This window comes from Hyaena hyaena, unplaced genomic scaffold (assembly GCF_003009895.1).
Source record: "Hyaena hyaena isolate Hyena2069 unplaced genomic scaffold, ASM300989v1 scaffold_280, whole genome shotgun sequence".
Lineage (NCBI taxonomy): Eukaryota > Metazoa > Chordata > Mammalia > Carnivora > Hyaenidae > Hyaena > Hyaena hyaena.
In genome coordinates, this window is record NW_024080912.1 from 45258 (window position 1) to 114722 (window position 69465).

The 69465-nt window shown below is 54.2% G+C and overlaps 3 protein-coding genes across 3 annotated transcripts in view; all 3 read left to right on the forward strand.

Annotated features, from left to right (window-relative positions):
• Positions 1-3508: 3508 nt before the first annotated feature.
• On the forward strand, positions 3509-14283 carry CBX6 (chromobox 6). Its single transcript, XM_039246090.1, has 5 exons — positions 3509-3651; positions 3832-3875; positions 4033-4098; positions 4249-4315; positions 8554-14283. Exons 1-5 carry the CDS (start codon positions 3583-3585, stop codon positions 9562-9564), a joined length of 1257 nt encoding a protein of 418 aa, XP_039102021.1. The 5' UTR covers positions 3509-3582; the 3' UTR covers positions 9565-14283.
• A 10305-nt stretch (positions 14284-24588) lies between these two features.
• Positions 24589-53663, forward strand: NPTXR (neuronal pentraxin receptor). The gene is made up of 7 exons (XM_039246091.1): positions 24589-24640; positions 30014-30256; positions 30370-31130; positions 43654-43879; positions 46163-46410; positions 48923-49102; positions 49442-53663. Exons 1-7 carry the CDS (start codon positions 24589-24591, stop codon positions 49664-49666), a joined length of 1935 nt encoding a protein of 644 aa, XP_039102022.1. The 3' UTR covers positions 49667-53663.
• A 12922-nt stretch (positions 53664-66585) lies between these two features.
• DNAL4 (dynein axonemal light chain 4) overlaps positions 66586-69465 on the forward strand; it is an 11909-nt gene continuing 9029 nt past the window's right edge. Inside the window, exon 1 of the mRNA XM_039246069.1 lies at positions 66586-66679. The gene's annotated coding sequence lies outside the window, so the exon portion shown is untranslated. The remainder of the gene's footprint in view (positions 66680-69465) is intronic.

Below are 69465 nucleotides of genomic sequence, written 5' to 3' on the forward strand. Positions count from 1 at the left end.
TAAGTCAGGGGAAGGCAAAAGTAAAGATTGGAGGGATGCAGCCATGAGCCGAGGACTACCAGCAGCTTCTAAAGGGAATGGATTCTTTCCTAGAGCTTCCAGAAGGAACCAGCCCTGGATATCTTGACTTCAACTCAGTGACACCGATTTGGGACTTCTGACCTCCAGGACTGTAAGATAAGAAATCTGTGCTGTTTTAAGCTATTCAGTTTAAGGTGATTTGTTAACAGCAGCCTTAGAAGCATTAGGAAATTCCATGTTTATCCTGGCCCTAGCCACACTGGATGGCGGGTGCCTCTCTGTCCTGGGTGAGACTTCCTCAAGCCTGGGGCATCTTTGTTTAGCTGCTTTAACACCAAACCTTAGAAAGGGTCACAAAAGCTGCTGAATGAATTAACAAGTGGATTTCATGTTTAGCCACTTTATCTGGCTGCCCATCTCTCTCAGCCTGAACACATACACACATGCGTATCCTCACAACTCGCCTGCCCATTCACCCCAATCACCCCCCGGGAAGGCAGCTCTGTTCATATACCAAAGCTTACTTGGAGCTGGTCAGAAAATAGCTCTTTTTCCAAAAATAAACGACTGGGACCTCATCAAGATTAAAAGCTTCTGCACGGCAAAGGAAACAACCTACAAAACGAATAGGCAACCAATGGAATGGGAAAAGATAGTTGCAAATGACATATCAGATAAAGGGTTAATATCCAGAATCTATAAGGAACTCACCAAACTCCACACCCGAAAAACAAACAACCCAGTGAAGAAATGGGCAGAAGATATGAACAGACACTTCTCCAAAGAGGACATCCAGATGGCCAACAAACACATGAAATGATGCTCAGCATCCCTACTCATCAGGGAAATACAAATCAAAATGACACTGAGATACCACCTCACACCAGTCAGAATGGCTAAAATGAGCAAATCAGAGAACACAAGATGCTGGAGAGTATGTGGAGAAACGGGCACCCTCCTACACTGTTGGTGGGAATGTAAACTGGTGCAGCCCCTCTGGAAAACAGTGTGGAGGTTCCTCAGGAAACTAACAATAGAACTCCCCTATGACCCAGCAATAGCACTGCTAGGAATTTACCCAAGGGATACAGAAATGCTGATGCATAGGGGCACATGTACCCCAATGTTCATAGCAGCACTCTCAACAATAGCTAAAACATGGAAAGAGCCTAAGTGTCCATCAACGGACGAATGGATCAAGAAGATGTGGTTTATCTATACCATGGAATACTACACGGCAATGAGAAAGAATGAAATCTGGCCATGTGTAGCAACATGGATGGACTTTGCGGGTGTTATGCTGAGAGAAATAAGTCAGGCAGAGAAGGACAAATATCATATGTTTGCACGTATAGGAGGATTAGGAGGAACTTAATGGAGGACCATGGGGGAGAAGAAGGGGGGAAATAGTGGGGGAGAGGGAGAGAGGCAAACCATGAGAGACTCTTGAATGCTGAGAACAAACTGGGGACTGATGGATGTGGGGGCAGGGAAGGGGGGATGGGCATGGAGGAGGGCACTTGTGGGGATGAGCACTGGGTGTTATATGGAAACCCACTTGACAATAAACTATTTGTAAAAAAGAAAAAAGAAAATAGCTCTTTTTCAAGAGCACATTGATTTTAAGGAAGGGGGTGTCTCCCAAGATAATAATTAGACAAATCTAATTTGTCTATTTAGATGCAGCGATGAGAAGCAGAAATTTTGACATGCTCAATGTGAAACTGCAAGATTGGTCTTGCAGGACAGAAATGTAAAAATGCTCTTTTCTAATAAGCAAGTAATGAAAGCAAGAGACATCCCGATCCTCACCACACCTCCATTTCTCTCCACCTCCACCTCAGCCCCACCACAGCCACGAAGATGGTGGCAAATTTTCCATTTAATGACACCAAAAGAGGTCCACCTTATGGGAGAAAAGCCGATTCCAGGCAGTGTGAATCACATGATCCCATTTTGTTAAAAAGAAATAAGTTAGGGGTACCTGGGTGGCTCAGTGAGTTAAGCCTCCAACTCTTGGTTTCCTCTTAAGTCATGATCTCACTGTGAGATGGAGCCTACCTTGGGCTCTGCGCTGACAGTGCAGAACCTGATTGAGATTCTCTCTTTCTCTCTCTCTCTCTGCCCCTCCCCTACTCTCAGATGCACTCTGTCTCTCTCAAAATAAATAAACATTGTTAAAAAGAAGTCACTTAAATATAGGTACTATGTATATACAATGTATCCACATGCATATTTACACGTGTTTATGTAAGTGTAGTGCAGAGGATGATTAGTGAAGATATTAATGGTTTGATGGAGATTATAGAAGTCGGGTTTTTTCTTTTTTCTTTGTTTAATTTACAAAGAACAAGACTGTTGGTGTAATAAAAAAAATAATAAAAGAAATGAAGCGTTTTATGTGGCAGGGCTGCTTTGTGTCCATTTCGGGCCAGCCAGGTCTCCTGGTCCCTCCTCGAATAGGAAGCTGGGGTCTGGTCTCCCTGTGAGCAATGGCGGAGCCATTGAAGGAACTGCAGGCAGCCGAACAGTGCAAGGCCAGGGGGCCTGGGAATCAGAAAACATAGAGCCACGGCCGTGTGTGTGGTTTCTGCCAAATGACCCAAGGATGACCCACTTCAGGCCTATTCTGGGGCGCTAGGAACCCATTCTTCCCCCCTCCCCCCCCCCCCCCCCCCCCCCCCCCCCCCCCCCCCCCCCCCCCCCCCCCCCCCCCCCCCCCCCGCAGCCTCTCTCTCCCTCCCCTCCCTGCCACGCAGCCCTCGCTGCGATCTTCAACCCGCCTCCCCTGGGTGAAGGCAGGTGCCGCCCAAGACCCGAGCGGGGCCAAAGAACAGATGCACAGGACCATCCCGGCCTTCCTCCACCCCATTCACTGCCCCCACCCCTCTTCCTGCGGTGGAGTTTTTGTTTTAATTCATCTGAACTGGTTACAAAACCACACTCCCACGAATACATAAATAATGGATTGGGGAGGAGGAGGGCAATGTTTTAAAGAAATTCCCGCAGGGCCTGGCAAGGCAACAGCAAATGCATTTCTGCTGTATCATATTTAACTGTTTGCAAACTTCTGCTGGGAAGATGCGCAGCAGCTGCAGAGACCCCATGGTCCTTCCCCTGCAGGGGCCTAGCGAGCCTTTCATGGGGGAGGTGTTAAAAGGAGGGAGACGTTGTCAGCTACCCGGGGCCGGGAAGATGGAGAGGGCAGTGAGAAGGTGTTGGTTCGACTGCGCTGCGCCTGACCAGGCTTCGCACAAGCCGAGCATCCACCGGGTTCCGGGCCCGGACTCCCGCCGCTAGGCGAGGCCCCTTTAAGAGCCAGCGCGCGCCCCCGCCCCGCGAGCGCACACTTTCCCTAGCAACCGCCCCGGGGGAGGGGGAGGTCCTGGCAACGGCGCGCCGGCCCCGAGGGGTCACGTGACGGCCCGCAGCTGGAACACAAGCGCGCGCCCCGCCGCGCGCCCGCCCGCCGGGGCCTGTGCGCTGCGGCGCGTGCGCGAGCGGTGCAGCACCGGCCGCGGGAGCAGGGAGTATTATGGGCTGTGGGTGCCGCTGAGCAAGATGGAGCTGTCTGCAGTGGGCGAGCGGGTCTTCGCGGCCGAATCCATCATCAAACGGCGGATCCGAAAGGTGAGCCGCCTCCCGAGGTGGGACGCCTTGCCCCGCAGCCGGTGTCCGGGTCCGCGGCCCATCAGGGCGAAGCGGTCCCGCTAACCCGGGCCCACTCCCCCACCCCCGCGCCGCCGCCTCCTCGCGTCCCCGCATCCTCCCCACCCCCACTCCCCCGTTTTTTTCTTCTCTGTTTTTCAGGGACGCATCGAGTACCTGGTGAAATGGAAGGGGTGGGCCATCAAGTAAGTGCCAGCGGGGTACAGGGGCGAGGGGGGAAGGGAGGCAGCAGGGCCTTTTTTTTCCCTGGTGGTGGGGGGGGGGGTGCGCACGTTTGCTGCCTCGCATGTGCCTCTGCCTGTTCGGTTTTCATTTTTATTTTGTGCATGGGTGACTCGGCAGGTACAGCACTTGGGAACCCGAGGAGAACATCCTGGACTCGCGGCTCATTGCAGCCTTCGAGCAGAAGTGAGTTTGGGGAGCTGGCAGGGGCGGCGGGGCCAGCGCTCGGCTGGGGCGCCGCGCGGGGAAGCGGGCGAAGCGGGCGAGCGGGGCGGGCAGCGCGGGGTGGGCCCCGGGAGGGGGCTCTTTTTAACCTTTGGCGTTTCTTGGCCGCAGGGAGAGGGAGCGTGAGCTGTATGGGCCCAAGAAGAGGGGACCCAAACCCAAAACTTTCCTCCTGAAGGTAACCTGGCCCAGCCCCAGCAGCCCCCTCTCGGGCCCCTAGCCCTGGCGCAGCACGAGGCCTGCGAGGGAGGGACAGATCGCGGCTGCCCAGGCAGGCGGACCTTTCCAGAGGGGCCCCTGCTGGGCAGGGGGTGGTTGTGAGCCCCCCGACAAGCCCCTGGCAGCCGGCCCTGGCCGGCTCCCGCTTCAGCAAGAGGGGCCTGCGAGTGGGAAGTGAGGGGAGAGGATAATTCTCGCTGACAAAACAGGGTCCAGGCCGGCCAGCAGGACTCCGGCATGGGGGGGGGGGGTGAGGCAGGTGGGGGCCGTGCACCTGAGGGGGCAGCAGGGAGGTTACTTCTGCCCATTCGAGGAAGGGGAACCTTCATCCACCCCGGACCTGGTACGGCGCTGCCTGGAATTAGAAGCCAAGAGGAGAGTAAATGTGGCTTCCTTCAGGGCTGGGAACAGATGAGGCACTTGGGGGCCACCTGCCTCCCTGCCCCCAGCTCCTTTCTCTCCCAGGATTTGTTCTTCGTGCCTCCCTTCCCCACTGGGGACTGCAGCTTGAATTTGACCTTAGATCACTTCACTTTGAGTTTATCACCGGCTGGGCCACTGCCCCCCCCCCCTCACCCCCCCAGGCTGGCTGTATCTGGAGATTGTAAGGAGATGGAGTGGAGGGAGTAAGCACAGCGGCAAGGGAGGGATACCTAGCTCCAAGGGAAGCCATCTTAGAGTTTCGTTTGGGGGGAGAGGGTATTTTATTTTTCCTAGTGGGAAAGAACAGAGTTGGAAAGGGAAGGTGAGATGACCCTAGAATGTAGGAGAGACGGCAGGCAGGCCTCCTCGGGAAACCACAGTCCACCCAGCAGTGCTAAAGTTGCCTTGGGGCTCCATCCCACCCTGACAGCCTGTGACTTTGTGGCGACTGGCTGAGGAGGGGCATGGAGCACTCTGCAGAGTGCAGAACCTCAGAATCTCCTATTCGCCCAACAGGCCCAAAGCCCAGTGAGGGTGCGGTGGGGCGGGGCTGACGAAGCCCAGACCCAAAGGTCTGTGCATATGTAAGACTTTGGACTTAAAGCAGACATGAAAGAATCCTCAGTTTCCACATATTTCCGTGACTCCTGTTCCCAACCTACGCTCAGGGATCCTTGGAGGAGCACACTTAACCCTTGATGCTTCTTAAGGAGGAGGGATGGGGCGGAGCAGCTGGAGGGCGGGTGGGCTGTGTGACAGCCTGTCGGCGCAGCGGGAGCGCCCTCTAGCGGTGAAGTGAGCAATGACCACAAGCTTCGATTCACAAAATACTTTTCCACCCCCCACCCCCCCCTTTGGGAGCCCTAGCTCCTGAGCTGGCTCTGGGCCTAACACAGTGCTGAGGCCCCACATGGATTATCTCCTTTAATCCTCTCAACCACCCTGTGAAGGAGCACTGTTCCCATTACGCAGATGAACAAAGCCAAGGCCCAGAGAGGGGAGGGGACTTACGGGAGGTCTTCTGGCTTCATTCCTGCTTCTTTTCTTTACCCTGTCCCTCAGAGAGCACGCAGCAGGTTAAGGGGACACGGTGGACGCACACAGGAAACCGTGACAGTTGCCGAGTTGGTGGCGCAGGGGGTGGAGAGGCAGATGACGATGACGAGACCTTGACCTGGACCTTTCGACAGTGATAATAGATATTTGCAGGGGCTGGCAGAGATCAGCTTGATCTGAGCCCATGGCTCTGAGAGTCACTGACAGCAGTGTGTATAGGAAACAAAGTATTCTCAGCACTTACTTTCTGTGTTCTGAAGGGGACGGGAGCCCATGAGGTAGGTTATAATTTTACACAGAGAAAAACTGAGGCCAGGGAGGTTGTGTAATTTGCCCAGGGTCACAAAGAGCCAGCGGTGGAGTCCTGCTCTTTAACCTTCTGTCCTGTTTGTAGAACCCAACCCCTCAGAGCCGTGCCTGTTGCCCACCAGAGTGCCGTAAACACGTTGTCTGTGGCTACCATTTTTAATTCACGGCCAGACCCCGGTCCCACTTTTAAGAGAGTTCTCAGCCTGGGGGAGGGGAAAAAAAACACCCCAGTCTCTTTTCAAAGAAATAATATGGAGAAATTCTAAAGTAAGAAACGTTTCTCATAAAAAGCTTGGAAACCGTACGTTAGTGAAAGATTATTGCTTATAAGCTCCGCCCCCCCCTCCACGGATAGATAAGTCTGATATTGCTCAGGTAGCTGCTACACGCCAGACACTGTGCTAAGCAGGTAGCATATATGACCTGACGGTACATGATGGCCCGCGGAACCAGTTTCAGCATTGGCCAGAGGTTTACCCACACTCTCTGCCGCTCTGCAGGGACCCTCACCACTGGATTTGGGCAGAACTGTGATTACAGAGGTCTGGGAGCTCAGGCAGCGTGCGAATGGCATGAATGCCCGCCCCCCCGAGGGAGAACAGAAAGAAGGGAGATTCCCTCCCCAGCTCCCTTGGGGATGAACTTGCAAAACACCCTGCTTGCCGGACCGAGGAAGAAGGCTAATTTTCTCCTTCCTTGGTCTGAGGAGTGGTTTGTGGAAACCTATCCCTGGTTGCACGGGCTGGTGCACGGAGCTGGCCCGGGGCAGGCGGGGCCCATGTGTGCTGCCACCTAGTGCCCATGGGGACTGTTAGCCAAGCAGCCCCCAGGAGAACCCCCGGTGTGGCCAGGAGGGCCATGTGGCGTTAAAGCGAGTTTCCACTACATTCTAGACATTCTTGCTAAGTCAGCAAATAAGTCAGCAAACCCCACCCCTGGGGGGTTGTGGTCAAATACAATCTAGTTTGGTCTGAGGGGCGCACAGGCGACCTCCCAGGGACGGGCTAAGTGTCTAGTGCTGTGGGGTGGGATGTGAAGAGACCCCAAAGCACGGATCTCACTCTCCGGGAGCTCACAGGCTGCCCGTGGGAATGTGTCCCCCCTCTCGGCCACCACTGTCTCCCACCTGGACTGAAGTAGACACAGCCTCGCGAGTCTCCCCCACCAGGAGCCAGGGTATCTGTAGATGACAGATCTGTCATTGCCTCCACTCTCTCCAGCCATTGCTTTCAGTCCCTCTCACTGACTGGGCTCTTGGCTTCCACTGTTTTCTTAGTGGCATCCCTCCAGCAGGCCACGGAGCCTCTGCAGGCTCAGAAAGGACCACGGCTCCCTCCTCCTTAGGCTTCATCCTCCAAGATGGGCCCTTGCCCCTGACCTCTGCTCCTCTAGGCCCCGTACATCCTTTCTTATATTGAGTCACCCAGCGTCCTAATGGCCTGTGACCTGTCTTCTTGGAGCGCAGCCCCTGGGGGAGAGGCTGTGTGTGGGTATAGTTCCAACTCCCAGCAGCTGGCTTGTGACTAGTGTTCTGTTAGGGAAGGAAGGATTGGCCACGGAGGATGGTTTTTATGGCTTCATGAGTCGCTAACCCTGAACTTGAAGTCTCCGAGGGCCCTGCCACATCCCACCTCTTCAGTAAGATGAACTCCTGCAGAGCTCTGGGGTTTTACCCACCTCAGCTGAGCCCAGGAGCCCAGGACAGTTTCCCCTGGCTTCCCACAGACTTCACTCCGCCGTCCTGCCCTCAGGCCTCACGTTGGCACAAATCCGAAGCTGGTCCCACCTCCTGGTTCATCTCCCCCAAACCCGTGTCTCACCAGGGTGGGTTCCAGCAGAGGCTTTAGGAATCTGTTGGCACAGATTTGCTCAGGCCCAGGCCCTGAGCCAGATCCTGGGCAGACATGAGTCAGACCCAGGAGGGGAAGTGCAGGGGTCTGCGAGCAAACAAGGAGGGGCTGAGAGAGCCAAGGGTCTGTCCCAGGGGTGATGGTCAGCTGGGGAGGCAAGTCCAAACTGGAGGTGCAGACAGTTCAGCAACAGAGGACACAGAGCATTTGGGGCCCTGTGAGTAGGTCAGTAGCGCTGGGTTGCGGGGTGAAGCAGGGAGGGGCCTCCCCCTTCTTCCTGTCCCCAAGAACCAGTCTGCAGAGGAGTGCCAGGCTAGGCCAGGGTCTTTCACCGAGCAGACTTGGTCTGGGGCTTCTGAGCAAAGAGCTGTTCTTGCCACGTCGTGTCCTGATTGCGGACACTCCTCTGTGGGAGCACGGCTGATTCTCTGAAGGGCTTTCAGGACGGTGTAACAGGACGGGACTTGTGGGTGGCTGGCGCAGGAGTCCCCGGGGGGGGGGGTCAGTGGGAAGCCGAGCCTCCCCCCCGCCCCGCTCAGCCCTCCCCTCTGCCCCACAGGCACGGGCCCAGGCTGAGGCCCTCCGCATCAGTGACGTGCATTTCTCTGTCAAGCCAAGTGCCAGCGCCTCCTCGCCCAAGCTGCACTCCAGCGCAGCCGTGCACCGACTCAAGAAGGACATCCGCCGCTGCCACCGCATGTCCCGTCGCCCCCTGCCCCGCCCGGACCCCCAAGGTGGCAGCCCTGGCCTGCGCCCGCCCATCTCGCCTTTCTCCGAGACGGTGCGCATCATCAATCGCAAGGTAAAGCCTCGGGAGCCCAAGCGAAACCGCATCATCCTGAACCTGAAGGTGATCGACAAGGGCACGGGCGGAGCGGGCACCGGGCAGGGGGCAGGAGCCCTCGCTCGGCCCAAAGTCCCCTCCAGGAACCGCGTCATTGGCAAGAGCAAGAAGTTCAGCGAGAGCATCCTGCGTACCCAGATCCGCCACATGAAGTTGGGCACCTTCGCGCTGTACAATAAGCCCCCGCCCGGCCCTCCGCCTCCCCCTCCAGCGGGCAAGGCCGACGCTGCCGCCTCCCCGGGCCCAGGGCTGCTGCTGGAGGCCCCCGCCGCCCCCTACGACGCTCGCAGCTCCAGCTCCTCTGGCTGCCCCTCGCCTGCACCGCAGTCCTCCTCTGACCCTGATGACGCACCCCCCAAGCTGCTCCCGGAGACCATGAGCCCGTCTGGTCCCGACTGGCGTGAGCCCGAGGTGCTCGACCTGTCCATCCCTCCTGAGGTGGTGGCCACCAGCAAGCGGGTGCCTCCCGACGCCACGGCTGCGGCTGCCACGGGCCAGGCACTTCCCGTGGCCCCTGAGCCTGCCGGCGCCTCCTCCAAGGCCGAAGCCGGGGACTGGCGCCCCGAGATGTCACCCTGCTCCAAAGTGGTTGTCACTGATGTCACCAGCAACCTTCTGACAGTCACCATCAAGGAATTCTGCAACCCTGAGGATTTCGAGAAGGTGGCTGCTGGGGTAGCAGGTGCCACTGGGGGTAGTGGTGGCAGCAGCGGGGTGAGCAAGTGAAGGGGCTCCACTGAGGAGGGGGGGCTGGGGGGGCCCTCCTGCCCAGAGCCCTGCTCTCGCCCCCGCCCCTGCCCTCAGACACCTCTGCCCGTGCTTTGCTTGTTTCAGATGGCTCAGCGTTGACCCCCAGAGGGGGCTGGGCGGTTGGAGCCCCCTGAAGCCCAGGGGAGACAGTCCCGGGACAGATGTGGGTCGAGATGGGGCCAGGGCACCCGGAAGTCCTCCTCCTTGTCTCTTGGCACCCTCCAAGCCCATGCATGGTGGGGGCCCGCCGGGGGGCTCCTGGGGAGCCCCAGAACCCGGAGCTCCGCGCCTCCTCCACATCCCGCTCTGTCTCTCCCCGGCTTGCTTCCAGCTCACACGCACAGCATCTGATTCCTCGGTGCTACCCCGGCAGCTGCGGGGCCCCTTAGGAGCCCCCTTCCCCGTATGGGTTCTGCCCTTCCTTCCCCCAGGTGCCTGGGCAGGAGGGGCAGGGGTGGCAAAGCCCAGACAGAGGTTGGGGCGGGGCCAGAGGCCTGGGTCTTCCTGCCCACTTTTGGACACGACACAAGCAGGTCCCCTTAGGCCCCGCCCCACCCTGTCTCTGCCCCTCCCCTCTGGGAGGTGGGAGGGACTGGCAGGGACCTCCCCCTGCCGCAGCCTCCTAGCATCTAAAGGCCCCGTTCAGTTCTCGACCAAAGGTGCTACCAGAACCTGCTGTAGAAACTTCCGGCTGGCGCACGTATCTGCCGCCCCTGGGCGTGCCTGTGCGCCCACCCATGGGTGCGCTGGGCCCGGCCTTTCAGGCGGCCCCCTTGAGGGTTCCGTGGAATAGGGTCGTCAAAGGCCTGGACCTTTCCTTGCCCAGATCTGGCGCCGGCCCGAGGTGTTTGCTGTGGGGCCACAGGCCCATTCCCCACCCCCACCCCAGCCCTGCACCCTCCTCCGATTGGTCGGCGCCACCAGCTGGGCCTCTGGCGCAGACTAGGCACGGCGGGGACTGAGGTGGAAGGGGGAGTACCCCCCCAAGCCTTCCCCTCCCCCGCACCCCCTCCCACTCCGTGCCTGGGGGAAGGAGGAGGCTGGAAACCATTCCCTTGGGGTCTCCAGCTTCCCCTGCCCCCTCCTCTCTTGCTTCAGCCCCTGGGGCTTTCTCACTGCACAGCCTGCTCGGAGCAGGGGACAGCTTTGGCCCCCCGCAGCTTTTCTTCTCTCTGCTGCCAGGGAGCTGAGGTGTCCGTGCCAATGGCAGAGACCCCCCCCCCCCCCGTTTTAGGCCGGGCCGTGGGAGGGCAGGCAGGCCAAAGGGGGCGACCAAAGAGGGGGCCTGTGGTCTTCTGGAGGGGGAGGGCGTGCGGGGCCAGGGCTTCGGTGCGCTGTGGGAGGCGGCCCCGCTGGCCACTCGGCTCTCAAGCTGGCGTGGGCGGCGTGTCCCTGCCTGTGGCTCAAGGGAGCTTCCTGGTGTGTGGCCAGAGGTGTGTCAGCTCAGAAGCGTGATGGCAAAAGGTAGGAGGACGCAGAAAGGGAATCCTGTTGGGTAGCAAATGCCTTTGTCCGAAGTATGGGAGCACTCTGGGAGGACTCGCTCTTCCCAATCTCCCTGCCAGGGGCTATGGGTGGCCCCTGACCCTCCCCACCCCAGGATGTAGAACAAGGGCCCTCACAGGGTTTGGGGGGCTGGCACTCCTAGACCCCTCCCCACCCTGCCCTTTGTGTCGGCTCCGTGGCCGTCCAAGTGCCAATTGGCTTTCCCCCCCTCCCCCCAAATAAGGGCTGGTATTTCTCCTCTGTGCTTAGAGGGGATTTCCCCCCCGACCCCTCACCCCAGGTGAACGACCACCTGGGTGCCAGTTACAGGTGTTTCCAGAGACCATAGAAATGTGTTTTCCTGAGAGTCCGTGTCATTCGTGACTTTTTTTTGTAAAGAAGTTGTGTTTTCAGAGGTGATTTTATGACAGGAAAGTGAAAGAATTAGTTTTGCAAAAAAACAAAAAACAAAAAAAGAGGAAAAAAAGAAATAGAAAAAAATATCATGGGATTCCTATGGGGCTGGGGCGGGAGTGGGGGGGAGAGAAAGATATTTAAAGAAAAACTAGTAAAGCAATGATTGCACAGGCGAGGTGGCAATGTTGGGAACGGGGACGGAGGCCGAGGGCCGGCTGCGGGTCCCTGGGGTCCCTGCTCTGTCTCCCTGGCCCGAGGCAGGGAGGCCTCCCTCCTGTCCTGGGGGCACACACCACACCTCCCCTCCTTCAAAGGGAAGGAAGACAGCTGACCCCAAGGGAACTAGCCAGAATGGCAAGGGCCCCGCAAATGGAGCCGAGATTGGGGAGGGGGAGGTCCTGCGGGGGCCCCACTGTTGCATCATCGGTGACTTGGTCCAGGAAGGCTGGTGAGTAGATACAGTTGGGTTCCTTGCTCTCTTCCAAATTCATTTGCCGGCGTGTCGGGTCATCTGGTCCCTCCCTCCCCATCACTCCCAAGACCAAGACCCTGACACCCCTGGGCTTTCCTGGCCGGGTGGGGGAGGCGGGCTTCAGGAAGACAGGAGCTGTGGACTCTGGGAAAACCTTAGGCGGTGACCCAGAGGGACCGGGGCGGCGGGGGGGGGGGGGGGGGAGGCGGTAACCAGCGGGGGAAGGGAATGCCTGCTCAGGCCCTCAGCCGTGGGGCCCCCGCCCACCTCGGCACATGCAGAGGCACGCAAGCGCGCTGCTTCGAGCTGGGCACCTCCCCTGGGGGGTCCAGGTGGGCACAGGGTCAAGAGCAAGCAGAGCCCTCCTACTTCTCTGAGGGTGGCTCTGAGCGGGAAACCCATACCCTACCCACCCACCCCCACCCCCACACACACACTTGCACGATTCAGCCTTCTCCGGGCCCTCCCTCTCGCTGCTTTTCCGTTTGCCTAATTACCAAGCAGAAGTTGCATTCTGGTTTGCTTTATTTTTATATGTGAAATATCCCCCAAAGCCAGATCTCTTCCCATGTTCAGTATCGGTTGGGGCATCGGTCCTTTTCCCCTTAATGCCACCTCCTCCCTGCCCACGTGTCACAGGAAACAGGTGAGGTCTGGTGTCTCTGGTTTGAGATGGGAAGTTGGGACAGACACATCCCTGTCTTCATTTCTCTCTCCGACCCTCGGTGTGCCCTGCTGTGAAATGGGTGTATTGGGTGGCAAGGCCTCTTTGTAAAGCACTGCAGGTGTCCAGGCAGCCACTGAGGATGGGGTGCCGATCGAGGCTGCTGGCACTGGGGTCTCTAGCCTCCCACGGCCCCATTTCATCTCTGCCCTGCACAGGGGTCCAGGGCAAAATGAGCTGTATCCTTCCACTGCTCTGGAAAGAAGTGATGATCAAGGCCCCATCTCAGTGTGAGGTGGGCAGAGAGCACCCCATTTAAAAGACCAGGAAACGGGGGCCCCAAGAGGCAAAGCCGCTGCACTGGGGTGAAGAGCCCAGCTGCCCTGGCATTTTGCAGAAAGCCCCTTCCAAAGGTAGGGGCTGGCGGTCCTGGGTCAGATGCCCGCCCTGAGCAGGAAGCAGGTGGGGGGGCTGGGCCACTGCCAGCCTCTTTAGCCTCCGTGGGAACCTGAGTGGACACACCACCTTTCTCACCTTTCTGGGTTTTGTTGTTTTTTGGGGGTTGGGGTGGGTTTTTGGGTTTTGTTTTGTTTTGTTTTGTTTTGCACTTGGCCCATGCCAGACAGTGGAGCCCCACAAGGTCAGTTCCACTTTCCGGCTCCCATGCACTAGCCCAAGGCAGCCTCTTGGGGGCTTGTATGGTTTAAGGAATCACTTTTAAAAAGAAAAGGAAAGTGTTGAAAGGTTTTTGTTTTTTTCTGTCTGCATCTCCTCTCAGACTCAGAAAGGAGTTTGGGGCTAAAACCAGGAGACGGTCCCCCTAACCTGCCTCCATCTTGCTGACAGTCACCAAGATGCCGAAATAGAGAGACAGGCCAAGGGGGGACAGAGGACCCCAGCTCCCAGCCCTGCGGGGTCTCCCCGCCCCACCTCGAAGGAGTCGGTACCCCACTCCCAACGGCGAGAGAGTGCCAACTGTATGCAGAGCTTCAGTTAGGTAAAGGGAGGCTGATGGTGTCACAGGGGACCCCTTGGGAGAGGTCAAGGTAGAAAGAACGAGGAGTTCTGGGGCCTGCCCCTGGCTGTTGGGTGGAGTGCAGATGGACACTTTTTGTTTATTTTAATTTAAAAACACAAAGGCCTAAAGAAATGTATCTTATAATTTTAATTTTTGAAAAGCTCATTTAATGAATTGTGCACGAATGAATTCTATATATATAAAATATACATATATAGCTCTATATTTGGGGAGGGGCGCGGTCTCTTTTCTCTCTTTCTCATTTTAAAAATGAAGTGTTGTTGCCTTTGTCTGTGGTTCAACCATCCAGCTCCCAGCTGGCTAAACTTTGCCTCCAGTGGTTAAAGAGAGGGAACCTGGAAATGGAGTGTCCCCCCCCAGCGTGGGGTGGGGCCCCCAGTCCACCTGCCCCCTCCCAGAGGTTGCTGGTGGAGAAGACGGCTCGTTTTGGGTGTGGGCTTTGGTTCTGTTCTGGATTCGGTTGTTTCTGGGCCGGGGGAGGGGGTTTGTGCCGATTACTCTATTACTCTCGTCTTGTACGTTTAGTTCTGCTGCTCTTCAATGTTGTATCAATGCCAGGAAGGGGGAGTGAAAAGCCTCTTTTGCCCCCCCAAATAAATTGTCACATTCCGAAGCTAAGGTCTAGCCCCTAGGGAGGGCCTGTGTTTGTCTCATTTCTTCCAGGCTGTGACTCTGGTCTTTACAAACATCAGGCCTGGGGCTCCTGGGGGGCTCCTGGGGGCCTCAGTCGGTTGAGCGTGGGACTTCAGCTCAGGTCATGATCTCGCGGTTTGGGAGTTCGAGCCCCGTGTCGGGCTCTGTGGTGACAGCTTGCGCTCTCTCTCTCTCTCTCTCTCTCTCGCTCTCTCTGAAATAATAAATGAATAAATTTTAAAAAAACAAATAAAAGCAACAGGCCAGGGACACTTGGGTCACTAGGTCAGTTAAACGTCTGACTCTTTTTTTTTCAATGCTTTATTTATTTCCGAGAGGGAGCGAGAGAGACAGCGTGAGCAGGGGCGGTTCAGAGAGAGAGGGAGATACAGAATCTGAAACAAGCTCCAGGCTCTGAGCTAGCTGTCAGCACAGAGCCTGACGCGGGGCTCGAACCCATGAACCGTGAGATCATGACCTGAACTAAAGTTGGATGCTTAACCAGCTGAGCCACCCAGGCGCCCCAAACGTCTGACTCTTGATCTTAGCTCAGGTCTTGATCTCAGTGTCATGAGTTGAAGCCCCGTATTGGGCTCTGTGCTAGGCATGAAGCCTACCTTAAAAAAAAAAAACTGAAAAAAACCCCACCAAAACATCAGGCCTGGCCTCTCCTGCTGCAGGGGAGGGGCAGGGCTGCTGGCCCTCCAGCTGTGGCCCATTTCCTAGCTCGCCACCTCCTACCCTCCTTCTACCTCAAGACCTGTAAGTGAACTGAGCTGGAGGGGAGGACCCTACGCAGGTAAGGCCAAGGTGCTGCCACTTGCCAAGGGCCGGGGATGAGGGAGGGGGAGGGGCCCCTGCCCGCGCCCCACTTGGAGTCACAGCGGCTTCAGCGGAGGGGGCCCGTGGGGCTGGGTCCCTACCAAGGTTCTTGCCACAGAGCTTGGGAGAGAGCAGGCGGGTTCCGAGAAACGTTTTGTCTTCGGGATGCTCGGGTGCCCTTTCTTGATTAGAGGAGCCCTGTCCCCACATTGGGCCACTTCATGGGCTCAAAAGCAGCAGTGCCAGGCAAGCCCGTACCTTCCTCAAGGCCTGTTGCTCTGCTCTTGAACCACACCTTTGTCCACCCGTAGCCCCCCGTTGGCCAGGCCTTGAGCAGGTGGCACCCCAAATCCTCCCCTCCTACGGCACCCCCACCCCCTGTGAAGCCCCCACCGGCGTTTCGCTTCTCAGGTGTTTCCCCACCAGCCCGCCGGGGCTTTGGCAAGGCCTCTCTGGTCTGCCAGTCTTCGTTCTTGCCTGCATGACCCCTAATTCTTCCACACCCGTGCCGCTGGGGGCTGGCGGCTCCTGCCGCAGGCCTCTTGGGAGCCCGCTGCCCTCAGGATCAGGTCCTAGGACCTCCACCTGGCAGCCCACCAGGGTGCTCTTCCCTCCCACCCTCACCTTCTCTCCAGGTGCCTCCTGGGCCTCCACCTGTGGGCTTGGCCCCCCAGGTCCGTAAGGGCCCGGCCGCATCTACCCACAGCTCACAGCCTAGCGTCTGAGACACGCCAGGCCCTCCGTGGGTACCACCTCCCTCGCTGATGGGGTCGCTGGGGCTGGGGAGCGGCGGGGCAGCAGACCCGGGGCCCCAGCGTGACTTGTCCAACTGGCCCTGGGCTGGCAGGACTGCTGGGAGCGTGTCCCTGCCCGCCACTGGTCCCGGGATGGGTGGGAAGGGGAGTGAGGGACGTGGAGTCAGGGCTGGCCCTCCTCCGTGGCATCTCCTACCTCCTCCACGCCACCCCTACCCTTCCTCCACCTCCTCTCACCAGTGCACCTACTACCCGCAGAGCACCAGTGAGTGCCTTACTGGCTCCCTTCACCCCTTCCCCTCCCCTCTCCCCTATTCCCCTTCCCCTTCCCCCCTCCCCTCAAATGAAGAGCAATGTCACTTGGCCTGAAGTGGTACCGCCCTAAGTAGTAGAGGGGTCTTTGCTCCCGACTCCGCTCTTGCCTTCAAGCCCCAAGCTCTCTGGGACTGGTCACAGGAGGGCTGCCTTCATGAGGAGCGTGTGTTCAGAGATTTAGAGTCACTGCTGTCCCTTGTCACAGCCATGCCATTACTAAGCAGCGACTTCTGTGCCTTAGTTGCTGGTGAATGAGTGTGGCCACAACAGCTTCTCAAGGAGGACACGGGTGGGACCACGCATCTCCTCTCAGAGGACAGGCTGCCCTGTTGGAAGTGTGTCAGGGTCACTGCTGGAGCCACAAGGTTCATCTGCCCCATGGTACCTGGCCTAGCCCCCCCCATACTATTGGTGGGGCTCCCCAGGGGCTCCCCAGGGGGTACGGGTCAGCCACGTGATGCTCAGGACTGGGATGAGGGAAGGATGGGGGGTCGGGATGGGGCGAGAACAGGTTTGCAAAATCACTGCCGTTTTCCCAAAGCTGTACGTACAGTGGGTCTTCTGTCCTGTGTGAAGTGAAGTGGGGGGGTCAGCGTAGCATTCCAGCAGCAAGCCCCCCTCAAGCCGGATCGCAGGCGTCCTCTTTGTTCAGGCTTTGGGCTTCTGAGAGTTCACACTTCAAAGAGGGTTCTGGCTCTGATGGCTCAAGGCCGCCCGATCCACGCAGGGGGTCTGCAGAGGAAGCGGCAGGTGAGAGGCCCTGCCCTGCAGACACCGCGGGCTCTGAGCCTCTCCAGTCACAGAAGGGATGAGGGAGGAAATAACCCTGGTGAGCGATAATGAGGCCTGGACACAGCTGAGGCTGTGGGGACGGTAGGAAGCAGCCCGAGCTGAGAGATAGTTGGAATATTGGGTGTGTTGTGATGGCTCCCATGGCTTACAAGAGGGATCCTCTGAAAACCTCCTGGTATCTGGTGGGCAAAGGAGCGGGTGTTGATGCCACTCACTGGTGGGCTGGGGAGCCTGGTGGAGGAGTGGACTTGGGAGGAGGGTGAGTGGACTTGGGAGGAGGGTGAGTGTCGTTTGGGACAGTTGGGGTGTGAATCGGGAGGGATTCTGACCCATAGATTTGAGGCTCGGAGCAGCAAGTTCCTGCTCACCCAGGCACTGCTGGAAACATCTTCCCTCCGCTAAAGAGCCTTCGGCCCCAGGTGCACCTCAGCTCTGAGATGTCTGCTCTCTAGGAACTTCAGGGCTTAGCTCCAGAGGCCACTGGGATGCCCGGCCCCTGCCCAGCACTCACCCGGCAATCTCATGCCTTTCATCCAGGTGAGATTGTGAGGATGATAAACCCCATCAGACAGGCGGGGCCAGGGGGCTTCCCAGGGTCGCTCAGAGGCTGGAGGAGCGGAACCAAGGTCTTGGGCATGGTGAATGGAACTTTCTGAGGAGCCTACTGCTACTTGGAGGTACTCGCTAAGCCATAACAAATATTCTTTTAAATGCCCAGCCAGATTTCATTCTTTCTCGTTGCCATGTAGTATTCCATTGTATAGATATACTGCATCTTCTTGATCCGTTCATCGCAACATGGATGGACCTTGAGGGTGTTGTGCTGAGCGAAATAAGTCAGGCAGAGAAGTACAAATACCATATGTTTGCACATATAGGTGGATTAGGAGGAAGTTAATGGAGGACGAAGCGGGAGAAGAAGGAGAAAAATAGTTGGGGAGAGGGAGGGAGGGAGGCAAACCATGAAAGATTCTTGAATGCTGAGAACAAACTGAGGGCTGGGGGGGGTGGGCATTAAAGAGGGCACTTGTTGGGATGAGCACGGGGTGTTATATGTAAACTAATTTGACAATAAACTATTTAAGGAAAAAAAAATCGAAAGAAAGAAAGAAAAATAAACAACAACAAAAAAATTGCCCAGCCGGGCTTCCAAGCCAGTGAAGACATCCCCAGGGACCATAAACAAAGAAGAAGCCAAACTCAGAGTGATAAGCAGACACCAGTCCTTAGCCCTGCAGGGCGGGGTCTGCGGATGACCCGGGGTCAGGTGTGGGGAGGTGGCGGCCTTCGATGACCTTGGTAACCAAGGAGCTTGTTTTCCATCTATCTATACGGGGATGGGAGACAAGGCCTTGTGAGCCCTTGCCAAAAGAGATTCGACACCAAGACACCTGAATAAAGCATATCCTCACTGACAAGGCAAATGGAGTAGAAAAAAATTGCCCTTTTGCAAAACAAAACCAAAACCAAACACACTTGTCAGAGAAGTTGTCTCATTTCTGCTGGAAAAATAAAAATGAAGTCTCTCCTGAGAAATTTTAACTCTAGTATTTCCCTAACACACATTTGAGATTGGAAGTTGCATTCTCCCTATGCTCCCAGGACTCCTAAGTCTGGTGATTAACACACAAAGCAAATGTGGCGTGGGTTATATCTGCAATAACAAATGCAAGGCTCCCTGGAGGGACATTCCCACAATAAAGGCCACATGGGAGGTTCACAGATAAAACCCTTGTTAACATGAGCTTGTCATCCAAAATTACAAGACATACGAAGAAGCAAGACCCACAGCAGAATGACAGACTCCTGCAAATGCCACGTCATTTTCAAGCACGCACTGAAGATATCCAGACATTACCGTGTACATCACGTGATATGATTGAAAGCAAATCCCAATAAATTTCAAGAAATTGTCATCACGGCTCATGTGATCATTAAGTTAAAGATCAACAGCCAAAAGAGAGCTGAAAGATCAAGGCCCGCCTACTTGGATAGTAACCCGGGTCTCTTGTTCCCCTTCCCTGCATCTCGCTCCCTCCCCAAACTTCTGAAATCTCTAGAAAAAGGAGAAAAAGGATGAACGTGAAACTGAATAGAAGGCAGCCACACAGGAGGCGCGCAGCCAATCTGAGTCAGAGCTGGATGGGAACAGGTCTCCCCTGGTCCCTCTAGACGGAATGTGACCTTCATTAGAGCGGAAGACCAAAGTGTTCTCTGTCTCTTCCAGAGGGTGAGCTCAGAGTGTGACAAAGATGTGAGTCTCTGTTTAAGCGACAGCTGCTAGCAGGCAGCCTTTAGGAGCCAGAGGGACCCGTCTATGCAGAGCAGGGATGGGCTGGTGGAAATGGGACAAAGCAGGTGGCGGGGGTTCTTGGTGCCTTGATAGAAAGACAGGCCCCCCACCCCGCCAACCTTCTGCCCACCTTACCTCCTGGTGTGAAATCTCTGCATGAGCAGCACAGTCTTTTGGGGTGGATTTGGAGGTCCCTAGGGGTTCTCTGTTAAGGCTCCTATAGTCTGTGAGCAAGGCAACAAGACACGCTTTGGAAAAGGCAAAAATATAGACTCTGTCCCCCACAGGGACTCATTAAAGTGACCATCATCTCACCGGCTCCCTTGACAATCCCCACAGGGACACCGGGCCCAGTGTCTGCCGTGGTGTGCCCGGCAGAGGCTTTCTGTTCTCATCAGCCCTGACCTGCACCCCCACGCTCATCCCTCCTCCACCTGCCTGCCTTTCATACCTCAGTCACCATCAAGAGACCCTCATTCAGGTTCAGGTGGTCGGGTCACTTCCCCTCTCCAGCCCCCAGTGCTCCTCAACAGCATCAGAAACCAGAAGCTCCCCCTCCTTCAAAGGGCTCCTGGCCGGGACGGGGGGTGGGGTGGGGGTGGGGAGGGGGGGCGGGGGTTTGGGGGAAGGAACTGAGTCAAAGCGTGTGAAAGCTTTCTGTTCCAGCTCGGGTGAGAGGAGGCATCTTTCAGACAGACGAATCCAGACTTGACCATTCCTCCGACTTCCGGTCTGGGTGGACCAGCTGTCTGCTCACCAATCTCGATGCCTCATCCCATATAACAGGCCCAGGATAGTTGAGAAACAGCAGATGAGTCCCAGCTTCACCGCTTGTGTGATCTCAAGCCGGCCAGTCGCTCTCCGGACCCCCATCCTCTTCTGTAAGGCGGGAGAGTGGCTCCCTCTAATTCTCCTTCCAACTCAGAATTGCTCTACGCAGGACAACTAACATATACAGAGCAGACTTTACAAAGCTTAACTCATCAACTCTCACAACCCGGAGGGCGCGGTAACCACGATATATAAATGGAGGAAGTGTGGTCCAGAAAGGCGAAATAACTCATGGATTCCTATACGGTAGAGGTGGGATTTGAACCCACGCAGCCACACTCCCCACCGTACCAGCATCCTCCCGCACAGCGTGGTGGCTGAGGAGGGCACGGTCACTAGAGCTGGGCTGCCTGACTGGGTGTGCCTGCCTCGGCTGGGTGTGCCTGCCTCGGCGTGTTGCTCAGCTCCACTGTGCCTCAGTGTCCCCATCTGTAAAACAGGAGATGAAAGTAATACTCCCTTCCTCATGGGATTGCAGGGACCCTGCTGAGGCCCCAGGAGCCAGGCTCTGGGCTGGACACCCTCCCGTGGTGCAGCCAAGGAAGCCAGAGAGAGGGGCTGAGTCACCTGCCCAGGTGGCACTGTTAGCGGAGCTGGGATTGAACCCCAAACGCCCTCACTTCAGAGCCCGTTCTTTCAACCCCTCTGCTCCACCCTCATGTGACACCCTCAGACTCCATTCAAAATGAGCCTCCAGACTGCAGATTGGCCCCCAGGGGCTGCCTGACTCACTGTCTTCCACTGAGGGGGCCTGAACCGTGCGCCTTGTCTCTGACTCATCCCTGTTACCCAGTGTCTATGCCTGAGAGACCCCTGAGTGGAAATACCAATCCTTTCTCTTCCTCTTCCTGCTGCCTGCTCCAGTCCAGACCCCTAGATCTGAGGACGATGGGGACCAGGGACCCCCATCCAAAGTGTAGACTTGCCAAGGGGCTGGACCCAAAGAGCTCCTCAACCCTCACCCCTCCAAGGCCATGTGGCTAAGAAGCTGGAGGGAGGGATGTGGGTGGAAAGGGGGCTGCTCTTTTTAGAGCCAGTTGACAGTGCTCCCCCACCTCACCAAGTGAGGGGGCTTCAGAAAACCCCAGGGCAGGGCATGTGTCCCCTGGATCTCTGAGGGTGAGGCGACAAAGGGGAGAGGCTGCCTAGACTTCCTTGTTTCTTTTTTTTAATTTTTTTTTGATGTTTTTATTTATTTTTGAGAGAGAGAGAGAGAGAGAGACAGTGTGAGCAGGGGAGGGTCAGAGAGAGAGGGAGACACAGAATCCGAAGCAGGCTCCAGGCTCTGAGCTAGCTGTTAGCACAGAGCCCGATGCGGGGCTCAAACCCATGAACCATGAGATCATGACGGGAGCTGAAGCCGGACACTCAACCGACAGCCACCCAGGTGCCCCTGAGATCGTTTGGAATTAGGATCCTGTCCCAGGAGGATTGGTTGGGGAGGAAGCAGGGAAGCGGCCTGAGATCCTAACAGACAGACTCGTGTTGGGTTGGGCACGAAGCACGGAAGACAGGTACCGACGGGGACTGTGAGCCCAGCCAGCCCGGGACACTTTGCCCAGGTGGAAACTGCAGGTGGCAGTTCTCTGAAGAACCCTCCTAATGAGGAGTGCCTCCTTCCTTCTTATACGGGTCTTTGAGTTTAAGACAGATTTGAGGGAAAAGAGAAGCTTTGAACAGAGCCTAAAGCTTTGCTACTAGACTAGACTATTTTACTATCTAAAACATAAGGTAAAACCTAAAAGCGACTGAAAAGTCATGAGCTATGCCTGAGGTTTCATCCAAGAGCGGGAAAGGTTGGGTCAACAGAGCAGGTTGAGAAGGCGCCCACGGGGACAGAGGACAGTGATTTCTCCCTGCAGCCTGCCAAGCACAGCTCCTCTCTGTCTGTTCCCCGCTTCAGCCTCCAAATCCCTCTTTCCTCCCCCCTGCCGCCCTACGCTTGAGCGCTGTCCCAGCCCATCGGGCTGGGGTCTGCCACCAGAACAGCTTTCCCTGCACTGTGCTTCCTCCCAGAAAGTCGGTATATCCTAGTGGCCATGAGCTTGAATGTCTGGGTTTGAATCCCAGCAACCTGCCTTGGCAGCTGGGGGACCTGGCACAAGTTGCTTGGCCTCTCTGTGCGTCGTCATCGCTATCTGTATTCCACTGGGTTTCTGTGAGGCTTTAGTGATTCTATACAGTGCACTTGAGAACATAGCAAGAACCCGCTCAGGGTGAGGGTTCATCATTATTGTCAAAGGCTTCCTCCTTGCTGTGAAATCCTGGGCAAGTCCCTCTCCCTCCCCGGATCTCAGGTTCTGTATCTGAAAAAATAAATTGGGTGTGGGTACAATTTGCTAGTGGCTGCAGCTGATGCTGGTGGTGGGCAAACTTCAGAGGAGAGAGACCCAAGCCCAAACCCGTCCCAAGGTGGGGCAAGAAGGGGGCTGCCGGTCAGCGGGCGGGATCAGGGGTCCAGCCAGCAGGATGGCCCACCCTACCCTGTTCTCCAGCATTGTCCCTCTGCCAGCCTCGGGGAGAGTCTCCCCCGACCTGCCCCCCACTTCCCCTAGGGATCGCCTTTGGTGCCCTGAACTAGATTAGGAAACAGATGGTATTTGAGACATAGCTGCTGGCCACCCTTGGTTCCTCACTGGATACGCATGAACGGTCGTCTAGGTGGGGTCCCTGGCACCCGCCCCCCTTGCCTGTAGCCCCATTACAAGCATCTGTTCTGACTCTTCAGGGTCCTCCTGGCCCTGATCCTCCTTCACAGGGAGACCTTTTCTCTTTCTCAGGCCTTCTGTCATATACACAGGCAGCGGGGTCGGCCCATACCCAGATTAAGAAAAAAAGGCTCCTGGAGCCCTAAACTCAGCTGCCCTGCCCTTCAGGCGCTGTGTCTGCAGAATCCTGGGCACCATCAGAAAACTGCCTTTCTTAGGGGAGCTGGAGAAATGGCCACTGTGCGTGATGTAAATAACACCCTGAGCCCACGTTAGATGCCAGTGACCCAGATTCGAAACAGACGCGGTGCCACACCTCAAGAAGTTCTCAGGCTTGTGGGGGAAACACAAGTCACAGATCAGTCCAACAGACACTGGTGCAGGGACGACCGGGGGTGGGCAGGGGCGGGGCACACTGCCTAACGGGGTCAGGGAAGGGCCTGGAGAAGGGGGTGGACCGAGCCCAGGGTGGAGTGAGGCTCCCAGGATGTACTTGGCTGATTCCTCCTGGGTCGGGGGCCGATGGACTCTGAGAGCAAGAACAAGCGATGTGGCGCCTGAACATTTCCGGGTTCAAATCCCAGGTGCACATCCACTGACCATGCGACCCCGGGTAAATTACAGAGCCTCTCAGAGTTTCGAGTCAGAAGCGGAATAGGGACGATTATAATGTGGAGCTCCAGGGTTGCCACGGCTAGTCACGGAGTAAGAAGTGCGGGGAGGAGGAATGGACGGAACCCCAGGGGCTGGCAGGATGACCGTAAGATGGAGAGAGCTCTGAGCGCCGCCGCAGAAAGAGGACGCAGCCTTATTGGCCGGCCACCCCTTCTGGTCTCTCTTGGCTGGGCCTTGATGCAGGCACTCACCTCCCAGCCAACTGCCAGGCCCCCCTGCAAGGAGGACACCCGTTTCCTCCGTGGTTCTCGGCCCCTCCTGGGCTGGGAACAGATGTCCTCGCTTCCTGCCCGGGCCTGAGAGGTGGGTTGGCTTCCAGGTAAGCAGCAACCCTGGATGGAAATCTCTGGGCTTCCCCAGAGAGGAAAGTTCTCTCTTCCCTGCCTTCTGCCCCTCCTCTCTGGTCAGCTCTGAGTCCTGGGAACCTACTGCTGATATGCACACATTTCTGGGCCCCGCCTGAGCCCTGCTCCCCCTTGGAAGGTCCCAGGCTGGGGTACTGGGATTGAACACATATATGAGCCTTAGCCTGAATGATCCCCCACCCTGTTCAGAAAAGGGGTAGGAGTGGAAAGAAGAGGGTACAGAACACCTACGGAGGAAGGAACTATGGATACCGAGGGAATCAAGGTAGAGAAGTGAAAAAGGAAATTAACATTGATGGGCACAATATGTGCTAGGAATAAATAAGGAAGGGATAGCACGTATTGGGCATTCACTAAGTGCCAGGCACTGTGCTGTGTGCTGTGGGCATACCAAAAAAACATGGCAAGGAATGGTCCTTACCCCCAAATACCTAGGAGATTTTACACACATCTCGGCTGGTCTTAACCCCTTTTCTTTACGTGGCAGATCATGACCGCACTTTATAGATGAGGAGCCTCAGCAGGCTCTAGTCCTGGGACAGTCCATCCCTGGGTGGAGACTGGACCCTCAGGATGGAGATGAGGGGTGCTGGCAGCTCTCTTTGTCCCCACTCCCCAATTCCCCGCCCCCAAGGAAAGGAAGCTCTTTAGCTCACAAGCACATCCCAAGGCTTGTCCTCCTAAGGCGACCTTGAGTAGCCACAACTGCCCACCCCAGAGACACAGCAGTGAGGATGACGCAGCTGGTCCCTGCCCTGGGGGGGCTCGCAGTCTTGCAGAGGGCAGGTAAAGCGGGAGATGATGCCGTGGAGGGAAGCACAGGGACCCAGGTGGGCAGGAACAGGGAGGGTCTTGCGCTGTTCAACACCAGTTACGCACCGACACTAGGGAGTGTGATTTGGAGATAGCTAGGGAGACCGACTGGCCTGCTCTTCCCAGGACCGAGAGGTTTCCTGGAACACAGGGCTCGCAGTGCTAAACTGAAATGAGTTGGTCACCCGAAGCCCCGAGTCCAAGGTCTGTGTCGGCCGTGTGCCAGTGGCAGAAATTACCAGGTACCGAACGAGCAGCCAGTCTCCCATTCTTCTAGATGTGACTTTGTCGTGGTCTGAAGGTTTTCCCTACCCCGTTCTACCTCCTCCCTCCCTCCTCTTAAAAGACATATCTCAATCGAATGAACGTTTATGGAGCAGATATGTTGTACCATGGACTTCACCATTCCAGGGGGAGGAAGGAACATTCACCCTATATTTTCTTGGCAGAGGTAATAGCAGAGGTCAGGGGAATTTACTGTGGGTGGTGGAGGAGGGGGTCAGTGACCACCTCCTGGGGCCCTGAGACCAGCTGCAGTGATGGAGGCTGTGGTTCATGCCACCAACCCCCACTTCTTTTCTTTTCTTTTTTTTTTTTAACGTTTATTTATTTTTGAGAGAGAGAGGAGCAAGCATGAGGGATGAAGAGGCAGAGAGAATCAGAGACACAGAATCCGAAGCAGCCTCCAGGCTCTGAGCTGTCAGCACAGAGCCAGACGCGGGGCTTGAACTCACAAACCTCGAGATCATGACCTGAGCTGAAGTCAGATGCTTAACCGACTGAGCACCAACCCCCACTTCTAAGTATCCCCTTCGGAGGAAAGGCTTGTTGGGGCAGGGGGTGGGGTGGGGGGAGGCGGCGTTGGAGGAGCTGCTTCCTGACCATGTGTGGAGAAGTGGGTCTTCACAATGCAAGGGGTGGACTGTGGCCGCCATGGAGGGGCGCTGCTCAGCTCCCCCATTGAGGATGAACCTGCCCCAGGGCCGCACTCGGTGCAGTTAGTGGACACCCACTAGCTGCGGAGCCTTCAGGAGCCATCCTGGCTTTTGATGGTTTGTTAGAGCCATTTTAGGTTCACAGCCGTATTGAGCAGAAGATACAAAGATTTCCCACACATCCTCTGCCCCACACGTGCGTGGCCTCCCCCACTGCCAAGGTCCACGCCTTAGTGGTACACCTGTTGCAATGAGTGAATCTACACTGATATGTCATTACCACCCCGAGCCCATAATTTACATTGGGGTTCATTCTTGGCGTTGTTATTCTATGGGTTTGGGTAAGTCTAGAATGATGTGTATCCACCATTATGGTATCATAGAGAGTCGTCTCCTTGCCCTAAAATTCCTCTGTGTTCCGCCTATTCATCGCTCCCTCCCTTATAACCCCTGGCGACCATGGATCTTTTTACAGTCCTCACAGATTTTACTTCTCCCGATTGTTGTATAGATGGACCCATTCAGCATGCAGCCTCCTTGGACTGGCTTCTTTCACTTAGTAATATGCATTTAAGTTTTCTCCATGTCTTTCCATGACTTGATAGCTCATTTCTTTTTATTGCCAAATAATATTCCATTGTCCGGATGTATTAGTTTATTTATCCGATCATTACTGAAGGACATCTTGGTTGCTTCCAAGTTTTGGCAATTATGAATAGAGTCCCTATAAACATCTGTGTGTAGACTTTTTGTGGACATCATCCCAGCTTCTGAGCTGAAGCCACCTTCTTCTGGGGCAGCTCCCACCTAATGACTGGGCATGAAAAGAGTGTTAGGGATGGGAAATTTCTGCACAATGTCAAGCCTCCCAAATGGGCAGTCTTGACCCCAGAGCTCCCTGTGGGTTGACCAAGACTTTGTCAGATCTGTGTTGGGGTCTGAGGCTCTCACAGCCCTTAGCTCCCTGACCGACCACTTGTACCTCCAACCCCATCTTAGTGTCTGCTTCCTGGAGGAGCCAAGTGGCAAACTCTGCCTCTAAAACCAAACCACAATCCATCCAATTCTCTTGGCCATCATGACCCCCAAATTTCCATTCCTCTCACCTGGATGATTGCATGACCCCTAGCTGGTCTCCCTGCTTCCTCTCCTACCCCGCTATGACCTGGTCTCCATACAACTACCAGAGCGATCTTTTATAAACACAAACCATGTGATGTTGCTTCCCTGCTTCAAGTCTTCCAAATTGGGCTTAGAATCAAACCCATTCCTTTCCCCGAGCCTGTAAAGCCCTACATGACTTCACCCTCCCTGCCTTTCCAGATCTCCTTTCCCCACTGAAGTGCACTCTGCTCCAGCCCCAGTGGCCTTATTTCTGTTCCTGGAACGAACTAAGCTCATTTCCGCCTCAGGGCCTTTGCACTAGCCATTGCCTCTGCCTAGAACACTCAGTCTTTGCATGGCTGGTTTCTCAGGTCATTAAAATCTCATATGCAGGACTTTTCTGACAACTTTATAACAATGCTCATCTCCCAACTCTCCCCACCACACACACACACACACACACACACACACACACACACACCGCCTACAATTTTCTGTATTACTTGAAAATTTTTCCTTGGCGTTCTCATTACTATTATAAATTAACTTGTTTATTTAATTATTCATTTGTTTACTGCTTGCCTCCCCACTAGAATATGAACTGTGAGCCTGTCTCGTTTCCAGCTCTCCCCTGGGCCTGGCATTATGCCTGGCACAAAGTCGGTCTCAAAACATATATTTTGAATGAATAACTATATTTGTTTATTTAGGGCAGAATTCCCTTAGCGAGTGGAACATAAGTGAAGAAATAAAAAATCTAAGAGACATGAGACTTTAGAGGGGAAATGTGGGGACAATTGAATTCTGAGGGAAGTTCCCCCTGAGAATCTGTCTCTGACCATCTCTGGAGAAATTCTGTGTTAGGCCTGGAGGGGGGCATCTCTCCCACAGCCCCGGAGAACTGAGTTTCAGGCCTGTCCTGGCCTCCTGCCTCTGCCTCCAGCCTTGCCTGTGGGGGAACTAGTTCTGGAAACATTTACCAAGAAGCTACCCTGAGCAGGGGCCCCGTGCTGAATGTTGAGGATAGAGATGAGCCAAGGAAGGGGAGCCACTCCAGGCAGCAGGCCAAGAAACATTCTGGTGTGTTGGGGGAATTATGCACAGTTTGATATTGCTCCAGACAGGGAGAGACAGGAGATGAGGGCTGGAGGGGTGAGCGGTGTCCAGATTACCAACAGTCTTACAAGCCAAGAGAAGCCAGCATAAGGCCTGGCATTTATTGAGGCTTTCCGTGTATTACTGTTATTCCCCATTTTATAGATTAGAAAACTGAGGCACAGAGAGAGGGTGTCAAGAATTGGGAAAAACCTGCTGAGACTTTACTCTCCCTGCAAACGATGTCACACAACTGGTAATGGGGACAGGCAGGGTTAGAATTAGGCACTTCTGGCTCTAGAACCCATACCCTTGAACACTAGGCAATACTGCCCCTTAAGGGGGTTGGAATTTATTCCATAAGGGATGGGGAGCCACCTATGGGTTTATAAACAGGAGAATGGCACGTTCCTACCAGAGGTTTAAAAAGCCAGTTTATGGGGCGCCTGAGTGGCTCAGTTGGTTAAGCGTCCGACTTCAGCTCAGGTCATGATCTCACAGTTCGTGGGTTCAAACTCTGCGTCGGGCTCTGTGCTGACAGCTCAGAGCCTGGAGCCTGTTTCAGATTCTGTGTCTCCCTCTTTCTCTGACCCTCCCCTGTTCATGCTGTCTTTCTCTCTCAGAAATAAATAAAACATTAAAAATTTTCTAAAAAAGTAAAAAGCCAGTTTAGGGGATAAACAGACCAGTTTCAACAAGATTAGACTCGAGCCTCTGGACCCATTTATCCAACTGTCCTCAGATCTCATGGGGCAGCTCATATAAAAGTGTCACCATTGGGCACCCAAGCCACAGTGGCCCTGCTGCCCTTGGCGGTGGCAGCCCCGTCTCTCGGCCTTCCCTGTCCTTCCCTGGACGTTCTGTGAGTTTCTCCTCGGACGTTTTGTGTGTTTCTGTCCTCACAGAACACGTGTAGATGCACCTTCAGGGCCTCATGGGTCTCCTTCGGCCTGCCTTCGCCTTCAGAGAGCCTGGCTCACCTGTCCATCAGGGAGATGCTTCCTCCAAGCTGTGACCCCGGGCGGGTCAAAAAAAGTTCAAATTCATGTCCACGTGCATAAGGCTGTGGGGGCTCATCATGCACAGAGCTTGCATTTGCTTTGTTCCCACTTTACAGCTCGTGATCCTTGACTCCCAGAGGTCTGGTGAGCAGGGCAGACATCATGCCGGGGCGGGGGGCAGGGTGGCATGTGTGGAGCATGGGATCTCTGGATCCCAGTGGTTCAAGAGGGTGCCCAGGGCTGTGGCCTTCTGAGAAACGTTCTGGCCTCTCCCCACCACCAGCATGATGCAGAGACCACACAGTAGCCTTGGTGGCTCAGAGCCCCAGTCTGTGCCTTCTCCTGAAGTCCCGAAGGGGAGGCTAGGAAGGGAGACAGGCCTGGGTGTGGCTTAGGCTCAGGACTGACCTCGGTGTGGCCTTGGCTGGGGACTCCCAGGAGCCATAGCCCCTCTCCTCCACTCTAGGCTGCAGCATGGGCATCCACAGCCTTCCGAGTGCCCTTCCAGCCCCGGGAACCCACGCCGGTCAGAAAATGCCTTGTGGAAAATTGGAGGGGGACCTGAATTGTGAAGGATGGTAGGATTTTCTTTTTAAGTTTTTAATTGCAAAAAGTCATTGCAACAAAACATAGAGAGATTTTTGATAGGCGAAAAGTACAAGTCTCCTCAACCACCCCCACACCACAGCTCACTCCCATTCCTTCTGGTTCCTTCTAGTGCCTGGTCCACCTGCTCACCAGGATTTTGCCTTCCTAATGTAGACTGAAGTGGGGAGAGGGGTCTTCTCTGGGACCCCTGAAGATTCAGAAGAGGAAACTTTTGCTATCCTCTGAGATCACAGGAAGTTTTTGTTTCTTTGTCTTTGCTCTGTGTGTGTGTGTGTGTGTGTGTGTGTGTGAACTCTACTCCTGAAGTTTGGAGGTGGGAAGTGACAGGCAGGTGGCCACAGTATAAGAAGAGGTGGGCTCAAAATCCCCAGTCCCCTGTCCCCAATACTGACCTCTGTTTTTCTTCTCCCTCCCACGCCCACCCCAGCTCCATCCCACAGCCTGAGTCCCTTCAGAAGCACCCGAACTCAAAGGCTGTTCCAACGCATCCTAGTTGTGTGACCTTGGACAGCGACCTGACCTCGGTGGGCCTCGGTCCCCTCATTTCCACCGGGAGCACTTCCACCTTGAGCCTTAATTGCGCCCGAGGCTTAATTGCGTAGCTCGCTCGGCACTGGGCCCGGCACGAAGAAAAACTCCCCGCAAGGTAGCTGGCAGCATTACGGGTTCGGGGAGGGGGGAGGGGGCCAGAGCACGGGAGGGGGAGCGGCTGGGGGTCCCCGAGGAGTCCCGCCGCGCGGCCATCGGGTCGCCGCCCCCCCTCCCCCGCCCCCCCGCCGGCGCTGTGCGGGTGGCCGGCTCGAGCTCTCGGCGGCGCCCGGGCCTGGGCGCCCGGCACGGAACGGGTGCGGGGCTGGGCCACGGCCGGCCCCGGGGGAGCAGGCGGGGCGGGGCCGCCGCGCCCGCTCCCCCTCCCCGCCGCCCGCCGCCTTCTCTTCCTCGCGCCGCCCGGGCTCAGAGCGGCGGCAGCAGCGGCCGCGGCAACAGCTCCGGCTCCGGCTCCCGCTCTGCCCCGCGCGCCCGGGCCCCGCGCCCCGACCCCGCCGCCGCGTCTGCCGGGGGGCCTCGGGCGCCCCCGCCGCCCGCCTCACGCTGAAGTTCCTGGCCGTGCTGCTGGCCGCGGGCATGCTGGCGTTCCTCGGTGCCGTCATCTGCATCATCGCCAGCGTGCCCCTGGCGGCCAGCCCGGCGCGGGCGCTGCCCGGCGGCGCCGACAACGCCTCGGCCGCCTCGGCCGGCGCCGCCGCCGCCGCGTCCCCGGGCCCGCAGCGCAGCCTGAGCGCGCTGCACGGCGCGGGCGGCTCGGCCGGGCCCCCCGCGCTGCCCGGGGCGCCGGCGGCCAGCGCGCACCCGCTGCCGCCCGCGCCCCTCTTCAGCCGCTTCCTGTGCACGCCGCTGGCGGCCGCCTGCCCGTCGTCGGGGGCCGAGCAGGGCGACGCGGCGGCCGGCGAGCGCGAGGAGCTGCTGCTGCTGCAGAGCACCGCCGAGCAGCTGCGCCAGACGGCGCTGCAGCAGGAGGCGCGCATCCGCGCCGACCAGGACACCATCCGCGAGCTCACCGGCAAGCTGGGCCGCTGCGAGAGCGGCCTGCCGCGCGGCCTCCAGGACGCCGGGCCCCGCCGCGACGCCATGGCCGACGGGCCCTGGGACTCGCCGGCGCTCATCCTCGAGCTGGAGGACGCCGTGCGGGCCCTCCGGGACCGCCTGGACCGCATCGAGGTGAGAGCCGCGCGCCGTCGGGGGCGGGCGGGGGTGGGAGGGGCGGCTCGCGGGCGGCCCGCGGCGGAAAGGGGAGGCTGGCGGTGGCCGACGCCGAGACCGAGGCGCGGGGGGCGCGCGCCAAAGGCGCGTTCCCCTCCCCTTTTCTCCAGGCACCACTGCCGTAAGCCTCGGTTTGGACATCTGTGAAATGGGCGTGAGTGCCCACTTGTAGCGAGGGTTTAGTAAAATGTAGGTATGTGAAAATGCTCAGCACATACTAGGACCTCCTTAAATGCCCGTTTCATTTCTTTCTTCCAGACACCCCCAGAGCAGGACCAGTCCCGCTCACTTCCCGTGGTCAGGAGATAGGAAGCGCTGTCGGGGGGGGGCTCGGGAACCTGCTGTCCTGCTGAAGAGCAGAGAAGGGCGTGTCCGTAAGCCAAATCCGGCTGCCCCTCAGCGCTGCTCCCCATCCCCATGTCCCCCGCCCGCCCCGGCTCAGACCGCGGACCCAAGAGCCGGAACTTGGATAGCGCTGGCCTTAGCCTCCAATACCTGGAAGCCAGCTGCTCTGGGGTGGGGACTGAGCGGAGAATAGCCTCTCCTTCCGACTCCCTGGTCCACACAGCCTTTCCGGCGGTCCCTGGCTCAGGTCAGACGCGAGGGATCTAACAAAGGGAGTCTGCTCTCGGCTGCGGCTGCGGTGTGATCCCCGGCCAGTGGTTTCTCATCTGAAGTCTCCAGACTCCTGCCTCCCTGTGAAAACCCATTTGCCTACCCCCCCCCCCCGAGGGGGAGCTGGGCACACAGCTGCAAGACACTGACCACCGGCAGCCCTCCGTGATTTCCAGATTGCAGGGGAGGGGGTTAGCAACAAAACGGAGTCTGTGGAAAGAGGCCAAAGGCTCCTTTAATATTTTCCCCTGACCGAGTGCACCTGGCCAAGGCAGAGGGAGGAGAGGCTGGAAGGAAGGGAGAGTAGGGACTCCCCCCACTTCGTGGCTCCCATAGATCAGCCTCTGGCCCAGCAGCACAAATGATGCCTGTGTGGAAGGCTGGCCATGGCCGTGGCCCAGTGACCCGCCAGGGAGTCCGTGCTGGGGTCAGCGCCCGCCTCGCGGGGTGTCACAGTGCAGCCAGGCCATCACAGCCAGCCCTCTCAGTCTCCTGGTGAGACACCCGGGGCTCAGGGCCCTCCTAAGGTGAGTGACAGGGGAAGGAGGAAAGTCCCAGAGGCTTATCAGGCCCACATCCCCTCTTCCTACCCGCCTCCGCCTCTGGGACATTTCTAGGATGCGAGAGCCAAGAGCAGGAAGGTAATCGGAGAAACGCTGACATTCAACCATGAAGGGGAGCCTCAGTGTCCTCACCTGTGAAACGGGGACAATGATAAACACCTACTTCGTCAGGGCTTTAGGAAGAGTAAGTGAGTTAATCTTTGTGAACGGCCCAGAACAGTGTCTGGAGGAAATGTGCTCCATCAATTTGAGTGTTTTTATCATTAGGCTAGCATATTGCTAATTTTTTAAGTAGCCAAAGATCAAAATGGGAACAGCCCCCCCCCCCCCCCCCCCCACCTTTTAGGAAAAAGACTTTGTTAATGTAGAAAAAAAAAAAAAAAGATTCGGTTTTCGATAAACTTCCTCTGGCCTGCCCGGGCCCCTGCCTCCACACCCAGATGGCTCCGTGGTTCCTCCCACGCCTGGGGCTGGCGGGGCGGGGCTTGCCCTGGACCTGTTCCCCCAGCACCTGTGCATTTGGCAGAGTGGGCTCCCCTCCACTTAGCCTGCTGAGGTTGGGGGCGGGGGTGGGGATCCTGGCGCCTGGGATTTGGCACCAGATCAGCTTCCCCGGGCTGGGAGAGCCCTGGCTTCCCTCTGCACACCGCCCTCCTGCTTTCTGAGTGTGGTGGGCATGGAGGGAGAGAGGCGGGGGTCTGCTTGCCCACCAGATCTGCTTTCTGAGCATGGCAGCAGCCAGAGACAGTCTCTCTGGGGTCTTTGGGAGGCGCTGGGGTCTGGACGCTGCCAGTTGTGGGGTCAGACTACTGATCTTGGCGGCACCGTGTGCTCTTCTTAGCTACTGTCATCTTCCTCCCCTCTTCTTCGTCCAAGATCCTCAAAAGCGTGCCCGCAGATCCTCAGGGCCTATTTTCTCGCCACTCACCTCTCTCCTTTTACAGCTCACTGAAAGTGCTCTGGGGCCGTCACTCCAGCTGATCAATTGAACGGGGACGATTCTGCCCTTATGTTGTTGAGCGCAGCGCCAACATCTGACCCCAGTGATCGTTCCCTCCTAAAGATCTCCATGCCCTGGGCTTCTAGACACCTCTTACCTGCTCCTCCTCCCTCTCTGCTTCTGTGTCCCCTTTCGGGGTCCTCCTCCCTTATTGGTTGCCTGCCCCCTGGGTCTCCTCTCACTTTCCCTGGGTGAATTCAACCACACCCCGGGGCTCCCAACACCCAGCCAACTTCGCCCAGCCCAGGTTTCTTTCCCGAGCTCCAGACCGATGGATCCAACTGCTTCCTGAGCACCTCCTCTGGACATCACACCAGCCCCCTGCCCTCATGGTCCCCCAACCTGGTCTCGGTCCTCTGCCAACCTGCTTTCCAGGGGTGCTCTGATAAGCCGCGGTTAGCTCCTCCTCTGCCCTCCTCCTTCCTGGGGACCTCACCTCTCTGGATGCTTGCAGCAGCCTGCTTCATTGTCTCCCACCCCCAGGCACACCCCTCCATCCATCTTCCTTAAGCCCCAGAGATCTTCCTTAAGCCAATCATGGCGCTTCCTCTTGGTGCAAACCCCTCAGCCTGCTCCTAGGCTCTCATTACAGAGCTGGCCCATCTCCCACTTCCTTCTTGCCTCTGCCCAGATTACCCCTAGAGTATCCATACTCATCATCTAAGAGTCTGCTCTTAGGACACCTCCTCCCAGAGGCCCTCCCTGATTGCACACTTTCCTTTTCCTACCCCCATCCCTGCTCCCATAGCCCTCTGCACATCCCTGCCTGTCCCCACCTGGCAGGCCTCTGTATCCCCCCCTCCCTCACCCCACCAGCCTTCTACCAAAGGGGAGGGGAGGTCACCCTGGCCCAGCCTCTCCCTGTGGCCTCAAGTGAGAGCCACGTTTGAGAGCTTAGGAGAAATTCCTTGCCTTTCCTGTGTTCTTATTTCTGTTGTTATTGTTGTCGCTGTTAATTGAAAAAAGTCAAAATGTGTTTTGGGGGGGAAAATCGCATTTCATTCCGCCATTTTATCCGTTTTTGCAGCCCCTTCTGGTCCTTTATCCAGATGTAGACATTGCTCCAGAATTACCAGTTGCTGGTAATTACCATTTTAATGATGGCAGTAACGTGCCAGAATCCATCTCTGGCTCCACCACCCATCCATCCCCTGCCTATCTCTTGTTACTGGAGATGTCGGTTGTTCCTAATTATTGTGCTTCTAGATGCTCATTGCAGGATCAATTTCATGCAGATAGGTTTTTTTTTTTTCTTTTTAAGTCTGTTGAATTATTTCTTTAGGCTAAATTCCCAGGAGAGGTATTACTGGGTCAGAGGATATTGATTTCGTATGGCTGCGGCCAAGAACCACTTTCCAAAAGGGTTGAACCAGCCACACATGCATGTTTCAAGTCCCTTGTTTGCATTAATTTAACGTATGTGGAAAATGAAGCTTTAAGATTGATTCCATCAGCAGTTCTTTGACATGAACCGTATCCTTCAGCTGGTCTGGCCAGCTTGTTCCCTGCCTCCAACTTGGAGTGGGAAGATGGGGGTAAGGAGCACCCTGGCCATGGTCACAGGGGACCCTGGCCTTGATAACATTATAGCTCATGCCTACAGAGCACTTACCGTGTGTCGGGCACTGTGCATTAGCTCGTTTAATCCTCACTGAATCTCCATAAGGGAGGTAACCATTTTATCCCCCTTTTACAGAGGAGGAAACCAATGTTCAGAGTGGTTAAGAAATCGGCCCAAGGTCACACAACGGTGGAGCCAGTCAGTGTCTGGTTCCAGAGCCCTTCCTTAGTCTTCATCATTTTCTCCAGATCCTTCTGGAGAGGTCAGACCTAACCTACTTTCAGAAGAGGGAGAGATGGGGGGGGGGGGTTGGGGGGGGCAGGGCCTCTTGCTGGATGGTGCCTTGGACCATTTCTGTGTCTGTGCACGGAGAGCAACAGTGATGAGGGCCAGTCCACAAAGGCTTGACCTGCTGGCTGGCAGGACCATCAGAAGGCTCATGTGGCAGTTTTGCTAATAATAAATGACAGTAACAACGTTGATTGGCTTATTCAGTCTTCAGCCCTGTGAAGTGGGCTGTGTACGTTCCCATCTTACAGATAAGGACGGAGGAACCAGAACCAGAACCCCCCCACCCCACCCCCACGCCCTGGCTTCCTCTTCCGCACCATGAAAAGATATCGCGGGCCAGATGTTCGCAAAACACCTTTCGGCTCTAAATATGCTCCGAAGCAGTATGGCTGGCGGCATAAAGTGGAGTTTTTCTTGCTTGTGACTTTAAACTCTTTACTTCCCTCTCTGTTTTGTTTTTTTTTTTTCAGTTTTCTAATCTGTAAAGTGGGTGGGAGGAGGGGCTGGATTTGGTCCCGGCCCTTTGGGCTCAATGCCTCCTGCTTAGAAATTGTGTGTGTGTGTGTGTGTGTGTGTGTGTGTGTGTGTGTGGCCCTCACCGAGCCCCGACCCACCCGCTCCCAGGCCTCCAGTTTCTGAGGGAAATCTGCAGGTAAACCAGCGCCTCAGAAAAGCTACTGGTGCCTTTTCTAAAGTCCGTTGGTAGCTTTTGCTTTTTTCTTACACTGCCGCCCGTTCTGGCAGCTTCTGTCTGCTCTGTGAGGGCTGGTTCCCCCGACCCTACCTCTTTGGCAGGGCAGGGGGCTGGCGCACTGCAGCCAGAGAAGTTCTGCCCATCGGCCTTGCGTCTGAGGATCTGGGTCCTCAGTGCCCAGCAGCCACCCGCAGCCCCTGATGGCCCCTGTGGCTGCCCTCCCTCTCCAGGTGGTACCCTCGCACTGCAGTCCTTAACCCCTCCCCCTGCTGTGTCACACCTTTGTCTAGCAAGACACCGTCGTGTTATAAACCCCGGTTCTGCCACCTGTTCGCTGTGACCTCAGAAAATTCCTTCTTCTCTCCGATTCCCCATCTGTCAGATGGGAGGGGTGTGCACAGCGCCCCGAGGAGCCGGCTTGCCCTGTGCCCTCGCAGCTCCCATCTCTGGCAAGCCAGGCCCCAGGGGAGGAAGCCCTTCCTGTGGATTTTTTTTTTTTTTAAGTATATCTTATACTCAAGATTATGAGCCCAGATGTCTTACTAGTGAAACACACAAATCTTAGGTGTACAGCTCAACGGAAGCTTATGTATGGATGCATCCCTACGTAATCAGATCGAGAACAGGACATTTCCGGTGTCTCTTCTGGGACCCCTCAAATCCCTATGTCCCCAGAGTGCCGCACCCCTTTATGTCTGGCGCTTGTGTTGTCCGTGATGGCTGCCATTTGATCTTGGGGCAGTTGGCAGCAGCTTGCGATTTTTTCCATGCTGGGTAGCGTTTTGATGAACGGGTTCACCTACATTTACCCACCCTTCCCCTGCAGATGGGCATTTGGGTTATTACACACAAGGCTGCCGTGAACATTCTTGTGACATGTTTTGGTGGCGAAAAGCCCTCGTTTCTCCTGGATACGTCCTCACGAGTGGGTGTCTGGGTCCCGGGAGAGACATTTACTTAGCGTGAGGAGGTGATGCCAAACACTTTGCCGAAGTGGCAGTAAGCATTTCCATGCCCACCTGTGTGTGAAGCTTGGCACCCTTGGTGTGGTTATTTTTAAAACCCTCCTCGTTCTGGTGGGCGTGGAGTGAACTTGCTGTGGTTTTAATTTGTACATCTCTGAAGACTCACGACACTGAGCACCTTTTCTTCTGTTTATTGGCCGTTTCATGAGGTCCTTGCCTGTGGGAGCCGGAAAGAGGTCAGACAGGGCTGGCGCTCCTCCCCAGGTGAAAATGTGGTGGGGTCCCCCGAGGACAATCTTGGGCGCACAGTCCCCATAGGACCCCAGGGGCAGGGACCGAGATGACCAGCCCAGAGTGGAAGCCCTCATGTGCCCCCACATGCCCCTCATTTGACTCCAGGGGAAGCTGAGGCTCAGAGAGGCTGAGGGACTTGCCCCAGGCCACACAGCACAGCGGAAGGGAGCGAAGCTCACAGCCAGGATTTTCTATTAAAATGGGCTGGGGGGAGGGGGTCCCCAGTCTTGGCTGCACATGTTTGGCCAGGGCCCAGAGTGGGTGGGTGAGCAGGGCCTGGGACAGAATTCTGTGGCGACGCAGCCCTTGACAGGGAATACTTGGAGAGAGAGGCAAGGGAGCCTGGGGTTGAGGGTGTCCTGTCGCGTACTCTGAGGCCTCAGAGCCCAGGACGGAAGACCAGTCTGGCCTCCACGGCCTACTTTCCTGCCCCTTGGCCGCTGGGTGGGGTGGAGACATAAAGTCCTGCTCGGCCGGCTCCTGGAGAACAAAGGCCCCTCTGGGAGGCCGGCCCTGACTCACCTTGACCCCAGTTCTTGTGCTGTCACAGCCCCCAGTCATCTCAACCCCCCCCCCACCCCCAGCTGGGAGCGCAGCCCATACCCTGCTCATTCGCCCTTGGACCCGCCGCACCTGGTGCTCAAGAAGAGGCGGCAAGGCAGAGGGCACCCTCTGTGCCAGCCTGTTCTAGGGACCTTCCAACCGAGTCCCAGAAGCACCATGGAACTATTAATGATTCCCATTTCACAGATGAGGAAATGGAGGCTCAGAGGGGTTAACCTTGCCCAGGTCACACAGCAGGGATTTCCTTCTTGACAGCCGGTTCCATGGCCCACACCCGCATAGTCACTACTCACTGTGCTTCCCTGCCCCTCAGTAGTAGTGAATGATGATCATGGTGATAAACCATTTATCAGTCCCTCATATGCCAGTCTTCACGGACATTCTTTCATTTTGTCATTACTTATATTCCAGAATGTAGAGACTATTATTATCCCCATTTTATTTATTAACATTTAGTTTTGAGAGAGAGAGAGAGACAGAGCGTGAGCGGGGGAAGGGCAGAGAGAGAGGGAGACACAGAATCCGAGCTGTCAGCACAGAGCCCAACGCGGGACTCGAACTCACGAACCGCGAGACCACGTCCTGAGCTGAAGTCGGAGGGTTAACCGACTGAGCCACCCAGGTGCCCCATTATCCCCACTTTAGAGTTGAGGAAAGGAGTTGAGCAGCTTGTCCAGGGGGAAAGCCGGAGAATAACACTGGCCTGTTCGATGTGAGTCGTGCCTGTACTCGTGACATGGAGTCTCCACAGCATATGTGGGTGGGTGAATGAATGAGGGAGGGAAGGACTGAGCGAATCAAGACCCTCAGTCTCCCCACAGAAGCCCTCTTTCTTCTCCCTTTGGAGCATCTTAGATCAGGTGTGGGGAGAGCTGCAGTCTGGAGGGTGAGCAGGCTTTGGCTAGGGGAGGTGGGGTGAGAGCAGAAAGCGTGTTCTTAGCAGAAGGAACAGAATGTACACCCTGGGGTGAGAAGGAAGCTGGGGGCCATTGGTGACTGTAGGTGGGAATGAAGTGTAGCCTGCAGGGGGTGGGGGAGTGAGGGCTGAGATCAGAGGGGCTGGGACTTTATCAGTGGGGGAAGGGAGCTACTGAAGGATTTTAAGCAACAAGGTTGGATCTGCAGTTAGGCGGCTGCCCCCCCACCCCCACCCCGCCTGAGGTGTGGAGAATGGCCAGTGGAGGAGCTGCCCAGGTGCCGGTGGCCTGGACTAGGGAGGGACAGAGGAGCCAAGTAAGGCTACCATTAAGATTCAGGGTTAGATTCTACCCTCAGAGACCCCACTTCTGGATTTTTGCCTGTTTTTTTTTTTTCTATTTTTTCTTAGTTTTTATTTATTTATCTTGAGAGAGAGGGAGCACAAAGGGGAGGCACAGAGAGAATTCCAAGCAGGCTCCACTCCATCAGCATGGAGCCCGACATAGGGCTTGAACTCACGAACCATGAAATCATGACCTGAACTGAAACCAAGAGTTGGGCATTTAACCGACTGAGCCACCCAGGCATCCCTTTCCTGTTTTTTGTTTTTTGTTTTTTGTTTTTTAAGACACGTGGCGGTCGGGGCGCCTGGGTGGCTCAGTTGGTTGGGCGGCTGACTTCGGCTCAGGTCATGATCTCGCGGTTCGTGGGTTCGAGCCCCGCTCGGGCTCTGTGCTGACAGCAAGCTCAGAGCCTGGAGCTAGTTTCAGATTCTGTGTCTCCCTCTCTCTCTGACCCTCCACTGCTCACGCTGCCTCTCTCTCTCTCTCAGAAATAAATAAAACGTTAAAAAAAAAAAAAAGACAATCATGGCAGAGTATCTCAGGCTTACACAAAGGTATAAAGAACACCATGCAGGTGGGGGTCCAGGCTCAAGAAATAGAACGTTTACAAGCAGCTCGTGCCCCTGAGAGCCTCCCAACTCCCGGCCCCCGACAGCCCGCCCCCAACAGAGGGTCACCTCTGTCCCGAATTTGCATTCCTCTCTCCCCTGTGTTTCTTCCTGCTTTCATAAATCCATGATCTAGTTTTGAGAGTCTTTGCAACTTTATGTAAACGGTATCTAACTGGTCTTCTGAGACTTGCTTTTTCTCTCAATGTAACGATTAAACAAAGAGCTTTATGGCTGGCGTTGGAGAAGGGCGGGGCCCTTCAAGAGACATTTAAGTAGTAAGAACAATAATCACTGATGCTTCAGAGCACCTCACAGGCCAGCGCTACCCTAAGGGCATTATATAACTCACTTAGTGATCACTACCATGCTCTGAGATATTATTGCCGTACCCTTTTTGCTGGGAAAACTGAGGCACAGCAGCTGGACGTAAGGTCACTGGGCTGCTGGGACCAAGCTGAGCCCGACAGACTCACACAAGAGTGGAGGGTGGGGGTCGGGGGGGGGAGGTGAGGAGTCCGCACCCACAGCGCCGCTGTCCTGGGCAGGGGTGAGCTGTGCACTGAGGCCCAGCACCCTGCCTCCCTCTGCTCCCCAAAGGAACGGAACAGACCCCACCTGGGGACAAGGTGGCTGGGTCTTCCCTGCATCCTCCCAACCTCAAAGCCACCTGGCCCAGGTAGGTCCCTCCCATCCGGCCCGTCTGTGAGGCTGCCTCCCCCTCCCCCATGGTCTGACATAGCCTGCTGGACCCTCGCTGCCTTTTCGTGGCCGCTAGAACCTCTTCCGTTGGTCCCCCCTGGCAGGCGGGGCAGCCAGCATTGTGCCCACTTGGCAGCCTGAGACCCACACCGTGAGGGAAGAGTGGGAACAGCTTCTGGAATCAGAAGGGCCTTGAAACTCCACCTTGCTGTCTCAGTTCCTTCATCTGTAGTGTGGGCCTCCTCACCTCCCCAGATTGCTCAGAGGGCTGCGAAATGTTCACGCGGTGCTTCCCTGGCCAGGACCTGGCACGCGGTAGTGACGGTGAGGATGACTCCTCTGCCCGCCTCGTTCTTGCCAAGCGCTAATGAGCCCAGCCCGTTGGCGCAGAGCTGGACCGGGACCCCGGCGCTGGCTCAGGGCCTGTGTGCTTACACCAAACCCCACGCAGACTCCCAGCGCAACAGCCCGTGGGCTCGGAGCCCCCCTTTTCCTGCCTCATCGGGACCTGAGTGGGGGGTGATGGCATCATCATCCCTCCCCCCTACCTTGGGCTAGGGGCCCAACTGGCATCAGCCTGGAGCCCACGCGACACAGCCTGCACCCGCGGCAGATGGGAAAGTGGGGGGAGTCGTGTTCTTCTGATTCAGACACTGGGGTGGGGAGGGGGCCGCACACGATCTGGAGAGCCCACCTCCTCCCTGGCCTTCCTGCCGGCGGCTCCGACAAAAGAACAGCTTGCACGCCCGCCTCCCTCAGCCTGCACCGCTTCTCACCGCCGGCGTCTGTGTAATAGTACTAGGCGTCCTGTTTCTTCCTGCCAGGCCCTTCTCCCTCCGCGGGAGGAGGACGCTTCGCTAGAGAGCGCCGGAGGTGTCGGCTTTGCCCGGCCCCACTGCTGCAGAAAATTCAAAAGGACGGCTGCCTCAGTTCCCCCATCTGTGAAATGGGGGCAGTAAAAGTACCAACCAAAAAGAGCGGCTGTGAGGACTGATGAGTAAATACGTGTGCAGTGCCAAGGATGGGCCTGGCACACTGTCTCATTCAGATGTGTGCCCCTCATGCCAAGCTTGGCCCCGTGCAAGGAGGGAAACTGAGGATAGAGGGTGCCGGAGCCCACAACACCCAGCTGTTGCCCACCTCCCCCAGCATTGAGACTCGATGCACTCTCTGCACTCTGTGCCTCAGCCCAAGATTTCCTGGAAGTTCGACCTCCCTTAAATGCAGTGGGTGGCTGGCCCTGTCACTCCATGAGCTGTCATGATCAAGGGAAGTTTCTGGAGGTAGGGAGCTCTTCGTTGGCTGATGTATACAAGGGTCACAGTTTGCATTCTGCCTTCATAGTCCACGAGGGCCTGTTACTTCCACCCTTCCATCCTTACATCTGTCCTGGGGATGGACAGAGGAGGGCCGATTGTCCCCATTTTATGGAAGGGGAAACTGAGGCTTTGTTTTTAGTCACCCCAGAGTCAGGATTCGGAGTACCTGGGGAATCAGAAGGAGCCCTTCAGATCAGATATGGGAGGTTAGTGTAACAGGGGTGGGGTCAGGTGCGCAGGAGCTGCTCATCCGTCCCGCTGCCCACCTGCTCATCCATTCCGGCCCACCTCCCTCGGCCAGCAGCCCCGCCTGGCCCGCCAATAGCCGGCGACTACAGAAGAAAGACGGATGGGTGGCTGTGCCCTCTTATGTGGGACGTGGTGAGGGATAAAGGTGGCCTGGTCTGGGCCTTTCTCCTGCCCACCATCATTTAATCCTGACCACAGCTCCGCAAGCTGGGCATTCCAAGTGCTCATTTTATAGATGAGGAAAAATAACACCAGAGAAGTTAGCCCACCTGCTCCCATTTTCGAGGTGGAGTGGCCGAAGCACGTGTCGGTGCCCCCAGCTCCTCAGGCACTGCCCTCCTTACCCCGCCCTCCCTGCACTTTGAGGCGGGGGACACATTTATCCCCTCATCACATGGCCAGCAAGATCCCATCCACTGGGATCTGCCAGTCTCACCCGGCAAATGGGCGGGGCCAATGGGGCCAGCAAGGGGTCTCCTGTACTTGCCCCAAGCTGAGGGGCCAGGGGCCATCCCACGAAGCACAGGGCACCTGGGAAATGTTAGGCTGTGCTCTTGGCTGTCCATCTGACGCTCCGCTCTCTCTTCCACACCTCGTGCTATGCCCATAGTAGGCGCTCACCACTTGCTTGCTCACTTACGGAATCGGAAGAATTCAGTGAGCTCAGGTCTAGGGCTAAGCCTGTGGGCAAGGCCCGGGGCTGACTGAGCCGGGAACTGCCTGGGCCCCTGGGGAGTGTGGAGCAAGCCAAGGGGACAGGGAAGGTCTAATTTGGCTCCTAGAAGCTCGCTGAATTATTAATTTTCTACTGATGTTCCCGATGTCTGCCAGAGACTACCCCTCCCAGAGTCTGGACGTGTGGCCTCGCCTGCCTTCTTGCACCCCAGAAGGGGCTTCCTCCAGCAGGAGAGGGAGAGGAGAAGCCCCCCCCCAGCTCCTGCCCCAATTCTCCTGCCCACTGAGGTCTTAACAGGAAAAGGAGGACCCTAAACACTTTGTCCTCACCCCAGGCAGGATGAGGGTGTCAGAAACCAGTTTAGAACCCCCTGCCCTAGATAGTAATTGCAATAACCAGGCTCTGTTCGTTGGTGTTTACTACTTAGTCATCTCCAACCCTTCTAAATAGGTACAGTTGTCCTCTGTTGCATGTGAGGAAACAGGGGTTCAGAGAGGTGGAGGCGTTTGCCTAGTGTTGCGTAGCACATTGGTTCTTGAGCTGGATTTGAGCCCTGGGTTGTCTGACTCCAGAGCCATGACTTTAACCACATGCTGCTCTGGCATGGGCATACCATTGCAGCCCTCTTCCAGAAGCCCCTGGTTTGTGCCCCTGCATCTATCTGCCCAGTGCTCACACAGAGCCTTACACCATCTTAGAGAAGCTTGGTGAGTGAATGAGTGAAGACTAAGACAGTCCACTCCTTTAAGGACCCATCAGTGTACAGGCTTTCAGTTAAGAAAGACTCCGCAGTGGCTCTCAACCCTGACTTGAAACAGTAGAACCATCCAGGGGAGCTTTCAGAGCTCTCCACTGCCAGCCCCCCACCCCACCCTAGGCTGACGTGCTCTTGAGGTCAGCTTACCATCATGCACCACAGTGGAAAGAACCTGCTCTTTCGTTGAACATTTGTTGCTTGAATTTGGTGTTGCATCCCCATTTTGCACTTGGGGACACTGAGGCTCATCTGGGGTCAATCACCAGGGGTGGTAGGCATCTCTGAGCCCCTTATCTCTTTCCTTCCTCCCTGCAAGTGACCTCACATGCCTACCCCCACCTTTTTTCTGCCCTGTAAGCAGCAGGAGCTCCCGACCCGTGTGAACTTCTCAGCTGCCCCAGCTCCTCCGCCTGCGGTGCCTACCACCCTGCATTCCAAGATGGACGAACTGGAGGGCCAGCTGCTGGCCAAGGTGCTGACACTGGAGAAGGAGCGCATGGCTCTCAGTCACAACAGCCACCGGCAACGTCAGGAAGTGGAGAAGGAGCTGGATGCGCTACAGGACCGCGTAGCCGAACTGGAGCATGGTGGGTCCTGGGGCCCCGCAGAGGGCGTAGCCGGCGAGGCCTGGGTTCTCAGATGGGTCCTCAAGGTGGCAGATTCACTTGAAAACATTTTAATGCTCTCTAGAGGCTAAAGCTAGGTGGGATGGTGGGGAGGAGACTGCAAAACACAAGAGGGTGAGAATAATTGGGGAATATCATTATTATTATTTTTTTTAACAGTTAGCATTCTCTGGCACTTATTATGTTCTGGGAGTTGGCTAAGTACTCGACGCATCGGCTGGTTTAATCTTCACAAACCACGCAGGGATGGTACTGTTATTATCCCCATTTCACAGATAAGGAAACTGAGGCTCAGAGAGGGCAAGTGACTTGTCCAATGTCACACAGCCAGTGAATAGTGTGGATCTGGACCTCAAAGTGGGTCTAATGCCAAAGTCCATGCACTTAACCACCCCTTCAGTGAATCCAAATTTTGTCACTTGTTAAACACCTGGGCCTGGCCTGGCACTGCCCAGGGGTCAGGGTGATGGATAGTCCACAGATATGAGCCTCAGGAGACCTGGCTCCAGGCTCCACAGCTGTCACTGGATTGCGCTGAGACTTTGGAATTTTGCTTCCTTTCCACAGGCCTCATTTTTTTCTCATCTGAAATTATGGGGATTTAGGGCTTATGAGCTCTCAGAGATCTTTCATCTTTGAAATCTTGGGAGGAGCACCCTGTAAGAGGCTTACAGACATGTTAGGGATACCAGGGGGGATCCTGAGTAATTATTTTGGACTGGCTTAGATGGGGACAGAAGTTGAAGAGAAAGAAATCCAAGAGGCTTCTTGAAGGAGGTGAGCCTCAAGCTAGCCCTTGGAGGAAGAGGGAGAGTCAGTTGTGGAGTTGAGGGGCCATAGCAGGGGCACAGCTGAAGGCGAGGCTTGGCCTGGTGGGTTTCTAGCTGGAGCTCAGAGACAATAAAGGCAAACTAATCCCTCCTCAGTTCTGCCACTGGCCCCTCTATGCTCTGTCTTCTAAAGGATTGGGGGAAATGCCCCCTCCAGCAGCTGCCGGCCAGAGAAGAGGGAGGCAACTAGGCTGGATGTCTGTGTGCCTGTGGGCAAGTCCCTTCTTGGGACTCAACTTACTCATCTATGAAATGGGTTTCAAGGGGCAGTTACTGAGCCCCTTGCTAGCTTACCATGATGTATCATCACATTAGCCTTCACCCCAAGCCCCAGCCAAACCTGGGAACCCGGGTCCACCATTCCCAGCCCTAACCCTCTAGCCACCCCCTCAACAACCAGCTGGAGGAGGGGAACTCCTGCCCCAGTCGTGGGTGTGGTGGGAATCACCCCCCACCCTTGGAGATGATGGCTCCCCAGTCTACGCCTATAGAAAGCCCTCTGATACTTAAGGCAAAGATTCCCTGAAACTCTGGATATCAAAGAATCCCAGGACAACCCTGTTCAGATCCCAGGTCTGCCACTTACTAGCTGTATGGTCTTGAGAAGATTACTTAACCCCTCTGTGCCAAGGTTTCCTCATCTGTAAAACGAGGATTTTAATAGTGTCTACCTCATAGGGCTGTCACATGAGTGAAGGAGATCGTGTATGTAAAGGCTCTTAGGACAGTGCCTGCCACGTAGAAGGCACTGTCGAGTGCTTGTTAAACAAATGGGCAAAGAGAGGCACCTGGGTAGCTCAGTTGGTTAAGCGCCTGACCTTGACTCAGGTCATGATCTCACAGTCTGTGAGTTCAAGCCTCGCGTTGGGCTCTATGCTGATGGCACAGAGCCTGCTTTGGATTCTCGGTCCCCCTCTCTCTGCTCCTCCCCAGCTCATGCTCACTCTCTCTCTGCCTCTCCCTCTCTCTCTCTCAAAAATAAATATTCAAAAAAATAAATAATAAGCAGGCAAAGAACTCTAACAAATGGTAATGGAATAGCTAACATTTGTCGAGAATTTACTCTGGGCCAGGCCCTTTACATAGTTTATCCCATTCACCCCTCACAGAAGCCTGAGAGGGAGGAAATCTTATTTATGCCATTTTGCTGAGCAAACTGGAGCCGAGAGAGGTGAGGTTGAACTTGTGGAAGGTCACATGGCTGGAAAGTGTGGAGGCAGGATTTGAACTCAGGATCTCAGGTCCAGAGCCCTTGTGCTCTAACCATACCCATCAACACAGAGGCAGGGTAGAGAAGGCCACAAAGGCCCCTGGTACATGGCAGATGCCCAGGGACTGGTAGCCACCATTCTCTCTGGCCATCCCGTCAGTGGCCACTGACCCCCACTATGTACACCTTGCCCACCCCCCTCAGGGTCCTCAGCCTACAACCCTCCAGATGCCTTCAAGATCAGCATCCCCATCCGCAACAACTACATGTACGCCCGTGTGCGGAAGGCGCTGCCTGAGCTCTACGCCTTCACTGTCTGCATGTGGCTGAGGTCCAGGTCAGGTGGCAATGGCCAGGGCACACCCTTCTCCTACTCCGTGCCCGGGCAGGCCAATGAAATCGTGCTGCTGGAGGCGGGCCACGACCCCATGGAACTGCTGATCAATGACAAGGTGAGTGGGGGGCTGGGCAGTGCGGGAGGAAAGGGGCGGGTGACCCTTCCAGAAGCACCTGCACTGTGCTAGGTCTCAAGCCTGTGGGCCCTTTCAATTCTGCTCAGCAGCTTCAGCACACATGAAATGCCTACTGTGTGCCAGGCTGGGTTCTGGGAATACAAAGACAAGCCAGACCTGGGGCTGGCTGAAGAGGGGCCTGGATCTGAGAGCTGGAAGTGATGGCATGTCTGTTTACAGGGGAGACCTGTGGGGCTTCCCCAGTGACCCAGCTGTAGGAGCAGGGCTGGAAGCGTTTGTTCCAGGGTGCTGTCTCTCTTCCTCCTGGGCCAAGAGAGAAGCAAATGAGGTCCAAGGACCTACCTGGGGAGGGAGTGCTGGTGGACTCCTTGCCCACTTCCTCCTCTGCCCCCCCCCCACACACAAGGAGAGTAGAATGATGCCACGGTCAGGCCTGAATGCTGGATTTGAATTCTTGTTCTGCTGCTTACCCGCTATATGACCTTAGACTGGTCACTTACACTCCCCGTGCCTCGGTTTCCTCATCTGTCAAGGAGTAATGACAATAGTCTCTACCTCATAGGGTTGTGGTGAGAAATAAGTGGCTTAAATACATGTAAAGGGCTGTGAGCAAGCCTAGCATTTAACAAGCTTTGACCCATGTTTACTGTTGTTATTATTCCAGGCCGAGTGCTAATAAGCACTTTACTCACATTATCACTCTTGATAATCACCCTCCAGCAGCACGGGGAGGTAGGCACCCTTACCTTACAGTTTTGCACATGGAGAAGCTGAGGCTCAGAGCAGGCAAGGATTGCACACAGGCCACATAGCTGGTGAAGGGGTGGTGATAAGATTCATGGTCTTGGGCTGCAGAAGCCCCTGTGAACCCCTCCACTGTTGTGTCCTTGGGCCACCCATCTTCCCCATGCCTGGATCCCCTACCCCTGGGCCTGCCTGAAGGGCAGGGCAAGGACATGGGGGAGTGGTATAGCAGGGGCATGGTGACTGAGCCAGAGAGGGAGTGTCTTATCACCCTCGTTCCCCTCAAATATCCTCCTTTTTCTGCCATATTGCTTTGGGATTTGCAGCCATAGTGGTCTTCTGAGACCCCCCTGGAAATGCAGACACCACCTATCACACCCATTCATGACCGGCCAACAGCCACATAGAGCCGCTAGGAGTGGGTGTCACCCATCAGAAACCAGCTCAGCAGGTGGTGTCTTTCATGAGTGTCCTAGAGGAGGAGGAAGGAGGTGGGCCCAGACGACAGAAGTTTCTCTTGTGGCCCCAGTAGGTCCTAAGAAGCCTGTGGTAGCTGGACAACATCTAGATCCTGCTGCTGTGACCCCTTCATACACCCCCTGGCTGCCGTCCTTGGCCCTGCTCAACCTCGGCACTCAGGTCTCAGTGGAAAGGGTTCAGCACCCTGGACAGGGCACTGAGCAGTCCTATTCCGGAACTTCGAGTCCAGAGCGTCGACTTCAGGAATTACTCAGTTCTCCTTTTATTCCAGCCCCTTAGCCTTTGCATCTACTGTGCCCCCAACTTGCTGGGGTGGTCAGATCCATTGTCCTTCCAGATGTGTTTGAATACTATGTCTGCTGTTCCCACACCTGCCTCTTCCTCTGGGCCTTCACAGCCTCTGTGCCTCCCAAATGGCCCCTGGTATTTTGTCTTACAATATTGTCCCTGAAGCTCTTCCCTTCCGTGCAGACTCAGGCTCATTTATAGCTAGGACCAGATCCACATCCCCAGTGTCCAGAACAAGTAGGCCTCGGAGAATGTTGTATTCAAGCGTGATCTCACAGAACGTAGGAGATGAAAGAGCCCCCCCGGGAGTCCCAAATCCACAGGCAGCAAGTACCTTTCATCTCACGGGCCAATTCGAATCAATCACCAGCGGCTTCCCAGGGCACTGTGGTAGGAAGGATCCCGAGGCTGAGCCTAGGTTCGTGATTCTGGCTTGGGTGGAGGAGGCAGAGGTGGCCACCCTATTTGCCACTCTTTGGCCTGACCTCCTCCTTTCACAGATGAGGAACAGAGACCCAGGGAGGAAAGAGCAGCCTCCCCGAGGTCCCATGGGCAGTTGGTTGGCAGAACCAGGGCTGGGTGCCAGTGCCCAGCCATAGAGCCCGAGGCTCATTCCGCCACTACCAGCGTGAGCCCAGCGGCATGCCAGGCACCGTGTGAGGTGTTCAGAGATTGTGGGATGTGGCTCTCGCCCCGCCCCCTGTGGGAGGGTGAATAAACTAGCTAGAAACACCTGAAAACCAATACTTACTAGTCCCTCTTGATCCAAGAGAAGCTGCCTGGTTAAGTTGTGGGGAAAGATGAAAAAGTGCACAGAAAGATGCTGGGCTGGGAGGAAGGGGAGGGTCAAGCCTTGGGCCAGTCCCCAGAAAGAAGAACACGGGTCTCCTGGTCGCCCCCCCTCCTGCCCCCACCTCCTCACTGGTCCAGCCTTGGGACTTGTAGCACCTCTGACCTGGGTCGCGGGACCTATGTCCAGGTGGCCCAGCTGCCTCTGAGCCTGAAGGACAATGGCTGGCACCACATCTGCATCTCCTGGACTACAAGGGACGGGTTGTGGTCTGCCTACCAGGATGGGGAGCTGCAGGGCTCCGGTGAGAACCTGGCCGCCTGGCACCCCATCAAGCCACATGGAATCCTTATCCTGGGCCAGGAGCAGGTAAGGTGCAGGGTAGCATGGGGGCATGAGACCTAAGTAGATACCTCACTCACCCAGGGCCCCTGAGAAGGAGAGGTTAGGTAGAGGGACCCTAAAAGCACAGCAGTGATCACTCAGTCTGACCTAGCCATTCTGCAGATGAGCAAACTGAGACCCAGAGAGAGTAGAGACCTGCCCAAGGGGTTGGGGCCTTGGGGACAGAGTCAAATGTGGGGATGGGACTAGAACTTTCAGGGGGGGTGGGGCTTCTGCAGGACCTGGGCCCTGATTGAGTCAGCCTGTCTTTTCCGCTGCCTCACTCCATGTCTCTCTCCTTTCTCTCCTCCTCTCTTGGCCCAGGATACCCTGGGCGGCCGGTTTGATGCCACTCAGGCCTTCGTGGGTGACATCGCCCAGTTTAACCTGTGGGACCATGCCCTGACGCCTGCCCAGGTCCTGGGCATCGCCAACTGTACCGGGCCGCTGCTGGGCAACGTCCTTCCCTGGGAAGACAAGCTGGTGGAGGCCTTCGGGGGTGCAAAAAAGGCCGCCTTTGATGTCTGCAAGGGGAGGGCCAAGGCATGAGGGACCCTCATCCAGGGTCCCTCCCTTGCCTGCCGTTTTGGGGACCTTATTGTGGGGGCACACATTCCGTCCTCAGCCTATCCACACACTGCTCCCCCTCCCACCCTGCTCCTGGCTGTCCCTCCTGTCTCCCCCACCCATACTACACCTCCAGAATGCACTGCCCTGCAATGGCTAACCCCTAACCCCACGTGGATGGGGACAAGCAGCTCAAGCCAGCAGGTCAAGCCTGGGGTGAGTCCAGAGCCTGGTGGGGGTGGTAGCAGTGCCCACAGCTCTGTCCCCTCTCTTGGCGTCACACTAGAGCTGCCTCTCACCCCCACCCACCCTGGCCCATCAGCCACATCCGATTCCACTGATCTCAACCGCACGTCCCACCGGCTTGTAGGGGGGTGGGGGGAAGGGCCCGCTATCTCAGTGGCAGGTGCAGCTATCTGCCCTCCTGTCCCCCATGCAACAGGCCTGGCCCCTTCCCCTCCAGGGCCACAACAAGCTCTAGAGCTGTCCCCTCAGCTGAGAAGGGCATGACACAGACACAGGAGACTCAGACTCACCCCTCCTCCATCTGTCCGCCAGTTGCCCATGAAGGGGCCACAGGATCTTGATGGAGCTTCCTGCATCCTCTCTTCCTCCTCTTTCCTTGTTTCTTTGTGTGCAGTGGTTTGAATGTTGGTTCCGTGCCTGGCCCACCCCCGCCTCAGTTTCCAGGACATTCCCTTTCCCGGCTCCAGCCTGGGGGACCAAGACCCTAGGAGGCCAAAAGGCCAGAGTCCCCCCCTGTAGCTGCCCACATGTGTGCTAACTGGCAGGTCACCCTCCTCCTCCGTGCCCAGGCCAGGACCTGGGCTACTTCGGCCTGAGCTAGGTGCACCTTGAGGCAGAGGCGCTGTGCCCTGGGGACCCAGGCTATGGAAGAGCCACATGACCTAACCCTTCTGTGTGGCCCTGCAGCCTCTGGGGGAAGGGAGGGAGGAAAGCGGGCAAAGAGGGAAGAAGTCCAGAGCACTGGACGAGGAGGAGGAACCCGTGGTTCCCAGCCAGCCCTGCTGCGAGCCTGCTGCGTGACCTTCTGTAAGTCCCTGCTCTCTCTGGGCTGTCCTTCCTCATTTGTGAGCCGAGGCCCTTGCTTTGGTCATTTCTGAGAGCTCTCTAGATCACACGTGAGATGGTCTGTGATTCGAGGTGGATAGGGTGGGGCAAGCCTGAAGCTGCCGAGCAGCCAGGGGACATGCCAGAGGTAGAGTTGGCAGCCGATGGGATCTGGCTGGGCGTGGGTCAGGGTCAGTAGCTGGCTCCAGAGAGTCAGGGCAAGGGCAGGGAGCCAGGCAGACCAACGTCATGCACAGATTATAAAACCCAGCTTTTCTGGATTCCAATCCACCTTCACCCCCACCCAGCCTGGCACCCCTGCCTGTTTGAGAGTATCTGAAAGGGATGGTGGCATCGAGGTCCCCCCCCCCACCGAGTCCTCACCAACTCCCCCAAGACAGTAGAAGGATGTAAAAGCTGAGTAAAGCCTCTCAGTCTGACCTCTTGCTCGTATAGATGGGGAAGAGCTCAGAGAAGTCAAATGCCTTGCACGGGATCGCACAGCACAGTGGGGGCAGAACCAGGACTAGAACCCAGGGCTTCTGAATCCCTCTTCAGTGCTCTTCCCCTCCGGTGCCATACTGCCTGTCCATGAGTGTCTTTGAGTCCAGCCTTCACCTGAGAGGATGGACATTTGAGAGGTCAGAAGGCTTTCCAACATGAACATCTTCCTTTCTGGCACAGAAGCATCTTGGCATCCAGTCCCGCCAAGAAGGAGGGGGAGGGCAGGTGTGATCCCCAGGCACTCTGGCAGGAATGGAAAGCTGAAAACACGGGTGTCCCTTCTGCCAGTCCCCACCAGGTGTCTGGGCAGCTGCATGCTACGGGGGCTCGAGCAGGTACAGGTGCCTTTTACCCCGCTTTCTGTTCCCCATCTCTGCTCCCCATCACCCTGTAACCCGAGGCATGACGCAAGAGCTGCAGGCTGTGGGGCCATTGCCGTGGAGGCTTCTCCAAAACATGTGGCCTCCATCCCCCAGATCCTTGTTTCCATCTCAAGAGCACAAATAGACCGTCGGGCACCCCAGCCCAGCTCCCCCTAGAAGAAGCAGGATGGCTTGCTTCCGCCCAAACCTGTTGAGACCTGGGTTGCCCCGGTAACAGCCAACGACATCAGCCCAAGTGTTGGGTCAAGCGTCTCTTCATGACATATGCTGTTGCTGCAGTGACAGCGGAATTCAGAACTCAGATTGCACGGGCACTGGGCTTTACTGCGTTTCCGTTACTGTTTTTAAGGAAGCAGCTTTTGTGGAGGCCTTGGGGGAAAGAAAGGGTCTTCGGAGGAAAGTGACAGAACTTGTTTGGTCGCTGAGCCCACCCAGAGAGAGGCATCATCCCAAGTGCGTTATGCTTTGTCATGGTCATGATGAGACATCTGACCTCAGTCCTGTGCTGAGTCACCCTGGTCAGCCCTCGAGAGGGAACAGGAACGAGCTGGGGATGTCCAGGTGCAGGCTGTGAGTCTAGGCCACTTGCCAGTGGCCTGGGTACCCATTCCCGTTCCAGGAAGATGAAAGTCCTGGGGTCCCCACCCCCGCTTCGTCCATTGATCGTTCTTCACCTCTGCCCAATGCCTGCCATTTGGACTCCAGTTTTGGTTGTGTTCAGCTGCTCCTGGGCACAGCCAAGAAGATGGGGAATGGGGAGCTAGAAATGTCACTTGCTTGTGTCCCTGAGCTGCTGTGGCTAATGACGGTGCCCAGAGCCTGGGTTTGTTACAACCTTAAGTATCAGGCGCTGTGCTGAGCACCTCACAGGCATCATCTCCTGTATCTCTGCAACACAGTAGGTTGGAACGGTTCTGGGCCCCATTATACAAGGGAGGGAACTGGGGCACAGAGAGGTTAAGTAATCTGCCCAGTGTCAATCAGCTGGCAGGTGATGGAGTCCAGGGTTCAAACCAAACAGGTTACACCCAGGACCAAAGGGATGAGCGCCCCTGCTCTCTGTGGAGGAACACTTAGCATTGTTGCTCCCAGCGGATTTTGGCCTAAAGAGATGCTTTACCCCATTTGCTACCCTCACAGGGTTTGTGCTGAAGGCAGAGGCCCAGGATGGGCTGGCCGCAGGGTCAAGGTCCCCTTGGGTGAGGCCAGAGGAGGGGTCTCAGCCCCTTCAGAGAACATGGGCCTCTGAAGTGTGCCCGCCACCTCAGCCCTTCTGCAGCTGGCTAGAGTTTCCAGGAGAAATGAAAGGGAAAAGGAAGCCAGATAGTCTCCCAAGAGCCCCAACCAGGGAAGGGGGAGAAATGATGTTTCTCAGACTCCTGCTTTGGGCTAAGCCCTGCGCCAGGTGCTTCACAGCTCTTATCTGCCAGATCTCCCCACCTTTGTGGCACGCTGTACCCCCAATCAACATCCCCAGGGGACAGATCACCTTGCCATAATTGTGCATGACCTTGGACCACAGCATGGGCAGGAAGGATTCTTCAAGAGGCCCAAGTCTTGTTTCACAGATGAAGATGTGGGGACCCAGGGAAGGTGAGTGCCCCTCGGGGCCACCCAGCCAGGACCCCTGAAGCTGATCTCAGCTTTCTGACAGTGGTCCCTACCCCCGCCCCCAAGAACTGAGTCCCTGCTCCTCTGCATTTCCCAGCACCTTGCCCTGAGCAGACTGGAGAAGGGGTCCCCTCCCAAAGTTGGGGATCATTCTCTTCCCCTCTGTCGCAGCTGCCTGATACCCCAAATCCCACCTCACCCACGCCGGGTGGGGAAGGGGCTCGTGTGGGCCCAGGCTGAGCAGTGAGTGAGCGTGTCCAGCTGTCTGACACTGTGAAATTAGTGCACCTTCCTGGTGACCCACCCCCCTTCTCCTTGCCCAATTTTGTACATAGTGACATGAGATGCAACGTGTGTGTGTGTGTGTGTGTGTGTGTGTGTGTGTATGTGTGTATGTGTATGAGATATGTCATGGGTTTTTGTTACTTTTTTGTTTTTGTAAATTTGAATGTTCAAAATAAACAATGTTTACTCTGAGGCTCTGCTTCTAGCAAGGGTGGAGCTAGTCTGGGGGGGGCAGGCAGGAACGGGGGGGCTACTTGGAGCAGGGAAGTAGCCAAAGGCAGAGCAGGTGCTTCGGCGGTGCCCCACAGCCACACCCAACCCCACTTTTGCCTCTTGGACGAATAGTGCTGCTCCCAGGAGCAGACACACCCCGTTTCCCAGGATTTATGCAGCAAGGATGTAAAGAACACAAGTCCCACACGGAAAGTGTCCCAGTTCTGATAACTGGGCTTTGGCCTCATTCCCAACACCCCATCCCCACCTCGTGCCCCAGTTTTGGGAACCAGGTCCCTGACTTGTTCCCTGAGACCCGATCTGCCCGAGGCACCTGCCTGGACCCCCAGAGCGTAGCCTCCCCCGGGTCCTAGAGAGATGGGGTAGCAGAGAGTGAGGGACTGTTGTATGTCAGCCTGCCCCTGCTCCAGAGTCTAGTCTGCTACCCCACGCCCCCCTCCAGCACCCACCCTATGTACCCCTGGGAGGTGTTGACCTGGTCCCCAGCCCTCCCTGTCCACCCCATCTTAGGGGCATGGCCTCCACTCTCCTGCTCCATCAATATTGTCACTGCTCGTAGTCGGACCCGTGTCCTCAGACAGCCCCTGTGAAAGGCCAGGGGCCCAATTGGGTCAGGGGATCCCTTCAGTAGGACATGCCATCCCAGGCTTTCCCAAAGCTTCCCAAATTTCCCACCCAAGTGAACTCGCCCTGTGAAGACCGGGGGGGGGGGGGCGGGTTAGCTGGAAGCAGCACTTGAAACAGGAAAAGCATAGCTGACATCTACTGAGTGATCTGAAAAATTCATGTGCTTTCTTCATTCTCCAAAATGAATCCAGATTTGTTTGAAAATACTGCTTTTAATTACTTACCACCGAGCAAAATTAAGCTGCAGGAAGAAACTTGGTTTCTCCTCTCCTGCGCCGACTTACAAACACCCTCTCTCCCTCTGTCCTGCTCAGCTGGCCGTGTCCAGCCCTGGTCTAATCCCGGGACCCACCTGCTTCTCGCCCGCAGAACGGTACTGGGCTCTGATGCACCTTGACGCTCATTCTAAATTCACGGCCGGAGGTCTCCAAGGGGCATTTCTGCCCGCCCGGGAGTCTAGCACCTGCCTTGTGTGAGGGGCTTGCTCTCCAAAACAGCTAAAGATCACCCCCTCTGTCTCCCCAGACATCCCAGAGCCCTGCACCCTCCAGGGTGACCTTACCCCATAGTCCTCCGAGGAAGCCAATGATCGTCACCTCACCAAGTCTGTCTACGGATCTGCACGTTCTCTGACTGCCCCCTTGCCACTCAGAGTGGTCTGTCCCTGTGCCTAGCAGAGTGGACCCACCCCGTTCGCCTTCTCAAGAGCACGTCTCCTGAACCACGAGCCTCACCTTGTCTACGTCGTCATTCCAACAGGCTTGTGAATGTGGCCTTGTATCTCCGCCACCCCAGGCCCCGACGCCCTCCTTCGGCTCTTGCTCTCTTTGCCACTTTCACTGCAAGACTTCTTGAAAAAGCAGGTGTGTCAGGGTCCCCAGGACCACCCACCCTCAGAGTTGATGATTCCCTAGAAGGACTCACAGGACTCAGAGAGGCTGTTCTTCTCATGATTAGGGTCCGTTACAGTAGACAGATCCAGAGGGAAAGGGGACATAGGGCAGAGTCCAGGAGGGACCAGGAGCAAACTTCCAAGTGTTCCCTTCTGGGGGGGGGAGGTGGTGTCCTGGACACTGCTCATCCCCCCCCCTCCCCTGCCCCCAGCAGTGATGTGTGACACCTGTACAGAAAATCATCATCCAGGGAAGCTCACCTGAGCCTTGGTGCCCAGGGTTTGTACTCGGGGTCAGTCACGTAGGCGTGGAGCACCCATGTGAGCCTCAACTACCCAGTCTCCCGCCCCCACACCTGGAGGTAAAAGGGATCCAGAGCCCCAGGCAAATAAAAGCAGGTGCTTTCCATAAATCAGTTAGCATACATCCTCTGATATGACCCTTATCAGGCAGGATGTTCCAAGGACTCAGACGTTATCTAGCAGCCACTGGTCCAGGTCAAGGCCTTTTGGGGGGATGTGCAGGGTTTGAGCATCCTAAGGCGGCTGAGTTAACCCTTTATTGCACATGGGGTCCATAGTCTTTCTGCCACTCACTCCCTCTCTTCTTCACTCCTTCACTGGTTCCCCCTCTGCCATTGCTGCCACTTCACTGCACAGATCACTCTTGTCAAGGCCAACAGTGACCTCCACGTTATGACACTTCATGGCCAGGCCTCTGCATTCATCTGAGTTGAGCTCCCAGCTACACAGACACGTAGGTAACCCTTCCTTCCTTCTCCAAAGATTTCTTTGTCTTGCCTTTCAAAACACCTTTCCAGGGTGCCTACGTGGCTCAGTCCCTTAAGCAGCAGGCTTCGGCTCAGGTCTTGATCTCACAGCTCAAAGGTTCCTGAGTTCGAGCCCCACATTGGGGTTTGTGCTGATGGCTCAGAGCCTGGAGCCTGCTTCAGATTTTGTGTCTCCCTCTCTCTCTTTCTCTGCTCCTCCCCTGCTCATGCTCTATCTCTCTCTCCCTCTCAAAAATAAATAAACATTAAAGGGGCGCCCGGGTGGCTCAGTCAGTTAAGCATCTGACTTCGGCTCAGGTCATGATCTCAGAGTTCGTGGGTTTAAGCCCTGCTTTGGGCTCTCTGCTGACAGCTCAGAGCCTGGAGACTGTTTTAGATTCTGTGTCTCCCTCTCTCTCTGACCCTCCCCTGCTCATGGTGTCTCTCTCTCTCTCAAAAATAAATAAAAAACATTAAACATTTTTTAAATAAATAAATAAACATTAAAAAAAATTTTTTTAAACACACCTTTTTGGACCACCTGGGTGGCTCAGTCAATTAAGTGGCCAACTCTTAATTTCGGCTCAGGCCAAGCCCTCACTGTTAGTGAATTTGAGCCTCACGTTGGGCTCTTTGCTGACAGTGCATAGCCTGCTTGGGATTCTCTTCTTCTGTCCCTCTCTCTCTGCTCCTCTCCCCAGCTTGTGCTCTGTCTCTCTTAAACAAACAAAACAAAACACACCTTTCCTTGGTTTGCCTTCCACCTCACTGGTTTCGTCTATAGCATAGTGAAAGCATTAATGATGTCTGGGCCTCACTGCTGGCATGGCTGAGGCAGCAGAGCTGGGGTGTGACCTGACCCTCAGAATTTCTTTTTTTTTTTTTAAATATATATTTTTTAATGTTTTTTATTTATTTCTAGGAGAGAGAGAGAGCGTGAGCAGCGGAAGGTCAGAGAGAGGGAGTCACAGACTGAAACAGGCTCCAGGCTCCGAGCTGGCAGTCAGCACAGAGCCCAACGCGGGGCTCGAACCCACGAACCGCGAGATCATGACCCAAGCGAAAGTCGGACGCTTAATCGACTAAGCCACCCAGGCGCCCCATGACCCTCAGCATTTTTAACAAGTGTCAGATGATCCCTGGACGGTAGTTTAAGAAGCACTGCTTTACCTCACTGGATGTTCCTTCTCTGGGCTTCCTCTAATCCCCTCTTATCTCCTCATCCTCTAAATCCAAGGTGCTCCAGGGCACAGCCCCGCATCTCTATTCTTTCTATTTAAATTTTTGTAATGTTTGAGAGAGAGAGAGAGAGAGAGAGAGAGAGGAGGAGGAGGAGGAGGAGGAGCAGAGAGGGAGACACAGAATCCAAAGCAGGCTGCAGATTCTAAGCTGTCAGCACAGAGCCGGATGTGGGGCTCGAGCTCTTGGACCTTGAGATCATGACCTGAGCCAAAGTCGGATGCTTAACTGACTGAGCCACCCAGTTTCCCCTATTCTTTCTATTTAGACACTCTCCCTAGGAAATCTCATCTAGGCTCATGGCTTTGGCTATCATCTGATGAACTTTCAGACCAATAAAACTCCTTTCCCTCAACTCCTCGTGTATATATCCAGGTTGCCTAATAGTAATCTCAAAATGATATATCCCAAACTCCTGGTCCCCCTCGATTTCTGCCCCAAGCCTTCCCTTTACCATCTGCCAGTTCTCCAAATCAGAAATACAAGTATTATCATTGACTTCCCTCTTTCTCATCCATCTTCTGACTCTACTACTAACATGTATTTCCAGCTCACTCCTCTCCACTTCTGGTACACTCTGTCCAAACCAGTTGTACAAACCATTGTCTCTTGATTGTACAATTACAATGCCCTCTCTTAAAATTGATTCTCTATACAGTGCCCAGAATGATCACGTTGCAATAAAAATACTATCAGTCCCCTTCATGAAACTCTCCAAAGCTTGCTGATACGCTTAGGATGAAATCTACACCCTCACCCTGATTTACGAAGCCCTGTGTGATCTGACCTCTGCCCACCCCTCACGTCTTGTGCAGTAACTCTCCCTTTTTCTCCCATTATGTTGCAGGACGTGCAGGCCTCTGTCTGTCCCCCAAGCATGCCAGATCCGGGGATCTTGCACATGTCCCCTTCACCTGAAAGGCACCTTCCCCTACTTCTCAGCCGACTTGATCATTCTTGTCACTTAGGTCTCAGCTTGTCATGCAACAATTGCAGGTGTTTTGCTGACCTCTCAGCCTTCTGTCGCTGCCTGGTCACTCTCTGTGACTCACGTGGTCTTCTCTGTGACCCCAGAATTGGGAACTGAGCCTTACGTACTCATCCTGGACACAGACCTCTATCATCGGGGTCATGTGTTCTATCATCCTCTTTCTTTCCATAGCATGAACTTCTCTTTGACAATGATCTTGTTTATTTACTTTTAATTGTAGGTCACCCAGAGGGGCGCCTGGGTGGCTCTGTTGGTTAAGCATCTGACTTCAGCTCACGTTATGATCTCATGGGTCCGTGGGTTCAAGCCCTGCATCGGTCTCTGTGCTGACAGCTCAGGAGCCTGGAGCCTGCTTCAGATTCTGTGTTTCCCTCTTTCGCTCCCCCTCCCCACTTGTGCTCTGTCTCTGTCCTTCTCTCAAAAACAAATAAATGTTAAAAAAAATTGTAGGTCACCCAGAGTGTGGGCCCTGGGAGAGAAGAGGCTATATTTGTCTTTTCCACCACAGTGGGTATCCCAGCATCTCGCAGAGTAGGGCTTAGTATGTATTCGCTGAATACTAATAACTGATCTACATTAGGTGAAAGATTTATATGATCTGAAGAGAAACCAGAGTATATAACTGATCTACATTAAGTGCTTACTATGCGGCAGGCATTCACTGCTCTGATCATTTGACACATATTCATTATTTAACCCTTGGGAGAGAAGTACTGCTAGAAAACAGGCCCGCGAAGATGAAGGCACTTGTCCAAGGTAATCAGGTTGGGAAGTGGCAGCCCTGGGATTTTAATCCCGCCCGATTCCAGAGCAAGCACTCATATGCTGCACTGTATGGTCTATGACTTTGGGTTCCCCTTAGCCCCTCAGGGATGTCAAATACTGGTTTGAGAAACAAAGGCCAATGTAGGAGATTAGTTCTCCCACGAGAAAAGCTAGAAACACCCAACACCACACCTGAAACACCCAAGAACGGCATCAGAGAGGCATCAAGAGAGGTGAGAGTTAAGTGACAAAGATCCCCTCAAGCACAGAAGCTCAGAGAGGAGAGCCTGACTTGGGGGCTCCAGTTTTCCTCTTGAGGCACTGGCCCACTCATAACAAATATCTATACTGGGCAGAGAGCAGTAGCTGAGCAGCTGGTTAATAGATGCAAGAAATTGTATGACAAACAGAAGTAGAGATTCCAGCTAAAAACTGGAGCTCACGATAAGGGGCTCTAAGTAAGTGACCCAGGCTTTCAGTGTGACCCCAAAATGTGACACTCTGAAAGTATAGGTAAATTGGAAATATTCCAGCCCCCCAAAGATGGAATCCCAGCTTCCAATCCTCTCATTCACTGGTTGAATTAAGGTGTCTGCTCCTTCACCAACATCTTGCCAAAAGCAAAAGTAAATTTTCTCTGGAGGAGGGATAACAACATCATCCAAACTCACATTATATTTTTGTTACACAAGGTTTGGCATCACCAGATATATCTGGAAACCAAACTGAATGACTAAAAATCAAGAGGCAAAAATTTTTTTAAAGGCCAACAAACCTACGCATGTGATAAAATTGCGTGGAACAAAACAAACATGCATGCACTCACTGGAGTACGGATGGGAAATCTGAATAATATCCTATCAATGTTAATATCCTGGTTGCGATATTCTCCTGTCTGGTAACTGGGTAAAGGACACATAGGATCTCTCTGTATTACTTCTTACACCTGAATGTGCATCTATAAAGATCTCAAAGGTAAAAGTCTATTTTTAAAAGACCTCTTTAGGGGCACCTGGGTGGCTCAGTCTGTTGGTCGGTCATCCAACTTCAGCTCAGGTCATGATCTGGCAGTCTGTGGGTTCAAGCCCCACATTGGGCTCTGTGCTGACAGCTCAGAGCCTGGAGCCTGTTTCAGATTGTGTCTCCCTCTCTCTCTGCCCCTTGCCTGCTCATGCTCTGTCTCTCTCTCTCAAAAATAAGTAAACATTAAAACAATTTTAAAGACCTCTTTAGGAGATCCATGTGGTGTAGTTATGGGATACAGACTTGAAAATAATTATGGTTAATATATGTAAGAATTTAGATGACAGGGGTGCCTGGCTGGCTCGGTCACTATAGCATCTGGCTCTTGATCCCAGGGTTGTGAGTTGAAGCTCCACCTTAAGCGTGGAGCCTACTTAAAAAAAATGTAGATGACAAATAGAATTTGTCAGACAGAGAACTGTAAACTATAAACTACGAAAAATAATGAAAATTCCAGTGATGGAAAATACATTAACTGAATTTGAGAACTCAGTAAATAAGGCTGACAGCAGGACAGACACACTTGAAGAAGAAGTTGTGAACTCTATTAATAGAGATCTCAAAAGAAATGAGGCAGAGTAAAAACTGAGGGAAAAGAATAGAAAGGAAAAGGGCGGGGGAGCATAACATTAATATGTTGTGAAGAAGTCCCAGAAGTGGAAAGAGCAAGTAGGGCAGAAAAAGTACTTGAATCGACAATATCTGACCATTTTCCAAAAACTGTTGAAAGACATTAAACCACAGATTTAAGAATCTCAGGGAACACCAAGTATGAGAAATACAAAGAAAACCACAACTAGGACTTTGATAATGAAATCGCTTTAAAATCAATGACAAAAAAGAAAAATCTTAAAAGGCCCCACCAAGAAAAAGATGCATAACCTTCCAAGGAGCAATGGCCAGAACTAACTTCTCAATTGAAGGAATGGGAAAAGGAAGGCAATATAGTGATACCTTCAACATATTGACATAACCACCATTCTAGAATTCTATATTCATTGAAGACTCTTCAAAAATAAAAATGACATAAAGATGTTTTTTGACAAGGAAAATAGAGGATATTTATCACCAATGGGTTTTGTTACCCACAGAGCTTCTCTAAAGCTAAAGAAAATTCTTTAAGGAGAGAGAAAATGGTCCTGAAAGAAAACATGGAAATTCTAATGAAGAACAAGAGAAAGAGTAAGCCTGTGGATAAGTCTTAAGTTAATACCAACTGAAAAAAGTAATAACAGCTATGTCCTGTGAGATTTAAAATTCGTGATAACAACAGAATAAAAGATGAGAAGAGGTAAATGCAGTTAAAATATTCTTTTTTTTTTTTTAAATGTTTTTTATTTATTTCTAGGAGAGAGAGAGAGAGACAGCGTGAGCAGGGGAAGGTCAGAGAGAGAGGGAGTCACAGACTCTGAAACAGGCTCCAGGCTCTGAGCTGGCAGTCAGCACAGAGCCCGACGCGGGCTCGAACCCACGAACCGCGAGATCATGACCCAAGCGAAAGTCGGACGCTTAACCGACTAAGCCACCCAGGCGCCCCAAATGCAGTTAAAATATTCTAATTCCCATGCATTGTCCTGGATGTAGTAAGAGTATTGATCTTATATTAGAGTTTGCTACATCTAGGATCAATATTTTATTTTCCTAGGGTAACCACTAAAAGGATGGTAAGAGAATATGTAACTAACATGTTACAGCAGGAGAAAAAAGAATAATAAAAATAATTCAAAAGAAGGCTTTCAAAGGGAATAAAAGGGAACACAAAAAGAGTGGAATAAATAGAAAATGAATAGTAAGGAGTGCCTGGGTGGTTCAGTCGGTTAAGCGTCCGACTTCGGCTCAGGTCATGATCTCACAGTTTGTGGGTTCGAGCCCCATGTCGGGCTCTGTGCTGACAGCTAGCTCAGAGCCTGGAGCCTGTCTTCAGATCCTGTGACTCCTCTCTTTCTGACCCTCCTCTGCTCATTCTGTCTCTATCTCTCTCTCAAAAATAAATAAAACATTTAAAAAAAAAAGAAAGAAAATGAATAGTAAGTTGACAGATTTAAAGCTGAATGTAATGTAAGTGGGTCATTACATTAAATATTAAAAAAGAAATATTCCAGGGGCGCCTGAGTAGCTCAGTCTGTTGAGCATAACAACTTCGGCTCAGGTCATGATCTCGCGGTTTGTGAGTTTGAGCCCCACATCAGGCTCGCTGCTGTCAGCCTGTCAGCACAGAGCCCGCTTCAGATCTTCCGTCCCCCTCTCTCTGCCCCTGCCCCCCGCATGCACTCTCCCAAAAATAAATATTTTTTAAAAAAAGAGAAATATTCCAACAAAAATATTAATATTGTGTAACTGGTTATATGACAGGTTGAAATGTAAAAGATAGAAAAATATGTACCGTGCAAACACTAATTCAAAGAAAGTAGCTGTACTTAGTTCAAACTAGACTCTAAGACTAGAAGCATGGCTAGAGATAAAAAGGACAGTTCATGGTGATAAAGAGTCAGCCTTTTAGGATGATATAACAATTATACATTTGGGTGCGTATATTAACACAGCTTCATAATATAGAAAATAAAAATGGGCAGAACCGAAAGGAAAATTTGACAAACACACAATTGTAGTGGGGTATGTTAACACAACTCCCTCAAAACTTATAAAGCTAACAGACAAAAAATTCAGTATGAGTATAGAAAATTTGAACAAAACAATTAACAAACTTAACCTAACAGAGCAACTACAGTGTATACACTCTTTTGAATACCTGTGAAAGATTTACCCAAACTGACAACAGTAGGTAGAAGAATGTCCCCCAAAGATGTCTAGATCCTGATCCCTAAAACCTGGGAATATGTTATGCCACATGGCAAGGGGAAATAAGACTGCAGGTGGAATTAAGGTTGCTAATCAGATGACCAGGAGATAAGGAGATTAACCTGGATTATCTGGATAGACCTGATGTAATCACAGGAGTCCTCAGAAAGGGAAGCTGAAGAGCCAGGGTCAGAGGGATGTGGAAAATCTCTAGATGCTGGAAAAGGGAAAAGACGCAGTCTCACCTATAGCCTATAGCCTCAGGAAGAACACAGCCCTGTGTTTGATTTTAGCCCAGTGAAACCCATGTCAGACTTCTGACTCCAGAACTATAAGATAATACATTTATGTTGTTTTAAGTCACTCTGTAACTTGCAGCTGATCCAGTTGCTAACTGATTCCAGGGTGTCCCCCAACAGCCATGTTAAACATCAGGAGCAGGAGCAGCGCATGAAAGGGTATAGCTGGAATGTTGGCTGGATCTTGAGGATTGACAAGAGCTGAGTGTGAAGAAGTAGGGCAAGCCCCTATCCACTTCATTCATTCACTCATACATCCATTCATGAAACATTTACTAAGCTCCTATGGTCTGCTAGATCCTGTGTGTAACACAGGGCTATAGAGATGTATAGAGATGTATAGAGAGCTCCCCTGCTCTCCGGGAGCTCACAAGGGAAGACAGAGAATTGAACTGTGAACAAGAGCAAAGACAGAAACAGACACCAGAGGAGATGGGAGCACAGAGGTCTCTTGCAGTTGCAACTGGTGGAATCCCAGTGTATCCAACTTAGACTAAAGGTGTATGGGCTCCCTTTGGAAGGCTAGAAGGAGAATGTGGCCAAGAAAGAATGTGTGAGCAAAGACAAGGTGAGAACCAGTTTGGAGGGTGTAGAGAGCCATAAGAGTTAGTGTAGCTGGGGAGCAGAGCCCAGGGGAAGGAGCAGCAAGAAGAGATGGAGGCACCCATGGGCCGCACCAGGGGAGAGCCTCAAATGCCAGGTCAGGGCATCTAGATGTCACCTCGAAGGTGATGGGGAATTGTGGACAAAGGAAAGGAGTTGTTGGAGGAATGCAGTGGTGAAATTGGGTTTTGAAGCATCATGTTAACAGTGGCATGGAAGATGGATTGGAGAAGGGTAAGACTGTAGTCAGGGAGTCCCTTTAGGAAGATGTTGCAATAATACGGATGGGATCATAGTGCAGAGCACGTGGGGAGTGCCATGAAGACAGCCAGAAGGGGGCTGTAATCAGAACATAGAGTCAGAATGAAGCTTGTGATGGACTTGAGGTGGGAGATGACAGAGAGAGGTAAGTGTGAAGCACACAATTCTCTGGTTTCTGATAGAAGCAACTTGGAGGTGCCACTTATTGAGATGCGGGATATAGAGAGAGCAAATTAGAGGGAGACGATCAACTCAGTTTGGGACATATTGACTTTGAAGGTGTTGTGGGGCATTCTGGTGGAGATGGTCTGACAATGGAACCATGGGCGTAAATGAGATCCCCAGAGGACAAGACTTAATTAAGGCAGCAATTCTCAACAAGATATGCGTGGGATGGCATAACTCCCTGGGAGGGTTTGGAATCACCAGAGGGGCTTTTCCAGAGTATTAAGCCTAGGAAATGTGACCAAGGGAAACTCTTGCTGATGAGGATGTGACGTAGGGTAGGATGAAATTTAAGAACGTTGGTAAGGAGAAAATAGAGTCAAGCTGGTCATAGAAAGCAAAGGAAAAGGGAGCCAGAAAGGAAGAGAAGTTTGAGGAGATCCAGGAAAATGAAGTGTCCCAGATGTTAGGATAGAGCAGTGATTCTCATCTGTGAATGTGTACCAGGGGTACTTGTGAAAAATACAGATTCCTGCCCGTCACTATTCTGATGCCACGGGGCCCTAGAATCTGCATTGTAAAGAGTTCTGCAGGCACTACTTCTGGAGTAGAGAATTTCATGAAGAGGGGATGGGTCCAGAAAGATAAAGACTAAAAGGGTTTGTTGGATTCCGCTTTTCAGGAGGTCACCGGTAACCATGGAAGAGGTAATTTCGGTGGTGGCAGCGTGGGAGTGGAAGCCAGATTGTAGTGGGCTGAAGACTGAATGGGAGGTGAGAAAGAGAACACAGCAAACGTGGACCCCTTTTAGAAGTTTGGATGAGAGGCGGAGGCGAGAGCTTCATCCCCCTCAAAGGCCAACTTCCATCTCTTGGAGAAACTTGGCAAAGCGGACTGGGAAATCTGGAGGCTGAGTCAGACATTCTATGGACCCTCAGACTGCACCAGGAAGGCGATTTGGGAATTGGCAAGGGCGAAGCACACCTCAAGCTGCCAAGTCTCAAAACCAAACCCACTGTGCCCACCTTCTGTCTACCCACTCCAAGTCCGACCCACCATATTCATCGCCCAAGTGATCTTTCCATAACGCAGATCTGACCATGTTTCTGCCCTACTTGAAACTGTTCAACAGCTACTTTCACCACTCTCACCCACGAGAACACCAGGGAACACTCCAAGGAATACCCAAGTCCCTGAACATGGCATTCAAAATCCTTCTGACTCTTGTGGTCCCTACTTCCCTCTGCATTTTCACCCTCACCCTTTTCACTGTCACTTCCCACTGTACCACATTCATCCTCAACCCAGGCTTCATGGAGTCACTGGCTGTTCCCCAGTAAATTGTGCTCTCCCACCCTCATTAGCCTACTAGTGGCCTTAGATGAAGCAAACTCAAGAACCACTTCCTCTGAGAGTTAGTTGCTCCCTCCTTGGAGAGAATCAGTACCCCACACCTGTACCAGAGTACAGGTAGAATAAAGTCTTCTATATCTATTTGTTGACACAGCTGTACCTTCACTGGACTGTCTTCTCTGGGACCAAGGTCTTCATCTTACTCTTCTCTGAATGACCAGCACCTGGCCCGGGCTGAGTTCTCAGCAGATGCCAGTGAATGTGAAGTGGGGTTTTGCCCTGAGTACCAACATGAAAAAGTAAATGTTTCCCACCAACCCTTTCACCCATCAATCAAATAATGGAATCTGCAGGTTCTTCTCTCCTCCTCCTCTTCCTTTCTCCCTAGTTGCACTAATATTTCAGATATAATTTTCCCTCCTAAGGAGAAGAAAAGGCGGGCTCTGGACAACTGTGTCTTTAAATTAGATGGTACAATATCCCCTACGGATTAGGAAATCGTTGTGTGGGTGTGCTACAGTGGAAAGAGCACCTGGTTCAATGTCAGGGAGTTTTAACTTTGATTCTTTCCTCTAACAAGTTACTTAACCTCTCTGAACCTTAATTCAGATGGGGTTCCGAATATTATTACCTAAAAAAAATAAATAAATAAATAATAAGAATCACATGAAATACTTGTTGCAAAGTCTACATAAATGCTAGCTATTAGGCTTTTGAGATTGTAATAAAGTAGTATCTTAGGGTCAGGACGTCAACAAAGTGAATTTGTAATTTCAAATGGCTCAAAGAAGCGTCCAAAGTAATTCCACTCTTCAAAGTTAGTTTCTCCAAAATGAGAACTTCTGTACCTCCCTGGCTCCTCAGGCCCACCTGAGACGACTATAACTGAAGCTCCGCCTCCCTTGCCTCTAGCCCCGCCCCTTTCTGTATAAGACTTACGTTTAGGGGCCTTTAACGTTGATTGGCACTTTTGTTCACCAATAAAAAGTGAAATTCCTGCCAACGTCCGGTGAGGGGGCAGGACTTCCTTGTTGTTGCTAAGACACTCTTGTTTCGCTCCTTGACAACCCTGGCGGGGGTGCGCTGGCTGTGGCCCCGGCTCCGGCCCCCGCGGGAGCAGGTGAGGCCCTGGGGCGCGGCGGGCAGCCGGGCGGGGAGGGCCGGCCCGAAGCGGGGCCGCGAGGCGTAGCGGGGCGGGTGGGGCCTCGCCCATCGCGGAGGCCCCACCTCAAGTCTCCTGCCTGCTGGTCCCCATCCTCAGGTCCTCCCAACCCCCACCCCCTCACTTCGGGGACCTGGGCAGTCGGCCGTGACCGATTAGATGTGGCGACTTTACAGGGTGCTCCTTCCCGCGCACACCCGAAGCCCCGTCACGCTGCGCGGTTCCCCATCCTCCCTGACCCGACCTCCCTCCCCCCTCCCCCAGGACCTTAATCTCCCCCGCGCTTCGCGGAGCAGTTCCCCACTCCCGAGGCTGAAACGGTGGTCGCTGTCGCCTTGGCCCAGGACGCTTGATTTGGACAGTTGTGACGTGCTGGGATCCCAGGCTGGTCATTTCCTGCTTTGGGCCTCAGTTTCCCCGTCTGTAAATAGAAGTTGGATTGAATAATCTCTAAGGCCTCTTAGACCCTGACGTTCTAGGATGTGATTCTTTGATCTGTATAGGCTTCCCTGAGGATGTGCTACCTACCCATGGATATAGTGAAAAGAACTTGACAAAGCCAATTTGGATTCCCAGTTACAGGATCTTAGCAAGTTATCCAACCTCACTGGACTCTAGTCTGAGTATATATAAAATCAGGATACACCGCTTTGGGGGGAATTCTGAGGTTAAGGAATTGAAGTTGAAGGGTCTGGTCCAGAGCGCCTGGGTGGCTCCGTTGATTAAGTGTGGGACTCTTGATTTTGGCTCAGGTCATGATCTCACGGTTGGTGAGTTCCAGCTCCTCCGAGGGCTGTGTGCTGGCTACCCCCAGCCTGCTTGGGATTCTCTTTCTCTGCCCCTCCCCCTTTTCTCAAAATAAATAAACTTTTTTTTTTTTTTTTAAGAGTCTGGTCCAGTGTAGATTCAGTATTTGTCATTGCATATTTTTTCCTTTTCTCCTCACTCCTCACTTCCTTTGTCTCTGACGTCCCCACATTTTCCCCCTCTGAGAAGTGTCATCAGCTCCCTTATCAGCCGTCATTTCTTCATGAAACCCAGATCTGCTGCTCTGATCTTTCTCCTGGGCTTTCATGGTTCAGGATACTTTGGGGTGGGGGTGAGGGCAGGGTGTGATATATTGCTGTGGTGGTTGGACTCGACAGCTTCCCTTCTGTGTGCCTGGTGATGCGTGATTTGGTGATTACGGACTCCTGATCCGAAAAAGAGGCACCTCTCTTTGCACGTCTTACCAGCGATTTACACTCAGGAGTTCTAAAATCAAACTGGCCCACTTCTTTACCACCCATCTGTTCTGCCTGACGTGCCCAGTCTTTCTCAGGGGCATGGCCATCCTCCCTCCCTCTGCCGTCCCCTCCCACTCAGACAAGTGTCAGGTTGCTTTGATTCTGCCCCCTTGAGGATCTCACATCTCCATTCCAGAAGCTACTTTCCTGGTTCAGGTCTTTAATGCCCATCACCTGAGCCAGTGCCGTAACTTCCTGACTGGGATCCCTTCCTCCATCGTTTCTGTTTACCCCGCCACCTGAAAACAGTGCGGTATCACTGACCCCCAAGAGATGTCCGAAGGGTCTCTCATTCCCCATTAAAATATCCACACTTCTCAAGCCTAGGTTTTAGGGCCTTTCTGTGATTCCATAAACCCGACCCCAGCATTGTTTCCCAGCCTTCTGTCTCCCTTCTCCTGTGCCGAGGTCTGTCGCCCAGCCAAATGGAACCATTGGACTTTCCCAGAAAATGGCTTTGAGCTTTCTTCTTTGACATCCCTGTGTGTGTTCATCTCTCTGCCTACAGTGTCTTCCTCACCTTGTCTGCTCGCTAGGATTCCCACTCAGATGCTGTCCCTGCCACCAAGCTTTTTTTTTTTCTTGCCATCCTCTCCCCTGCCCCTTCTAGAAGTCTCTTCCTGCCTCTATCCCTGCGTCCACCTTGTGGCATGTACTGCTTTCTGCCGTGAAACATAGTTAGTCCTCATGTATCTGTGTTCGTCTTTCAGATTATAAGCCCCTTGAAAAAGCAGAGACTGTCTCTTAAAGTGGAGTCACTGAAAAAGCATAATCTCGAAGCCCTATGGACTGAGGGAATCCTCGCTCCTCCATTTATTAGCTGGGTAGAAAGTCACTTTCCTTTTCTCAGCCATCATAGCCATCAGAAAAGTAGGGATAATAGCACCTGTGTAACAGAGTTGCTGGGGGGAGGGGGCAGCAAATGAGATCCTGGATGTAGAGCACCCCATCCTGTTGCCTTGCTCACGGGCAGTGCTCAGTAAATACTATTGAATGGATTTGATAGGTCTCCTCCCTTCTCAGGAAGCAAATGAAATATAATTTAATTACAATATAGATATCTGTTGGACTTCCCAACACGGTAGATGCCCCAACACTGGACTAGTGCCCTGGGGCATCTACAGGAGAGGAGAGAAGGTCCTTCAGCCTCAAGTGATTGTCTGGACTCACAACGCAACCACTAAGTCGTGGCTGGTTGTGAGATGTCCCCGGTAACGAGCAGTTGTGAATGGTAAAACAGTAATAATAATAAATCAGCGCCAACTCCAAGTTATTTCTGTAATAATGTCATTCTTAGTCCCTCACATTCAAATCTGTTCTCTTGAGTGGGAAGGAGAGGGGTGGGAAACTGCGTGGTCGGCTATGTGTGGTAAGCATCTGTGCTTGCTTACAGCTAATAGCTGTGACGGCTATGACTCTCTCGTTGTACTTTGTATCTTGACCAAAAGGTTGGGGATT

Excerpts from the sequence above, each read along its gene's own strand:
- NPTXR (XM_039246091.1), top strand. The coding sequence starts at position 24,589 with ATGACGCAGCTGGTCCCTGCCCTGGGGGGGCTCGCAGTCTTGCAGAGG. Across the intron at positions 30,257-30,369 it reads GGGCGCCCGGCACGGAACGG|AGCGGCGGCAGCAGCGGCCG; the intron begins GTGCGGGGCTGG and ends GCCCGGGCTCAG. Across the intron at positions 43,880-46,162 it reads CGTAGCCGAACTGGAGCATG|GGTCCTCAGCCTACAACCCT; the intron begins GTGGGTCCTGGG and ends CACCCCCCTCAG.
- CBX6 (XM_039246090.1), top strand. The coding sequence starts at position 3,583 with ATGGAGCTGTCTGCAGTGGGCGAGCGGGTCTTCGCGGCCGAATCCATC. Across the intron at positions 3,652-3,831 it reads TCAAACGGCGGATCCGAAAG|GGACGCATCGAGTACCTGGT; the intron begins GTGAGCCGCCTC and ends TCTGTTTTTCAG. Across the intron at positions 4,099-4,248 it reads ATTGCAGCCTTCGAGCAGAA|GGAGAGGGAGCGTGAGCTGT; the intron begins GTGAGTTTGGGG and ends TCTTGGCCGCAG.